This window comes from Castanea sativa, chromosome 12 (genome assembly GCF_040712315.1).
Source record: "Castanea sativa cultivar Marrone di Chiusa Pesio chromosome 12, ASM4071231v1".
NCBI lineage: Eukaryota > Viridiplantae > Streptophyta > Magnoliopsida > Fagales > Fagaceae > Castanea > Castanea sativa.
Window position 1 is genome coordinate 23,243,293 of NC_134024.1, and position 67,927 is coordinate 23,311,219.

Genomic DNA, 67,927 nt, shown 5'->3' on the forward strand with positions numbered 1-67,927 from the left:
TAAATCGTTCATGTCGAACTCACTAGTCAACACTCTCTTGGTAGTTTTAATGATCTCATTATTGCTACCTATAATGAGCATCTCATCAACATAGAGACACACAATGACAGCCATTTGAGGTATCTTTAACATACACACATTTGTCTCACTCATTGATTCTAAACCCATTTGACATTATTGCATTGTCAAATTTCTCATGCGATTGCTTTGGAGCTTGTTTTAATCCATAAAGAGATTTGATAAGCCTATACATTTTCTTTTCTTGACTATGAACAACGAACCACTCAGATTGTTTCATATAAATCTTCTTATTTAATTCACCATTTAAGAATGCAGTTTTTACATCCATTTTATGTATTTCTAGGTAATACAACATTGCAATAGCCATCAACATCTGAATGGATGTTATTCTTATAACAGGTGAATATGTATCAAAATCATCCACACATTCCTTTTGTTTGTAATACTTTACAACAAGCCTTGCCTTGTACTTGTCAATAGATCCGTTATCTTTCAGATTCCTCTTAAATATCCATTTATATCCAAGAGGTATACAACTTGGTGGAAGATCCACTAGTTCCCATGTATGTTTTTGTAAGATGGATTTAATCTTGCTATTAACAGCTTCTTTCCGAAAAGGCGCTTTAGGTGTAGAAACAGCTTCCTTGAAGCTTTGAGGTTCATCTTCTAACATATAAGTTAGAAAATTCGGACCAAACGTTTTTGACATTTTAGCCCTTTTACTACGTCTAAGCTCAACCTCACTCCTCTCGCTTATCAACTCTTGATTATGAGAGGTACTAGACGTAGACTCAAAATTTCTCTTAATAGAACTTGATTCTTGTGTGGATTTGTAAGGAAATATTCTTCAAAAAATATAGCATTTCTTGATTCAATAATTGTATTCACATTCATGTCAAGAACGTCAGATTTGTGAATTATAAATTGATATGCACTGCTATTTTAAGCATAACCAATGAAAACACAATTCACTGACTTTGATCCTATCTTTATCTTTTTAGGAATAGGAACAACCACCTTTGCCAAACACCCCCGCACCTTTAAGAATTGATAGAAAAACATTTTACCTTTCCATAATTCATATGACATTTTCTTGGTTTTCTTTCTAGGCAATTTATTAAGAATATAATTGGCAGAAAGAATAGCTTCCCCCCATAAATTTTGTGGTAAACCAGAACTTAACAACATCGCATTCATCATATCCTTCAAGATTCTATTTTTCCTTTTAACAACTCTATTTTGCTAAGGTGAATATGGTGCAGTGGTTTGATGAAGAATACCATGTTGTAAACAGAATTCACCAAAATGTGATTCATATTCACCGCCTTTATCATTTCTTAGAACCTTAATCTTTTTGTTGAGTTGATTCTCAACCTCATTCTTATATTGAATGAAAGTCTCAATTGCCTCATCCTTGCTCCTTAACAAGTACACATAACCAGTATCTAGTGTAATCATCTATGAAAGTAATGAAATATTTCTTACCACCTTTAGTTTGTACAACTTTTATGTCACATATATCACTATGTATTAATTCTAGAGGTTCAGTACTTTTTTCAACTTATTTAAAAGATATTCTGGCCATCTTAGCTTCCATACAAATTTCACACTTATGATTAAAATCAATTTTAAATTTTGGCAATAAATTTAAATTTATCAATTTATCCCAAGTATAATAATTAACATGACTCAATTTACCATACCAAACATTAGATAGCTCAAGCATGTAAACAAAAGATGTTACTCTTATTATTATCAATAGTAGGAAAAGCAGTCATTACATTCATCTTAAACAAGCCATAGCTTAAATATTTTTGCCCACATACATTCCACTCTTAAAGAGTGAAAATTTATCAGACTTAAAAACCAACTTGAAACCATTCTTAATTAACAATGAGTCAGATACAAGGTTCTTTTGAATGTCTGGCATATGCAGTAAATCCTTCAAAGTAAGATACTTACTCGTAGTCATCTTTAGCACAAACTTTCCATTTCCTTCAATCTTAGAGGTTGAAGAATTTCCCATAAATTTTTTTTCTCCATTACTCACAGGATTATATGTAGAAATCCTTTTTTTTTTAGCATACATGACAAGTAGCCCCAATATCTACCCACCATTTTTTGGTATTTCCTCCTACTAAGTTCACTTTAAAAATCACCGCAAAAGGGTTCATGTTGGTTTGAGCCATAACAGGATTCACAACAATTTTGTTTAACATCAGTGCTAAACAAAATCAAATTGAATGTTCAAAACCAACCAAATTTAAGAAAGATATATAACTATTAACTTTCAAATATGTTACTGTGCAAAAAAGAAATTCAAACCAACTATCTATAAATCCAAATGGCAATGCAGGCAATTCGTACACACTAAACAATGAATCTAAATAACGCCCCAGCCAAGCAATAATCCAAAAGAAACAAAAAAAAATCCTAATATTATATAATATAAATAAAGAAGATGGAAGTCCTTGAACAATCAAAACCACCAATAGTTTGTCAAACACGAAATCAACTTTATCACAAAGCAAAGATCACAAATTAATTTTATAATATAAACAAGAAGATATTTACGATAAACATAAACCCAAAATTATTAAACACGAAAGCCAAAGTAATATCGTGAATAGAAAACTGTCAACCAATCTCCCACAATCAATATCAATTCGCGAATACTGCCTAGGAATCAAAGATTAAATATAGCACAGTAATTCACACCGATTCACACAACAATCACAAAAATAAATTAAAATATATAAATTCTGCTTAAGATTGTTGGATATATTTCAACAATTTAATTTTGTGACTAATAAAAAAGAACAACATACAGATCTAAATACAAGCAATAACACAAATAGATGTGATAAACAAAAATAATAAATAAATATTGTATATATGTGGGGGTAAAAAGATCCTGATGGGAACATGGGCCTTTTGGGCCGTGTTAAGGAGGGCCGACCTGACCCTGGGTTTGGAAATTGTTAATACTATGGGTCGGCCCATGCGCCGAGGGTCCGAGGACCCAGCCGAGGGTGAACTTACCCTCGGACCGACACCGGAGAACCCGGACTTCATGGTACAGGTTAGGGAATGACACGGTCAAGACCAATGGTTAAAAGGGGTGAACCCTTGAATGCCCCAGAAGCACCAGTGTTGAAGAAATGTCAAAGACAAAGGCTGCTACCTCCACATTAAAGACCCTGCACCTACCACCCTGGCCGCATTAATGGGGAGGTGACACTTAAACAGTGGAAGGGGAACTTCTAGTTACTGTTCAAAGGCACTAAGAAAAGAAATATCTATACTAAGGGAGGAGTTGGGGGCAACACGTGTATAAAGTATTAAGAAGAAGAGTATTTAAGAAAGGACCTAGAACAAAAATGAGGACGGAACTTTTTGTAACCTAAAAAGAAAAAAAGACAAAGAGAGAGATAATATAAGAACAGTTCTCGGCTTACGTCCGAGGAGACCTATTTACATTACTCTTTGCTGTTTCCTAATACTGGCAATCTTTAGTTTGTCATTTAATCTTCACTCACTTCTAACCTGGGTTTCAAGCCCACTCTCTACAAATTTTCATTGTTTAAGGCTCATTGGGCCTGAGCCCATAACTGTTCTTGGGTCCAGGTGCAATTGTGCACTTACAATATATATAAAAGAAGAAATTTGCAAATAATTAAGAACTCACATATCAAATGCGTGAAGGATGAATGATTTAGATCAAGTTTTGTGTTTGACACAATCTCCTTAAACCAGATTTCCCCACTCACACAATCTGTGGTGCTTTGAGACTCTCGGACGTCTGCCTCTTGGGATAAAATAATCTACAGCACGGAGAAAAAGCACCTAAGGTCCATGCTCTACGAACTACTCTATGTTTCTTTCTCTCTTTTTGACTCAAATGAATGCACAAAATATTTTCTTTTTGGGAGAGTTTGTTCAAATTTTTTTTTCATAAATGAGAGACTATGAAAATATACGTTACTGAATAGACACACTGTTTTAGAAATAACTGTTGTATATAAACTTACTGACTCAAAAAATAAAATATTATTATTAATTGGACAAGAGGGTCTAGTCCACACATGCCTAAAGCCCAATCCAATGTCCAACCAAAAACCAATATTCTTTATCATTTCCTATGTGGGACTCAAGGTTTCTCACAACTTCAATTTAATGTTCAAGTGGACACATTAGGAGCCAATTTCTTATTCACTCCATAATATTTTTATAACAAACAACCTATCATCTATGATTTGTTGCAAGAGTGTTGTGAAAATATTGTGGACATAATATTTTTAAAAAATATATAAATTAAAGTTGTTTGAAATAAAATTAAATGAACAATCATGTACTTTTAATTAGAGTTGTAACTAAATTACGTCATTCATAAAATAGCTCTTGACATAGTAAAAAATCTATATATGTTTGTTTGTTTATAAACAAGCCAAGTTTAAGTTTTAACTTTAAACTTGTTTGATAAACGAGCTTGGAAAGAAAAAAAATTCATGATAAACTCATTACAATAGGACTCGATAAAAAACAAGCCTAGCTTAAGCACGACAATAGGCTTTATAAAAAAGAAGTTCAGCCTAAGCTCAATTATGGGCTTGATAATAAACTTGACATGGGCTTTAAAAACAAGCGAATATCTTATTAAATCTTTAATTAATTTAGAGTTTGGGCTGCACTTCCAAACCAAATGAGTTTGATAATATACTAAAATATATAGGCTTAATAATAAACTCTTGTTGAATCTTATCTTAAGATTAAGATGTTGAGCTCAAGCCCAACTCGGCTAATAAATCAAACTAAGTCAAACCAAGCTTAAGCATTTGAGTTTTTCATGATCTTGAACTCAAATATCGGCTGTACTTGTACCATGGTAGCAAAATTCATTTCAAGCTGAAGTTGAACATTTTGTTTTTATTGTGAGCCTAATTTTGAATATTCAATATTGAAGTCAAAATGGAGGACGTGGCTGAAAGTCTACCGTGGGATCAGTTGCCTGGTTGCAAAGTATTAGCCATTAGGCAACTGTAGAGTGTAGCACCGAAACACAAACCGCTCCACCGCGCAAGAGAAAGAAAATACATATATATATATATATATATATAAAATAAAAATCACAAATACAAAGCAAAGCTTTCGTAGAAATGGGCCACATGGCCACAACAACACTGCCATGGCAACCTTCACTGCCGTTAAAGCTAAAGCTAAAGCCACGCTACTGTCACCTAAGCCCTCCGTCGACGACAACAGTCTTCCCCTCCCGCCACGTGGCGCCCATCAGAGCCTTCCAGCGCAGCGACATCGACGGCTTCGCTAAGCGCATGGTCTCCGGCGAGGCTCTGAAGGACGCGTGGCGCAGCGCCAACGACGGCTTCGAGCAGTTTCTTTACGAAGCCAAGAAGGCCGCCGAGCGACTCGACCGCCGCTACTCCGTCTCTCGCCGCCTCAGCTCCGTCGCTCGCTCCGCCGCCGACCGCGCCCGCGAAATCGATAGGGAGTTCGAGATCGGTGTGCGCTGGCGCACTTTCTCCCTCGACTTCACCAGAAACTTGCCGAGGGTTTGTTCTCTCCCTCTCACTCTCACTCTCACTCGATAGGGTTTGTTTGGAAATAGTAGAAACAAACTCTTTGCTCTTTTCTTGCTTCACACTTGAGTCAGTACAGTGCACTCTCTAAATTCGTGTCACAACGTAGTGTAGGAGCTTAAGAATGATGTTAATTATAGGTTTTATTGGTTCAATTCAATTGATTCAAGTTTTGATTTTTGTTAGAGAACAAGCAATCATAGTTAGGTGCAGAATTGGAATTTAGGAATGGTATTGCAAATTTTATAGGTTTAATTCATGGATTTCAGTTCTGGTTTGTTGAAAACTATATCATTAAAATAAGATAAATGATAAATACAGAGCAGCTTAGGCAAAGAATTAGAAGACAACTTGCATAGGAAAGGAAACACACCCACATTACATGAGCTGTTATAGTTGCTCGAAGATCTCTCTGTTCAATACTCGATTACATATGCTCATAGGCTTTATAGAGTTGCCGGCATGACTGTTTCCTACTAGGACTATGCATTTTCATTTAAAGTATAGGTCTTTAGAAAGTTTGGCTGGTATACGAAGCCGGGAACTTACAAGAACTAAATAAACCCACCATTGAATCCCATATTATCTGCGAGCCGCATGCATGGCCAATTCTAGCAAATCTGGAGCCAATGAGCTCTAGCTTAGCTGACACCTCCTCCCTGTGTAAATACGAGGTGGAGGGTGAGGTCGTGGGTTCAAGACTCACTGGGTGCATGTGTAACTTACAATCAAAAATAAAAATTCTAGCAAATCTGAACTATAGAAATTTACTTTGTCATAGATTGTCAGTAAACAATTAAAGACAAAAAAAACTAAACTATTGGCATTTAACTTAGTACACCTAAAAGATCAGTGGAACTAACTAAAAATTGATCATTAAAGGTCACAGAAAGGCAAGTTTTCTTTACTTTTGAAATTTATACTTTCATTTGGTCTTTGAATATTGTTATTGCCTTATTGGCTCTTATGCTTTTGATGTTAGGGTGATCGCTAATAATTCTGTTCTTTGCCATCCATGCAGTACAGGAAACAGCTCAATGATTTTTTGGACACTCCATTAGGAAGAAGTTTTGCGGTATGTATCCCTTAAAATAATGCTGCATGCTATTTATGTGAAGTGTGTGACGTAGGACAACCACAGTATTCAATAGAGCAATTAAACAACAATAGAACAAAAGATAAACCCTAGGAGTCAGCACTTAAGGGTTGCTTGGAGTCAGCACCAAGCAAACTGGATTCGGCGCCAGTGTAAAAGAAACACACGTTTTTTTTAAATAATTCTCAAAAGCTGTCTTACAATAATTAGAAAAAGTGTTTAAATAGCTAACAACAAAATGCATAAAGAAACCCTAATTATTAAATGCTCGGGCTTGCTTAATCTCAAGCCCAATAACTAACAGGCTTCACCCATAAGGCCACAGGTTGGGCCGTCTTTTTTTTGCTCTTCCTCCCATACATGCGTATAATTAGGGGCTTGTATCTTGTGTCCACACCAGTGTGAACAGATTTTTCTATGAGGACTATTTTATAAGTGCAATTATATGATATTACAGATGATCTTAATTAATATAGGAGGGCCTTTTTAATATTTAGTTTGTATTACATTATAATAGGTACTGGGCTATATTTTAGATAAAACTGATGCAAATTTTACTGTCAATAGAAAATTAGGGTTCATCAGGTAGGTTTGGAAGGATTAGTTGCTTTCAGAAGGTTTAGTGAAATTTAGGGTTTAAGGGTTTCAAAAGTTGAGAGAAGGGTATGATTTGGGGCTGTAAATAGGAGGATAACAGAGAAGAAGTTGGTGAATGTCTAAGCTGTGTGAAAAGTTATGTGAATGGTATTGGGGCTGGTTATAGATTTGAAAGGATGATTAAGGTGATAGAAGAAGAAAGAAGAAATAATAAAGAGAAGAAGCATAATGTCAGAAATTAAAAATGCAAGTTCTAAATTTCTTTTCAGTAAGCACCGACTCCATAATAGAAAATTACAACCTCTTTATAATAAGGAAACCCATATGCAAGCTAATCCTATCCCGTAGATCAGATGAATACGAATCATCCATATAAAATTTTAAATATAATAATAAAAGAAAACTGAAAACTAATAAGGCCCAAAAAACTACCTTTAGCACTTAATGCCAGACCAAAGGGAGTTATTAATTGGCATGGGCCTCTTAATTGACATAAGGCCCAAAGCCTTAGTCTTGGGCATAGGGTAGTTCTTCTCTAAACATGCTAGGGCTGCTGCATAACTGATTATCATTTCAAATGAATGGGTGAAATTATTTAGAGGTAATGGCTTTGGTATGACAGATACTTCATAAGTTTGACCACCTATGAGCTATGAGCATTTGGATTAACTTATTTCCATCACCTTATTTGCTTATGTACAGGTTTTTAAAGTCTCACCTTTTCTAATGTAACAGCTTTTCAAAGTCTCGTTTTTTCTAGGCACAGTTGTACTTTTACCAACTTTTAGTGAATAAGCATTTTAACAAAAAACTAATCCTGACGCATATTGTCACATAAATATTCTCCCAGTGTTTGTTCTGATTCCAAGCAAGCCCATATGCTAATTCCTGGGTTATTGTCCTTATCTCATGTTTGGTGCTGATTCCAAAATCCAAGCAATGCAAGGTGTTGATTGCTAGGTTCTATTTTCCTGTTTTTATTGTTTGGTGCCGACTCCAAGCAAATCCTAGGTCTTGATTCCTAGGTCCTATCTTTTCTTCCCCCCAAACACGTTCCCATTTGATAGTTCATTGGCTTGTTTCAGTTTAGTAGGTTTGGACACCAAATTTGACCTATTAATGTTTATTGGCTGCAATTGATATTGATTACTACTGATTGATGCTATTGGAGAGATTTGATTTATATTTTCATATATGAGGTAATCTCATTATGAGTTTATTTTCTTTCCTTGTTTGTCATGATCTGGGGACCTTTTTATTTATAATTTCTGGGGACCCTATTTAAAGAGGCCAAAATTCACGGTTGTAGATTAGTTGATCATGAGCTTTTAAAATTTGGGTTGGAAGTTTTCTTTCAATGCCTGATGTTGATTCCAAGCAAGTCCAGGGTCTGAATCTTGGGTTTCTATTCTTATCCCATGCTTGGTGCTAATTCCAAGCAACCCTGGTTGTTGATTCCTAGGTTTTATTTTATTTTTAGTTTTGATTTCTTGGTGCCGACTCTATGCAAATTCTGTGTGCTTATTCTAGGTCCTATCAATCTTGTTTTGTTCTCTTTTTATTTCCCAAGCACAAGTCTCAAGGCAAGTTCCCCTTGAGACTTGTCTTGCATCAGTTTTGTTATTCATTATTTAGTATAGTCAACTCAAAATTAAGTTGTTTTCTTTTGCATATTGAATGTAATTCAGAGTAAACTAAAAGTCAAGCCACAGACTAAAACAATTCATGCTTACCATTTTCCATTTATTGCTTGCTAAACTTGGGGGTTTCTATGTCTTGGCAGCGTAGAAAATCTCAAGATGAAATGGATAGAATTATGCTTTAAACTTTGAATACTTGGTATTTTGTTGTAAGAATTTTTAGATTTATCTTTCTTTCTCTTCGCCACCTGCCAACTGGCAGAGACATCACATTAAGAACTATATTCAGGAAAAATAGCACTTGAATCCGCAATAATAAAATTTCTCTGTATGTATTCTGAATGTTGGTTATGCAAACACTTTATTTGGTAACTTAATCTTGGTTTTGAACTTTCTTGTCTTCTTTTTGTAGACAATTTTCTTCCTCTGGTTTGCGTTATCTGGATGGCTTTTTCGGGTCTTGATATTTGCAACATGGATACTGCCATTTGCCGGTCCACTTCTTATTGGGACTATTGCCAATAATCTTGTTATAAAGGTATGATTCATGTTACTTTGCTTTTGTCTATGCAGGTGTGCTCGTACAATTTTATAGTTATTTTAGTTGCAATTCTTTTAGGGTGCAATTGGACTTGTTGCACCATATACCATTGTCAATATGATGCAATTAACTATGAACTGTTTGTCAGTCTCTCTTTAAACCTCATACATGGTCAGAATATATCTTTGAATAAATTTTAGGGCAAAAGTCACCATGATCAGATAACCAAGTGATTATCTTTGTGTATGAACTTTCAAGCTATTGGTAGCTTTCTACACAAATTGTGATAATTTACATGTATGACTTTCATTCTTGATATGGTCCAATCAAAAGGGAGGCCCTAAATATATTATTTCTTCCTGTGCCATTTGCACCTCTTATGTCATGATTAATTTTAATTGATGATTGTTTTGATTCAAAGATTTAAATTTCTTTTATTATTATCTGGCTCCGATTCCCCTTCTTTCAATAGAGCTACTTCTGGTCGAATACTTTCGTAAAGACCTTTTTTTTCAATGAAAGAATTTATTTTTAGTTTTTTTTTAACAAATCAATATGTTTTTAAATGAAGCTAAAACGTGGAAATAAGTTCAACTAATTTTGTGTCATGTCGTTTAGGAGGATATCTTCATCATTTATTTTTTTCTAGGAATTTATATATTTTCATCCCACTTAATTATGTAAACTAACTTGGTTCAATGATTGTATTTGATCAATTTTGTAATGTATAGCTTTTTCATATATGTATCAAATATAGTCAAACATAATCCTACTTCCTTGGCATCAAACTCAGTGGTTATTACTACAAAAATGAATGTAATTTAAATGAGACAGAAGTAGGCAATCTAGATGTTCTTCTTGATCTTTTGGAAGTGCTAGCATGGCCAATTGTGTTGCACCAAATGGTTTGTCTTGCCCCATAACTGTTTGGTTGGTAGCCTTTCTTGATGTACCACATATACTATTCAGCAGATGAATTTATTTGTTATTATTTTTTTGATAAGTAATAAGTTTTATTGATATCAAAAATGGAACACCCTAGTACATAGGGAGGAGTGTACAAGGGGTCAAACAATTCAAGTACACTGAATTTATTATCAAAACCCATCTGCTTTGTCTATAGATTGGAATTTATGATTAACTAATGAATCAAAATAATGTGTCAATCTCCCCTAAACTTGGACAGGGTGCTTGTCCCGCTTGTAAGAGGCAGTTTGTTGGTTACAAGAACCAAATAATTCGTTGTACAAGCTGTGGAAACATCGTGTGGCAGCCAAAAGGGGACTTCTTTTCAAGAGATGGTAAAGGCACCTCTTCTTCAAAATCAAAGTCAGACCCTGATATTATTGATGTTGAGTTTGAGGAGAAATGAAGGGATGCCCAAGTGATGGTGCCATGGTGATTTCACCCAATATGGGCATTTAATACAGAGAGCAAAGAGAACGTTCCTGCTGGTCATTAGTTCTGATGTTTTGTCCCATTATTATTATTATTATTATTTTTTTTTTTTCATGTTTGTATTAATTCTGTGTCCTGTAATTTTGAAGTGCTTATAATGTCAGTTTGTATACCCTTCTTACAAGGAATACCACAACCTCTTGTCCTGACAGAAAATCTTTATATTGATGATAGGCAGCCTTTTGAGACAATAACAATCACATTTTCTAGTGTGCTACAGGGAAAAAAAAAACATGTTAGAGATTTAGGAAAATTTTGGCAAATTTCTTGGCCTCCTGAGACTGTATGTCTTTACCATTTGTATGTTAGCAATTCTCACTTTGGTTGGATAGCATGTTCATTTTTGTATTTAATTTGATTTTTTTTTCCCAAATAACTGAATTAGTTGAGTGTATTTTAGCTGATCAATTTGTTTGGTCTACTGTGGTGATCAAAACATGTTGTAAATATGGGACCATTTTGTTAACCTTAGCAACCACATCAGCATGTGTAAACTTGTGCAAAATAGAAAAAGTTATCCATTTTACACATTTTGACTCCAAAAAAACACTCACATTAGTGGATGTAAAATTATGTATTTATGCATAATTGTTACAGTAATTGTGCATATATTATTATAGCATTTGCATTTATTATTTTATATTTTTTTCCCTCTCTCCTTCATCTCACTCTCTCATTTTAGCTTCTCACTCTCACCTCTCTCTTTGATCTTCGGTCCCTCAGTCCAGCCTCACCGACACGATTAGTCCAACTCACCGACACGATCAGTCCAGCCTTGCCGATTAGCTTCTCAGTCTCACCTCTTTCTCTTTTATCTTTGGTCCCTCAGTCCAGCCTCATCGACACGATTAGTCCAGCCTCGCTGATCAGTCCAGCCTCATCGATACAATCTCACTCACCTTTGATCCTTTTTAATTTTTTTGTTTGATCAGTTTTGGATTTTTTGTTTGATCAGTGGGTTGATGATGGTGGTTGTGTGGGATGATGATGGAGGGTTGGGTATTGATTGTTGATGGTGGTTGGGTATTGATCGGGTTAATGGTGGCTGGGTTTTGATGACTTTGATGAGTAGGTTTTGATAGGTATTGATCCGTGGGTATTAATCGAGTTGATGGTGGTTGGGTTTTGATGATTTTGATGAGTATTGATCTGGTTGATGGGTATTGATTTATGGGTATTGATCAGATTGATGGAGGCTGGGTATTGGTCGTTGATGGTGGCTGGGTATTGATCGGGTTGATGGTGGCTGAGTTTAGAATATTTTATTTGAATAAATGTGTATAATAGACAAACTGATGTGGGTATTTTGTAAAAATAGGAGTGTAAAATAGAAAAAATTGGTTTTAAATGTGCAAATCTATACAAATCATCAAAATCGTTCTAAATCTAGATCCAAATTCATCAAACTCATATACAAATTCATATAAATAATCAAACCCAAATTGAAAAAAGAAGGGAGAAGAAGAAAGAAGAAGATGCAGAAGAAGCAGCAATTGCAAATTTGTCCAAAATCACTATTTTCTCAACCCAAAATCTTCACTTTCTCTACCCAAAATCACTACCTATAATCAAACCCAAATTACCCAAAATTATCATCTATAATAAAACCCAAATTGCAAAAGAAGAAGAAGAAGAAGAAGAAGAAAAAAGAAGGAGAAGAAAGAGAAGCACATTTAGGGAAAATAGATATAAGGAAAAGAAGAAGAAGAAGAAGAAGAAAGGGAGTCTGTGTTAAGAGAAAAAAGGGAGAAAGAGTGTTAGGTGGGGGCGGGTGGGAAATAATAAAAAATGTGAGGAAAAATATTATTTAAATAAAAGAATGTGTATAATAGATAAACCGGTGTTGGTGTTTTTGTAAATTGTTTGTGTAAAATAGAAAAAGTGGGTTCTTATGTTAAAATAGATGAAATTTTTTTGACGGATTGATACTAATGCTCTTAGGCAAATCTTTCAATGGGATGGATTCGCATCATGATTATTATCCAATAGAAAAGGGTCCTACCCTCACCTTGATATATGGCAGGAAATTAGGGTCTTATCCTCACCTTGATATATGGTTTTATTTGGCTCATTAAAATGCACTTTTTCGATTTTCTAATTATTACATCTTAAACCCCAATAATTAGGAGAGGAATAAAATGAACCTTATTGCCTTAGTATAATTTTGAAAAGTTCCTGAAATCATAACAAATTAAATCTTAAAATTGTTTAAAAAAAAAACCTAAAATTTAAAAGTGTAAAAAAAAAAAAAAACCCCTAAGGATTTAAAAATTAACAAATTAAATGATACTGCATTGTATTTGAGATTTATTATTGTATCTATCAAAAAATAAATAAAATAAGGTTAATTGCTATGTGGCCTCCCAAAATAAATTCCTTAACTTTGCACTGCGGGTTCTTACAAAACTTATGCATACCTCAAATGACTTGGTTTAGGTCCAGTGCATCTAGTGCACTGAACCCGGTCAGATGGTGACACGTGTTTAAAAGTGAATATATGTCATCATCTCAACGGGTCCAATACTACTAAACACTAAACCTAAACCTGACCCTACCCCAAACTTGCAAATATTAGGACGTTTGAGATGTAAAGGGCCCCTTTACATTGGGTGGACCCTATAAGTATGATAATTATTCTTATGTGAAGGAGCAATATGTACTTGGTCATCGCATTCTTTAAGGTCATCTGAAGTCTAATGGGCCCTGTTATATTGGCTGGACCCCGTAAGTATGAAACTCGTTTGTATGTGAAGGAGCATTATGTATTTAACCATCTCATCTCTTTAAATTTGACTGCTTACATCATATAGTGATGTTAGTAATAAACTCAAATGACAACAATTAATTAAACTTGCTAACTCTACTCCAAATTTGCTTTGCAAAGTCATCTCATAGTCCCCCAATGTTGATTGCTTACCTTGTCCAAAGAATGACTCTAGAGTCACAGTTGTTTCTATAAAAAAAATTAGAACCGTTAAAAGGAGCAAGTTATTAACGGTAGACTCATATGAGAACTATTAATTAAGGACAATGTTTAGCTTCAAACCATTTTAGAGAAATCTTCTTCAACCCACTACGTAACGAGTTATATGACTATTCATGTATATTATTTAAACAAATTACACGACTCATTAAAAAAATAATAAGTCTAAGTACACAAAAAATTTGACAACAATTTTAATACCTATTAATGTGGCAATCTATCATTGGTGTACCATAAAGTGGTGTTAGTGATCAACACTCCCAGTTGAGAATGATGTCACCACCAATTATATTATGTCAACTAAATAAGTTGTTGTGTTTATTGGAGTTGGAGATTTATAAATTTAGTTTATGTTTTCATGTCTGATTGCCAAAAAAATACAAAAAAGTTTGGTAGGGACAAATTAACTACAAGTTGAAAATATCAGAAATCAAAATTTTCCACAAAAATTAAAAAACAAACTGTAAAAAAGAAGCCAACTAGAACAGTAACACTAACACCAACTTGATCTCCCCAATCCTTTTCCTTCTCTCCTAGTTCTATCCCATCAAGCAAAAGCGATATCCAGATGCTCACGCCTTTTCTTTAACCGTCCACACACACCAATTACTTTCCTTGTATCTTAGAAATTTTCGCTCGCACTCCTAATGAAGAACAAACACCTTCTCTCTCTCTTTCTAAATATATTGTAGGCTTAAATATTCGCTTACACGTACCTTTATGCAATAATCACAAACTCCCTTGGCTCTCTCAGTCGTCTTCCTTTTGGTGTTCTTTGAGGTTTTGTCCCACCATGCCTTCCGTATCTCAAGGTTTAGTCTTCGCCGCAGCCATGGTTGTCTCTAGCACCCTACTGTTTCTAGCTTATTCTAGGCATAAGTCTATCCCACTACCCCGACTTTCCAAGAATCAAAATTCCCAACAGCCTGAAAAGAAAATTCTACGTTCTTGCTTACTTTCTGGTACATGGGTTCCGTCTCTTTTGTTCTTCTTTGCTCTTTTTTTCTCGTTAATAATGGTACTGAATGTTTTTGTCTTTTTTTGTTGTTATTGTAGAGGAAAAGAAAAGGGAGAGAAAGAAGAAGAAAGTGCAGTTTGCGGAGGATGTGAAGGAACCAAGTGGGAATGGTAAGGAATACAGGAAAGAGAGCATAAAGTTGAGCAACGATGAAATGAGTTGCAGAAACAAAACCCCAACAGTTAATGGAATGCCAGAGAATCGGATTGCATTGTACAATGGAATTCTTAAGGACCGCATGCAAAGAATGCAGTGCTCATGGTGATGAGCTTTGTAGAATTTTAGGTTTTTTTTTTTTGGGCTGCCATGAAGAAAAATCTTGGACTTTCGTGGTTGTAAATACTTGTTCTTTGCCCAACTCATGGTTATTTTTTTAATGAGAAATATTGGGCAAAGTTTAATATGTTAATGATCTCAATTTTTGTTTTATTCTACATGTTTTAATGGTTGAATTTTAATAGTCTTTTTGTTTGAATTGTTGTGGTAATGATCATGAGTTGGTATAAGTCAAGATAATAATTTATTAAACCAGATCTTCTTTCTTGAATATTCTAAAGAATAAAAGGCAAAATTTCAAGTTAGTTCACGAGACTCAGATGTTTAACAATTTTTTTTTTTTTTTTTTTGTCTTTTTTGAAGAACCCTGAGTCAAATATATACAATCAATTCAATTTAAACACCTAAAATTCATGTTTTGGCAAAATATTGACTAACTTTGGGAACATGATCCATGGTTATTTTTGAACAATAAATTTCAGTCAGGTTCCCTTGGAGCTTTAATTTGGTTTTATTTTGAAGCTGGCTTGTACTTTATTTGTTGTAATTTTAGTTTTCCTCGTTCATTTACTTTCCAATTGACAATAAGTCTTCAATAACTATCACTAATTATTGGAAAAATATAGCATAAATGATCAATCACAACCACAAAATAAAATTAATTAAGTCCATTTTAAATTTCAAGGTCTCTTATTCAATCCATGAAATAAGAATGTGAAAGTAAAGACAACCATCCTTTAAATTTGTTGTTATTAAATTTTTTTTAAAACACCCAACTAGTGTCACTTGTTAAAAACATTTATAGGTAAAACATTATAAAAATAAATTTTGAAAAAACACATCTAGAAAGATTTAAATGTTCACTCGCCATTAAACTTTTGTAACAGGCATGCTTGTACGAATCCAATAATTTCTGTAACATAATGTTCACTGGCTATTAACTTTTGTAACATAACATCCAAATACAAATAAATATCCTGTCTCATTTTGTATATGTTACACCAAGTTTGTCGTATATCATTTTTTTTTTATATTATAAAATAATTAAAGTTAAAAAAAAAATTTAACTCATGATAAATTATAGTTGGTAAAATATAAAGTGGAATTCTAAAAGTATGACATACAGTGTTTATTCGATACAATACAAAGACATTAATTTGAAGTCTAAAGACATGATGACATCTTAAAAAATGAAAAGACTGTTGTTTCAACTCAAATGCTGACAATTACAAATCATTAATTTCCATTTATAACAACCACAAGATTACAAGTAACGAATCGTTGTAAACAACCTTAAAACGGGACAAAATTCTAGGAAGGTGGTAAGTAACAAGTAACAACAACTAATAAAATAAAGAGAAGTGATCTTCTTATATAAGAAAACTCCAATTTTCTAGCTTAAGCATTTGAGCTCAAGCAGTCAACACCACACGTGTTTTGATTCTTTCTTTGTCTTGTAGGGTTGATCTTCAAGTTAGACATCCGATTATCATGGAGCAAATTTTATTAAATCTATAAAAAAAATCACATTTAGAAAGAATAATTGGTTGATAATCAAATATTTCTCTTGCAAAAAATTTGCGTAATCCAATTCTCTTAACTTGATTATGCGGAAATTTTTTGCACAAGATTCTACATATTCTTTTCCTTATAAAGTAAAATAAAAAACACGTCACTTTTATAGTCATGAGCAATTTATAACTTTCTAAAAATGAAAAATTTAGGATTTGATGATGCCGAAAAATCACCAGTAAGTCGCAAACACTCCTCTCACCAAAGCAACACCTGCAAAAGATGAAAAAAGAGGACCTAAAAGAGAGCACCGGTGTGGTGCCGGCCAAAAACCTTCCGAAGGTCAAGTTAGAGCTTTATTCTTCAACCCTAGAATGTCAGAGTTGAGATAATCGTGCGTACCTTGATACTAGGGTTTCTGGGGTATTTATATTGGCGTAGAATTTCCTTTTCCTTTAGGATTCTACTTCCTTCTTGAGCCATTTTCCATATAGGAGTCTTCTTCGAACGTGTAACGTAAGAATTCCAGGCGTACACGCTTGTGTGGAGATAAAGCAAAGTCAAGTCAAACACATCATGTGGCAAACAACTAAGGATTTACAATTAATTAAATAACAGACGGGTATTCAATGCTTGGAACCGTCGTATACGTATAGCCACGGTATTAATCCGTCTACACCAATTCCGTCCACCTAGGACGGAGGAAAGATCCATCTTATATTTTTCATCCTCTTCAGGATTCAACCACAATCATGTAAGCTTTTCATGGTAAGAGATATTCATCAATTGGAGAGGACATGTAAATGGAGAGAGAGAGAGAGAGAGAGAGAGAGAGAGTGAATCCTCATTTTGGACATCTAAACTTGTAAATAAATATATAAAGTGGAATCCGAAATATCCAAATGGGCTTGAAAATTATTTCCAATATGGAGACATTGTATGTAATTAAAGAGAAAAATTGTGTTTATTTGAATTTTGATAATTATCGTTTCAAAAAATAAATATAAAAATTGATAACTATCAAGTTTGGGGTAGGGATGAGCAGAAACTTACTGAGTGGATGAGAGAGAGGGAGAGTATTAAAGTGAATTCGCATGTTGAACATCTGGATTCAAAAATAAATAAAGTGATTCAAGAACATCCAAATGGGCTTGGCATTATTTCCAAGAGAAACTCATCAAAATCATTTTGCCCCTTTTATTCCAAAGTCAATATAATGGTATTAACTTAGTTCTAAGTGAAAAAAAAATTTTGGGTGTGAGGATTTGTGAGAGAGGGAAACAAGTACACATAAAAGCAACGATAATGATAAGTTCAAGCAACCATAAAAATGGGAGCCCAACTACCTTCATCACCTTTTTTTTTTTCTTTTTTCTTTTTTTAAAATTTTTAAGGAGAAACTATGATTTCTAATTTGTAAAAGATAAGAACAATTTTTCTTTCACAAGCATTGGAAGTATGTACGAAATGTATGTAAAGAACCGGAAGATGTGGCAACATTGTCCATGATCATAAGACCCAAGTTTTGATTGGTTACAAAGGTGAATCTTTTAGAAGTGATAATAGCTAAGTTTTGTATATTTATATAATTATTAGAGAGAACTATCATCCTTATTTATATCAACTCCAATTGAATCTTGGGTTGGAAACAAGCTATCCGTGAATCACTTGAATTTGTTTGTTTGTATTTGCTTTGCTCATTTTCCAAAATAAGTAAGGCATAAGCTTGATGAACTTAGTGAAAAATGCATCTTTGTGGGTTATAACTCAAAATGAAAGGGTTATAGACATTTTAACTTGAAGAATAATAAAGTAATTAAGAAAATGAAGATGAAGCTCAAGTCACTACATCTAATGAAGAATTTGAGAATGGAGAACATGAAGATGAAGATGTTATTGAAGCTACATAAAAATGCCTCCTTTTGATACTTTACAATCATCTCCAACTTTTTCATCAAGTTAAAATTTCTCACCTCAAAGTTTACCTCCAAGAAGAATGAGAAGTAAGAAGCTACTCCAATTTTGTGTGAAATCTACCATTGCTATGACAAAAACTCGTCTACCATATTCGTACAAAACATACTGCCATCAAGCATCACTTTATTAGAGAGGCTTTGGAAGATGATGACATTCAACTCAAATATTACAAGACCAAAGATCAAGTAGTGAACATCTTCACCAAAGCTCTTCCAAAAGATAAGTTTCAATAGCTTAGAGAATTGTTGGATGTTACATAACAAAGCATTAAGGGGGAGTGTAAAAAGTTAATTCTGGTTACTGGTATTTTAATTGGAAAGGAAAATACTGGAAGGAAATTCAGTCAAGGAAAATACTTTGTCTTGAATGATGTTTTTAGGTTCATATATGAATCCGTGGAGGTTGATACTGTGGCAAATAATTGCATTGAAGAAAGTGCTCCAAAAGCTCCTTTGATGACTGATCCTATTAAGTGTCATGTTTCCATTTGTTTGCTCTCTTTTTTTGGTCTCATTCCCTCTGGTTGCCTCTTTTTGTTTGGGCAAGGGTGTCTTATTTTTGAATTTATAAAGGATTTATTATACTTGGAATGGTGTTCAATTTGAGATGTTATACAAACTTCCCTTTTCATACCCTGCTTGTTTGTTCTAATATCTATAATTGTACATGAAACCGCCCATCTTGCTCTTTCTAAGTGGTATGCTTTATTTTTAATCAGATACATGATGCATATATATCTATATGCACAATTAAAGAGGAATGCATGGAAGCACACAAATTGACATCTTATCTATGCTTTTGTATGATTGTAACAGCTTATACGGCAAGCATATAATAGATGCATGGAGTTGTCTATTAATTTTCTTATCAATAATTAGATATAAATGTATTTTTCCTTTTGTCATTAGGTAATTCAATGAGGATCATGTCTTATTTCTGTGAGCTGCTTGGGAGATACATGAAGTGAACTTTTCCAACCTTATATCAAAGAGAACATTATGACACTAACCTGATCAGACATTATGAGCTAAATGGGATTTAAGGTCTCCCATTGAGCTCTCCTAAGTTAAAGAAGCTGATGTTGACAAATATTTGATCACCCCTAGTCAAATTATCACCTTTTTTTTTTTTTTTTTTCTTAAATTAAAAATCCACCGAAGTACTAATCCCTCTATTTTCTTGTAGCAGGGTTTTTTGGGCACCCAAAATGTGACTTCGATAGATGAGCATGGAGAATATCCTGACTTTGAAAGACCTTTTAGATCTGAATAGGGTCAGAGCATAAGAAGAAGCTATGGTAGCCAGAGATTAAAACCAAGGAATAGGGGAACTGAGGATGATTGGGAGATTCCGAAGGATTACTTGTGATCTTCAGGGTTTACTTGCTGGCTCCCATGTAGACACATGTACATTCTCGTTGCTGTCTTTCCTCAGTTGTCATGCCATTCATTTTCACCCTTTTGTTTGGATAGCTAAAAGTGCTTTCACATTTATGGGTTGGAAGTTGGTGGACATTTGAGGGTCCTGAGTTTACAATGTTTTGCTGGATTCATTTGGTTATCTAAGATAGCATTCATATAATATAATAGCAATGTGATAAATGAGACCAATTGGGTTCTTTGGCTTGTTGAATAGGTAATGATACTTTTTTATTTATTTATTAGAAAGTAGTAGATATTTCTTTAAACAGGGCAACAACACAATGAAGATACATCGCACTGAACTTGAGTAGTAGATATTTCATTTTGTTGAAAATTTGTAACTACATTATTTTTGGAATAATTTTTTTGAAAGGTTAATTAGTGATATGCTTAATATAATTGTGTGTTTGTCTCCTTGTTTTGATCAATTGCTTATTGCACAAAATTCTGTGCACTAGCTAATTACACACTTTCTCTGCACAACTTTCTATAACAAAAGAAGTTTACAAGATGATTTACAAGTTTTAGCTAAAGCTCGAAGAAGTGGTACGATAAGTATATTAACCTTTTTAACCATCGGTGATACCTTCGTACAATTTATCATAGTTTCCCTTAAACAATCATGATCAATGTATATTCATTATTTTGAACTTGTCTAAGTAGGTTCAACATTTTTAGCCATTTTCCTGTCTCTATGTATTTTTTGGAAGTTTATAAAAAAATTTTAAAAATTTTTACCGGTTTTTTATTTTTATTTTTATTTTTCATTTTACATTGCGCCAAACATTGGAAAATATTTTACGCAACATTTTCATGTACACTGCCAAACACTGTAAATTAAATGAAAATATTTTATATGTAAAATATTTACTTTTACAAATATTTTACATCGAAACAAACAGAGCGTTAAACTTGTGTCATTTATAGTCATTTTTTTGCATGTATCTAGTTGAGTGTATGATTGAAAAGTGTAAGGACTATCATTTATGTTTGAAAAAGATATTAATGTACTTGGAGAAGTCTAGAATCACTTGAACAGTGAAAGGAGGAGAAGAAAGTTATTGCCCTTTCCTTTCTCCATCATTTTGAAAAACAGTTGTTGTCCCCTTAGGAAAAATTGATTTTTGATAGCAAAATGTTACATTAACTCACCAAAATCATTGTCCCTCTATCCCAAACCCAACAAAGGAATCATTTTAGAGTAGGTGAAGTTTATAATTATAAATTTTTTTTGCTGTATCAATAAAATCTTGCTCTCATTACCAGATTTTTGTCAATATGACACATGAAATTTTTTTGCAAAAACATTTTTCTTAAATTGATAAATAGTGAAGAAAGAAAAAGTGGGATTTGAACCATTGACAAAAAGCACCAAAAATGATATGATTATCGCTTGCCTATCACTTGAACCCTAAAAAGGGGTTAATTTATTTCTTGAGAGGCAAGTAAGCAAGCATTTGTACCAAAAGGCAAAAGGTACTTCCCTTGCAGGTTAGGCTTGGAGCTGCTTGAGCAGACTCTTGGGCCTGAAGTTTTCCATTTCGAAATAGTCTTTTTATTCATTTAGCTAGTTATCTCGGCAGCCTTGTAAGTTGTAACTCTTTATTCTAGTATATTTCTACGTAGTTTCCTAAGTTCACATTATCATATTTTCTCACTTCTTCTCTGAATTTGGTTCGTCGTCCTAAGTTGACTTCTATTGCTTTAGGGATGATTACGCAACAAATTTTACTATCGTAGAAATGGGTATGTTATGATTAAAATAATGTCACTTTCAAAGGAAAGCATATCACTTTTTATTATGAAATCTGTCACCCGGCAATTAGACTTAAGGGTCTGTTTGAATGTAGCTGAAATTAAAAACTAAAAAACACTAGAGTAAAATAATTTTTTAATGTGTAAATAGTACCGTGGGACCTATTTTTAATGAAAAAATTGTTAAAAAGTGAAATTTGTGGGTTCATAAATAGTGCATAATATGCACTGTTCACAAAAAAAGTTCACCATTTCGGCTAAAAAAAAAAAAAAATTCTGAAACTCAAAACGTGCGTTTGGGAAGTGCAAAATGCGCTTCCCAAACGCACACTTACTGTAAATTTTGTGCTTCCCAAACGCACACTTACTGTAAACAGCCATTGTCAAAGTCATTACTTTCGAGGCAAAATTGAGATTTGAATATATGGCAAACCCAAGTAGACAAATAGTAGTTAGGTATACATTAGTGGGGGACACAAGTTAACAGATCCGGCCATCCCAGGCATGTATCTTGGGGAACTCGAAGGCAAGCCATGTTGTAGTCATGCTTGTGTTGCCATCCTCAGTCAACTCTTAACTAGCTAATGAGCTAATGAGTCACAAATCCTAAAACCCATCCATTATTGTACAATGTTACAAATATAAAAGATTTCATAATATTTTTCATACTAGTTGAGTTAATAAATTTTTACCGATTCTAATTTGAACTCAATATTAACAGTACTTTTTTTTACTTGCTATACAAAAATCTGTTACATCAATTGGTATGAAATTTTTTATCAAAATTTGAGAATATGGACTTTCTTATTAAGAGAACTTTTAGTTTACTAGTAAGGGAAAATTTACTTTGTAAACCAAACAAATGTGTACAATATTATTTGCAAATATGTACAATATTGTACGTGTTTATTTAGTTTACAATGCAAGATTTTCATTGTTAATTAATACAAATGTATAATTACCATTCTCATTGTTATACTGGGTAGCTAAAAAAGAACCAAAAAAGCTGATATCAGTTAATGGAGACTTTATAGAAGAACTTAGTGACTTACATATTTATCATTAGGCAATTCTTTACATAACCCCCATAACCTTGTCGTTTGCATCAAATGTCAAAGAGCTTTCAGCCAAATTGTACATTTTTTCTATCAGTCAATATCAAGCAGATCATTATAGAGATAAACTAGCAGATGACCTGATGAATTTGATTGTTAAAACTTAAGTAATTTACATATCTCAACAAGAGTTGTGCATCTGTAAGAGATTAGAAATCACTGATATCCAGAGTAATGATTGATTTTTGTCTTCAAACCAGAGCTTGATATCACCACAGTTACTTTTCAGGCTGATGGAGAAGTTTCCATGAGCTTCCTCGTCCTTCACATGAATAATCTTGTCTGGAATATGTTAAATGATACTTTCAATTCCAGCAGAGTGTTAATAAATAAAAAAACAGCATGTAAGCTGTTTAGAAAAGAAGAATATATCTTACACTTCTTTGATGTTGTTAGAACTCCCAGATACTTCTTTTCAAGGCTCAAAATAAGCTGTTTATGCTTTGAATAGATGGAGATCCGCCTGTGTCTTTTATGCCCTGGTTGCATGCATAAAAATTGTTTTTCAACATTTTGTAACTACATGAGTGTAGGTGTTACTGTCACATACATAAATGTTCATAACTTGAATAACAAATTATAGAAGTCATGGGCCTGTAAATTTACCAGTAGGTGTGACTACTGGCAGCTGAGCCGCGACTTCAAGTAGTTTCCTTGCTAAATTGTCATATTCCATTGCTCTTGACTTGAGCATTGCAGCTCCTCTCATGCCTGGGACAGAAATTTTCAACTCATCAGCTTATTAATCCTGTATGTGCTTTGGCAAGTTAAAAGTAATATTAGGGACACGCTTTTTTTTTTTTTTTTCACAAATGCTGACAGGATTGTTGTGATTCAAGCAACAATACTTTCGGTTAGGTCTACTATTGACACCAATTTTATTAAGCATTAATCACAGTTAGATTATGCCAAAAATTATAAAAAATGTTGTGTCATTAAACTTATTGTTTTTGTTTTGTATAATCAGAACGATATTATGAAACTAGGGTAAGTATACATCACATGTTGCAGCAGTGGGTGTTAGTGTCATCATGTCAGCTGGGGTTTGAGTGGCAAGGCCTGAGTTGACGGCAGAAGCCACATGAGCTCTGTTTGCACCTATTGACTCTGCAGATTCAGCACATATTGTGGCTATTAGAGCTGCAGCTGAAGCAACAATGTTGCTCATATTCTGGTCCCAATCTGCTTTGCCTCCACTAGTAAGATGCTTGACATCTTTATTTGCTTCTTCTTTGTCTTTGGTGGCAGCAAAGCCAGCAATTGCAGCAGCCAAGCGTGTCACAGAAAGAGCAGCATGAACATTGGCGGTACGAAGTCTATCTTCCTCTTTGGTATTTACTCTACGTCTAAATAAGCTAGTAACAAAGGACTTGCGAGTTTGAACAACAGGTTGAACAGACTTGTCAAGTGTAAGCCATTTCTGTTAAAAGAGAGGTTCAAGAAATGTTAAAAGGTCTTTTATAAGTATAGATGTTTGCCAAAAGGCATTGCAGGCTTAAGTGGACAAAACAGTAAAGTTCTACTCTGGTCCAGGCCATCAACTCATGATTGTGTTCGTTTTGAGCCACACACTTCTACCACACAAAGATACAATCATACAAATATGTTGAGAGACTCTTAGTCTAGGTTTCATGGCTACTGTTGGCTCCAAATTTTTATTTTGCATCACGGGATTCACGGGGATATACAACACGTAAAGGTGGACCTCACAAGTGAGGAACCCTCCCCTTTATCAGTGGAGTGTTGCATATCCCTGTGATACAAAACACCACGTGAAAAACAAGGATTGGAACAAGTTGACACATGGTCCGTATACCCTAAGACCAACCAAATTACTATTGTTTAAAAAGAAAAAGACATTCAGTCAGCAAGCTCATAATATAAACTAATTATCTAGCTCTGGAGGTTCAATCGTTGTTAAACTCTTATAAATCTAATGAACTTGTGCATGACTTAAGAGATGGCAAAGATTAAGGCCCTGTTTGGTTTGTAAATTGCTATCACTTAATTTTCATCACTCAATTTTCACCCCTCATCACTTACCACTTAAAATATCTCATTTTTCTAAATCTCACTATCACTCAGTTTCTGTTACTTTGTTTAAAAAAAAAAAAATTGTTATTTGCAACTCGGCTTTGTTTCAAAAAAAAAAAAAACCCAAAAGTCAAACATTGCGGTTAATAATTATGAAAATGTCATTGAAAACTGAGTTTTGGAAACTGAAAACATCTAAAATATATTTTCAGTTTCCATAATTCATCACTCAAAAATTAGAGAATTGAGTGATGGAAACAATAACTGAAAACCAAGCTAAACAATCATCCATTTGTGGAACCCACTTGTTTTGGATGATGGATCATGAAAATTGAGTAAAAACACTCAGTTTTCATGCAATCCAAACAAGCTCTATAAGACTTCAATGCTTTTTTTTTTTTTTTTATTATAAATTTTTTATATTTATTTATAAGGAACAGACTTGAATGCTAGTTCTGAAGAAATAGGTCGAACCATATACCTATTAATTATGATGTGTAAATTAACATTCAAACACAAAATAACAAAGTAATTTAAAATTTTATTTCTTAATGTGACTCCAATCACATTCACTTTCTCTTACCCAGATGTTATCCACCTTACTGGAACTAGTACTTGTATTGCTCAGGGTTGCATGCCCTTTGGTTTCGTCCATCTTTTCTTCTTCATGCTCACCTGAGGTAAGATTATCATGTAGCTTCACCTCATGCTCCCCTAAACTACAGTTCTCGTGTGAATGCATTAACAGATTCTGCAGAACAAAAAAAATATAACCCCTTATTACAACAAGCATCTGTGTGTGTGTATATATATATATATGTGCGCGTGTGTAATATAGTATAATAGCATGTTCAACCCACGGCCACGTCTGGCCAGGTGCTTACTGTTTCCTTTTCTTCCTCATCATAAAGTAAGTAAAATATATTTTTCACAACATAATTTCAACGTACTTTTCCAAGCATAAAAGACTTTTTTTTATACATTGATAATTACAGAGAAAAGAATTTGAATCTTAACTATCTAAATTGAAAATACCATGAGGTATCATTTGAGTTGTAAGGCTCTTAACAAAAGATTAAAAAGTAGATAGCATATAGATGAATTTCTCACACTTGATGAAAATATCTGTAGGAAGTTAGAGGAGGACGGGCTCCATGAGCGACAAAGGAACTCCATGGGAGGGATAGGGTTATGTGGAATCTCCAAAGAATGGCCGAAAGAAGACCAATATGGCTTTTCATTAGTCACTAAGCATTGTTGTGCTCTTGTCCAAGGTTCCAACTTCCCCTTCTAACCATGTTTCAATAGAAAACAGGAAAATATTATACAGAGAAAAAAATTGTTAATATTTTGCTTCCACTTCAGCAAACATATATATATATATATATATATATATATATATAAGATGGGGATTATTAATATTGTGCTAGACTCACTGCGTAAGATGGTGATTGGTGCTCATTTCCGAAGGAGACTCTTTTTGGTCTAAGTGCTCCTCGTGAATCCATGTAACTCAACTTCTATATATATGCTACCACCTACCAGTGCAAGAAAAGAATAATAGTAAGCCATTTGTAATATTTTTAAGGAACCCTTTTCTTTTATTTTCAATTATGAATCATTAGCCAAGCTAAAATTTCCTAATTAAATTTCGTTTTTGGGAACTTGATTTCTTAACATTAGAGCCAAACAATAATAAGATTTTCAAGTTAATAGACGTCTTTAAATTGAAAGACTAGACAAATATACAAGTTGTTCATCTAGTTTTAAGATAGTTAACTGCAAAAATCAAAGTGAGGATCCATTGAAGGTTCAAAGGCCCACCTCAATTTGCTAAAAAGCAGAAAATTAAAGTTTAAGACAAGGCATCAAATACAAAGCATATATTTATGCAGACTTGCAGAGTGCATTTAACTATTCTAAATGGAGAAAAATTTCTGAAGAAAGAGGATAAAAAGTGTAATTTACTCTAAACTAAGCATATTGAACAGAAAAAGTATCTTAAGAGTAACCTCAACCAATGCTATGTTTGTTTGTAAAAGAATGATTTTAAGCAAGAGAACATCCATAGTCATCATTTGAGGTGGGAAGTGTAAAAGAAGAAGAAGAAGAAAGGACATCTTACCCAAAGCAGTATGTCCTATATGTCTGGATTACTTACTATACAAAGCTCCTTCACTCTTTTTATAGTATGGTTGTTACATTCCACTAGTGGAAGTGGGAATAGTTCCAAAAATACTATTCCCATTTAGAGATTCTTAGATCTCTCGAATGTATAAATAACTATAATTATTAAAACAGCTAGGATATACCAGGACCATTTGTATCGAAGAAACATCTTAGAAGCTTAAGAAACACTTAAAGATTTAATAATAAACCTATTACTTAGCATCATGCATGGCGACATTCTTACTAAGACTTCTTGATCTTGATGTTAACACATGTAGTTTTTTCTTCTTTTTTCAATGCATGAATTTCAATTCAATAAGCAGAATAACTGAGTGCAAAACTATGGAAAAAATCACATCAACACCTGTAGTTAATTCTGGACTTAGCAGACGCAGCTTAGATTGAGAAATAGAAAATAAAGCCATTTTAGAATTTAGGCAAACATTATGACCACGTTGATTAAAATTAAAACGGGAACTTGTACTTTCGTTTGTTTGGAATGTCAACATTATGTCCTACCCTCGCCAAAAATAATTATAAAAAAATTCTCATTTTTTTAAGGTAGTTTGTTTGCCGAAAATTAATATAGCTAGCTAGTGGCAAATGCATAGGGATCCATGCAAGCAACCAAAGATGGAAGTGTTAATCAACAATTTTGATGCACTTAGCACGTGGCCCCTAACTAATAGTAATGTATAATTAATCTAGGTCCACCTAGTGAAGTCTCCATTCTAAAATGTATTATATTGTTGTTTACTTCACTAATCAATGTTGCAACTCCAAATGGATCATTAAAACTGTTAAGTCCTGTTTTTGTGTTGCTTAATTCCATGTGCAAAAGACTTAACTCTATAAGTTTGGATCTAGCTATATTATGTTAACAATTATCTCATGTCATTCTTATTCAACGTAGGACTTCACTTATATTTGTATACTCAGTACGTACTAATTTACTTGTTTTTTCATTTCAAATCTTTGTATTTGTGGGTTATTTGTAAGCCTGTGCTGTTTTGGGTGTGTTTGATGGAGCAGTGTAATGGAGGCTAACGAAAAGCATTGATTAAACAATTTTGAAATTTAAAAGATTCAATTTAACAAAAGTAACTTTAGAAATTTAAAATGAACGGTCAAACTTAGGTTTGTTTTACTTTTTTTCCAAAAAAAAAATCTTTATGTAGTCTTCATTTTCGCTTATCTCTAGCTTAGCCTTTGTGGTGAGGATGGAGATCACTGTCATGGTTAATTAGGACACAATTTTAGCTTCGGAAATATTTTAGATTGAAGAACTATGTACGGTTAATATATACATTCTTTTCAAGTGTCTCTACAGATCAAAATTGTCAAAATCATTTGGTTGGGGAGAAAGTTGAGAGAAGAGAAAATAAGGGAGAAAATGGTATTTGATTAGAGAGCGGGGGAAGAGAGAAAATGGTGGGCTCATAACTTTTCTTCCCAAGACTACTATTTTGGAGAAAATAATTTTCTCTCCAAATTTGGAAGAAAAGTAGGGGAAGAGAGTAGGTTTGATGGGAAATTGCCCATTTGTCCTCCCCTGTTTAAAATTTAGGTACGTTACATTTTTTTCCCTTAACTTCTAGTTTTTTCCCTTATATATTATTAATTTTTTCTTGGTAGTAGGGGCATAGGATTTTTTTATCCTCTAATTTTTCTTTTAATTAAACAAAAGATTTTTTTTTTAACAAACAAAGGTATACAGATTTCTTCGAGTGTCTAATTATTTCCTCGGATGTTTGCACTCCTCCGTTCCACACATACTAAGTTATTACAGGGATAAATCTTTTAGTTGTAGCTTTAAGATGTTGGCAAGATGTTTCGAACCCAGGTTTTCATGGATATCATCAAATCTTATGAATTACTTAGCTAACCTCTTGGAGTTAACAAAAAAGTTTTATATCCCTTCACTTTTCCACCCCACCCAAACACCATGAGAAAAAATTAAAATTTCTTCTATCCCCATTTTATATTTTGCCTTAAGCTCTTCGACAAGGTTCTTCAGCTCCTTCACCTCGTCCTTAACCTTAGCCGCCGCCTCAGCTCGATGCCTACAATGTGCCTGCATTTCATGATTTCTTGCCTCCAGCCTAACCCTTTCGTGATCCATCTTAGAAGCTTGTCTAGACGTTGCCATAAACTTTGGCATAGCCTGTATAAACAAAATTGGTTAAAAAGATAAGTGAACGAGAATATCAATTATGAAAGATTCAAGACAAATATATATATAAAAGAGATCCTGAATTGTTGAACGTTCAAATTCTTTCAAAGACATGTCATAGCACACAACATCCTCGTCAGTCATAACTTGTTGGAACCTTTCCCAAGCAAGACCTTCACTCTCAAGAATATTCATAGGAGTGCTTCTGGGAGGTTTGGACGAAGTGGTTTCAGCAGGCTTGGATGGAGTAGTTTCAGTAGGGTTGGTTGAGTCTAGATCAAGGATCTGTACAAACGGTAGCTTGGTAGAAGCAGGAGGGACAATAGAACCGGGCTTGACAACTTCGGATTTGGACGACCCATGTTTTGCCTTCTTGTGGTCTCAACGACTTGGAAGACTTCCTAAGTCTATCATCTTAGATAGAGTCTTCCTCTTATCTCCTGCAGCTGGACAAGGCTGAGAATGAGTTTCTTGCATGGTCTCCTCGTCTACCAAACCTTTCCCCTTATTCTCCTTCATATTTTCCATTCCTGCAAGGAAGAAGAGTGTTAAAGTTTGGACGAAGTAAATAATAAAAATGCGAAGTATGAAACTCACGTCTATGTGTGGTAAGTTCGTTAACTAACGCTTCCTTAGTTGGCGTGGGCCCTAGATTCCAAATAGCAAGACGATGTAAGGTAATCAAAGAATGAAAACCTCTATCAATAAATAGACGAGCTCATTGGACGCCTTCGAGTTAGAATTTCCTTAAAGAAGGTCTTCATACAGCTGTAAAAAAGAAAAAAGAAAAAAGAAAAAAAAGGAGGTTAGATGAATACAACAAAAGATAGATATAAAATGAAGAGTAAAAAGAGACATACCCTTTGGACAAAGGTTCCCCGTCTTGCCAGTATAGGGAGGAAATGAATCTCTGCCTACCTCAACAGGGTTTCCAGCCCAAAACCTAGAGGCGAAAAGAACTCAGTCTTCCAATTCTTATCAGACGTAGGGAGGGACTTAACTAATCTACAATTTGAACCCTTAGCTGTGAATTGGTAAAAGTCTTGGGATTGACTAATTTCGGAGGGTTTATAATAGTATAGGAACTCGTCCACAGTGAGAGAACGGTTCCCATTAAATACTTCCCTCCACAAAATCTGCATAGAGACAATGAGCCTCCATGCGTTGGGATTAAGTTGACTAATTCCTACACCTAACCTAAAGAGTATTTCTCTGGTAAAAGCATTAAGAGGTAACCTAAGTCCTCCTAAAACGTAAGTCTCATAAATATCTACCCTAAAACGAGGCTAACAACACCATTCACCACAGACAGCCAATCGAGGATTAAGCTCGTTTGGGATCTGATACCAACTCCTAAGTGAAGTAAGTCTTTTCTCATTAGTTTTAGAAGGGACACCTATTGCACAGCTAAACACGGTCTCCTCTCCACTTGAAGAAGAAGACGAGGGGGCATTGGTGGACGTATCGGCATGTGACCCAAAGGCCACCCTCATCCTCAACTCCTCTTGGAGGACCTCCAATGGAACCCCAGGAACCTCGGACGTGTATTTCTCGTCCGTGGTGTTTCCTCCATTACTACTACTCCTACTACTACTACTGCCACTAGAACCATTACTAATAGAGCTATCATGATACTCATCTATCTCCCTATTATCGCTATTGTTAGACAAAGATACTACAATTTCAGATATTTTGAAAAACTAAAGGAAAAACTAAAGATGAGAGGGAGAGGATACCTGGCTCTAAACGAAGAAGGCCCAAGGATGAAAGAAGACTTCTAGACAAAGCGCTGGACGACAAATGTCTGAGAAGAAAATATGAGAAATGTGAGAGGGTAAGAGAGGAATATCACTATTTATAGGCAACAGAGCTGGTCACTAGAAATAATGCAACCAACCAAAAGGAGCCACGTGGCACTTTGCTCGAAGAATGAAGTGACATGATGGTTGAACTTTAAGATTGCACCACGTGTCAACATCAAGGGCCAGGTTCAAAAAAAAAAAAAGTTAAAGCAATGATGATAGGCAACACAAGGACAAGGGGGAAATTGATGGGAATCAACTAAGTATAACTTGTCCTTGGTTGTCGTCCATAGTTTAGCCACGTCTAGAGAGAACCATCCAAGAATGAGAATATGCATAACACTCATCCGTCGGTAATAATGAGATCTAGTAAAGGAAAGTCCTCCACGGACGGCTCTATCTATAGACGATTAGGTACATGGACGACAAAATTATACTTGTACAGAAGATCCTCCAAAGGTTTTACACAAACAAAACATGACATGTTGCTCGATACATGAAAGTGATTCCTTGTACTTTGCTACACATACCCCACATTCTTCATTAACCACCAACATCACCCAGGATGATGGTGGATCCAAATAAGTAGACCCACGTCTAATTCTCTATAAAAGGAGTAAATCCCATCCACCCAAGGCAAGTTCTAACCATTCACTATTTTTTATTCTTGTGTTTTAGAGAGAAAACTGACTTAAATGTCAGAGGGTCTTTGGCTGGGTCACACTGATCACCTTTGGTATTTTTTTCTTTCTTTTTAGGACTTAAAGCCATTATCATAGCTCAAAACATCAAATATGTAAGGTATGCACTTTAATAGATCATATGTGTAACATCAAATTTCAATCTAGCTAAGTATTAGAACAAAATCATTGATTTAAGAAAAAGGGGAAAAATTAATATTGAAATTGTTTTTTGGTAATACCATTTTGCTTCTTTACATAAATTAAACAATGATTGGGAGACAATTTCTCATTAAGATATCATCGATATCAATTCATAAAGAAGTGAATATATAAAATAACTTTCAATAAGGAAACATGGTTTCCTTGATCTCAACAAAAAAATTGCAAATCCTTAGCCCTCATGAATGAATGTGAAGAATTTGAAGGAGAGGGACTCACTTTTAAATGGAAAGGTAGATTCAATGTCAAAAGTGGTGGTTTTAGAATTTTTTTCCAGAATAGTTATTAAAAAACTTAAATTTTAAAAAATTAATAAGAATTAAATTAAATATACTGACATTACAAAAAAAAAAAAAAAATTCACAAATAAAAGGAATTTTACAATAAGATATTGTAAACAAGTGCTTTAAGGACATATGTTAAAAATTAATATAAATGCTATTATGAGTGTAATAGATAATTTTTTTTTATAAAAAAAATACACTTGTTAATGATACATTGGCTTACATTCATAAAGTAATGTGTACTTTTTGTATATATGCATACAATTTGACTTAAGTTAAAAAAAAATAGTCCTGGTAACAAGTGCCCTTAAGGGCACATGCTAAAGATTAATAAAATAAAATACACATGTTAATAATTCATTGGTTCTTACACACACAAATTTATTGTAAATGTATATGATTATTAGATATAAGTGTAATTTGAATTTTATTTTTTTAAAATGTATAAAACCATTATTTTATTATATCTTAACCATGGTTTTAGTCATTAACAAAATTCTTTATATATATATATATATAGAAACTAACCCACACGACTTGATGCCACTATTAAACTGAGCGGCATTGACTCTTTGTGCAAGTTTTTTTTCTTTTTTTGGTAGTGTAGCACGTGCACATAATTTTGTACCATGTCAACTCTTGAATTTTGTTTAAAAAGTTCTCTCAAATACAAACTATACCAACGGTGAGCAAAATCTCGTGAGTTCAAATATTTATTTAGGGTTGTCAACAATCCGTATTAGCCTAAAATTTTTATTTTTTTAGAGTATATAATTTTTTTTTCCTCCAATTTAGGGTGTTCATGTGAACACCCTGAATGCTAAAGTATAGTAATTGATATCAAAAAATTTGATTTTTTTTTTTAACAAACAAACAAAATACAAAACAGATTTTGGCATCAAATGATTATGAATAGAAGCAAAATAAACACAAAATTTTTCAAACTCAAGCACCAAGCAAATCACAATTATTTAGAACACCCAAAATTCTTTTCACTTAATCACAAAAAATCAGTATCTTTGTGATCAGTTTGATTGAAGAGAGACCAACCCCATCACCATCAATATGAAAAACATTGATTGAAAAAAGAAAATACAAAGAGATTGAATCCTATTGAATCTATAGAAATAGAAGGCCATGTCAAAATGGAGATTTTTCCCCTTACTTTGATGTTTGTTTTCTGTGTGACCCTGTTCTCACTCTTAACAACCTGTTTTTGTCTTATGTTTAAGGGTATTTTTTTTTTTTAAATTTTTTTTTTGAGAAACCCCTTTTAGCCTTAGACTCTTAGTTTTTAGGGTACTTTCGTACTCTTCTTTTTATATATATATATATATATATATATATATATATATATATATATATATATATATATATATATATATATATATATATATAAAAGAGAATTTCACTCTTTTAACTGAATTTTTTTATTGTTAAAAAATATCCTCATTAATGAAGGGTAACTTAATTTAGAAATAAGGTCATAAATGTCAAATAACAAATTTCATTTTGAATTAAAAAAGAGGGCTCTTAAATTTTAGGATTTTTTTTCCTTCACGTTTAAAAAAGAAATTACAGTTAGTGCTTATTTATAAAGTTTATCTTTTTTAATTTCTTGATTTTTTTAAAATTCTAAATTATAATAGATGCAAATTATTATGTATTAACCTCTATTCAAAAAAATATAAGAGCGTCTGAGCACACACGCGTGAGCGCGTGCTCAAAAGCTAGTGTGTGTGTGTATATATATATATATATATGATTATCTATACTATTATTTAAGAGGATTTTCTTGTTTGGATTCCTCATTTTTTAGTTCAAAAATGTCCCTACAACCTTATGTTTAAGTAGAGATAAAATTAAAAGACAATCCGGTAAAAATATAACTTTTAATTTTCTCTAAAATATTACCTAAAAAATAGGACCACTCTCCTGTTAATTTTAAATTTCTTTATCAACTTATAAATTAGAATTTCAAAATAAAAATTATATATATGTACTAGCCTCATCACATGCGCTTTGCGCGTGCGATGAGAGTTTTTTTTAGAAAAAAAAAACTTTGTTTTTTTTTTTTTATAGAAAAAAGAACTCTGTGTTTTTATTATATATATAATTTTTATTTTGTGAATCTAATTTATAAGTGGATAAAGTAATTTAAAAATGAACAAGAGAGTGCTTTTTTTAGCAAAACAAAACTCTATGTTTTTATTATATATATATATATATATATACTTTTTATTTTGTGAATCTAATTTATAAATGGATAAAGTAATTTGAAAAATAATAGGAGAGTGGTCTTATTTTTTAGGTAATATTTTAGTGAAAGTTAGATTTACATTTTTACCAGATTATCCTTTAGTTTTGTCTCTACTTAAATATAGGGGTGTAAGTGAATTTTTGAACTAAAAAAAAATGAGGAATCCAAATAGGGGAAGCCCCTTAAATAATAGTATCATTTTTATTTTCTGAATCTAATTTATAAGTGGATAAAGTAATTTGAAAATTAACAAGAGAGTGCTTTTTTCAGCAAAAAAAAAACTCCATGTTTTTATTTTATATATATAATTTTTATTTTATGAATCTAATTTATAAATGGATAAAGCAATTTGAAAATTAACAGGAGAGTGGTCTTATTTTTTAAGTAATGTTTTAGTGGAAGTTAGAGTTGCATTTTTACTAGATTATCCTTTAGTTTTATCTCTACTTAAATATAGGGGTGTAAGGTCATTTTTGAATTTAAAAAATGAGGAATCCAAATAGGGGAAGCCCCTTAAATAATAGTATAGATATACAAAATTATATATATGTGTGTGTGTGTGTATATATATATATAAATTAGATTCCTTATTTTCATGGTTCTAAAATACCTCTACATCCCTATGTTTAAGTAGAGATAAAACTAAAGGACAATCCAGTAAAAATACAACTCTAACTTCTATTAAAACATTGCCTAAAAAATAGGGTCACTCTCCTATTTATTTTTAAATTGCTTTATCCACTTATAAATTAAAATTTCAAAATAAAAATTATATATATAAAATAAAAACACTATTTTTTTGGGTACAAAATAGAACCACTAAAAAAAAGCCTCACTTATAATTTAAAATTTAATAAAAATTATATATATAAAATAAGAACACGTTTTTTTTTTGCTACAAAATAGGACCACAAAAAAAATCCTCATTGCATGAGCAAAGCACGTGTGATGAGTCTAGTTATTATTTACAAAGAAATTTTTTTTAATTTATTGTTATTTTTTTAAGGCTTAAATTATTATTATTATTTTTTGTTGGCATTTAGACTTCCCATAAAGGAGAGTTTTATGTATATGATTCATATACAGAATCTATTCTTATGTGAGAGAAGAGCATGATACATCACATGCATTGAATAATTTTACAAACTATTTAGTGAGATCTAGTTATGACACTTACAAACCTTTTTGTAGTGTCTTATAAAACCCTCCGTAGGTGGTAAATAGTTTAGTTATGACACTTACTTCTCGAGTTTTTATAAACCTTTATTTCATCAGTGCTTAAAATGCTTCTTCTTTTTTCCCTTTTTTGTACTTGAGTGAGCACTTTAAGGATATTTTTCAAAAACTATTTATTATTCTTGTTCGAATGTTTCTCATAAATATATGATAGTATGTGTAGATTCATAAGCTGCATGTAAAAATTAATAATGGAGTAGGTATTTTCTTACTTGATAATTTTGTAAAAGTTAACTTTTTAATGTTGAGAAAAGAATGTTTAATACTCAGAAGAATTAAAGGGAACTTTTTTTTTTATAGGAATTATAGGGGAATTATAAAAGATAGAAAGAAGACCTAACATATGCTTAACCTTGCAAAAATTTTGATTAGTAAATGAAATCTTCAGTTTTTTTACAGCATGATTTAATTATGTGATTTTCTTTTTTACCAATTTCTTTTTCCATGTATAAACAAGTTTCAAAATTAAACTCAATGCCTAATCGCATCTAGCTCCCAACATTTTTTATCTCAGCCAAAAGATAGAACCACAAAACTAGGACAATATGGGTCTTAGAAATTTGTACCCCTTCTCTTAGCCAATTTGCAATTTTTCAACTTTCTTCTAATTCCAATTGAATGGTGAATGCAAATTTCAATCAAATTTCGATTGATTTGTCCCAATATTTAGCTGCAATTACTTTTGATATTTGAATTTTTTAACAAAATTTTCCTGATCTTATTTTTCCGTGCCCAAGTTTCATGTCATTCCTACTTGGTTGATCGATTCAAGTTTTATGGGGAAGAAATATACTTCTATTTGATATTTCTCTCTCCCTACAGTCCTACCCTACCAAGCTATTCTCGACCATATATTGTATGTTCAAATCAGTACAAAAATAGTTGATCGAATCCCAATGAATTCTAAATATCAAGATTGTCTTATTCAGCAAAAAAAAAAAAAAAAATCAAGATTGTCTTTAAAAAAAAAAAAACTAAATCAAGATTGTCTTTATTCCCAGACCTTTTATTTTTTCTATTCAAGCCCACCAAGATTGTTACACACCACACACGAACACGACGTGCATGCCTTTAGGATTGCTAATTCTTCACCGCAAATTCCTTGCAACAACTTCGAAATCTGAATATAATGACAAAAACTAAGTTCATTGATTGGTTGGGAGCAAAAATAACTCATTGAGAGACACACACACCCCTGGAATTTTTTGCTTGTGAATCACTTGGCAACTAGTGCTAATTAAACGTATGCCAAGTTGTTTCCTTTAGGTACACGATGATGCTGATTTCCAACGTTTCTTACACTGCAAATATTATTTTTCATGTTTTTATCTTGGACGGACAAAGATTTTTCAATTCAAAGTAATTCTTGACAGCTGGTGCAAGATGAGAATTAGATTGGTCCAGTTGTTGGTGATAATAACAGTATTTTGTCTCCATTGGAGAAGAAGGATGAATTCAATTGAATTTGGTTCCAAGCTGTGATTGAATAGGACTCTCAACTTGTGCAAGTGATACCAGTCCCCTTTGAATGTGGTAAGCAACAACCATTCCCATCGATGCTCTTCTACACGCTATGTCTCTCTTCTCCAAACCCTCTTCACTTGAAACTGGTTGGAGATCTCTCGGCAAACACATGGAATTTTTCAAAGATCGACGCACTCATATAACAATCACAGTCTGCCTTTTGTCCTTCTGTTTACTCTATGTATTCCTAACCCCCCACATCGGTTTCACGCCACACTTTTCATTACCATATCAACCATGTACACTCTCTAAGACGGTAAGCATCATCAAGATTAAGATTCAAGAATAGCATATTATAATTATTGTTTTCTTGTTTTTTCTTCAAATATGAATCTATGATGTTGATTGTTTATATAAATCTGATTTTGTGTTCTTATATTATATATGTGTTATATAAGTGCAACGTGACCAACAAAGATGCACTCGAAGCAGCTTTATCTGAGGCTTCAATGGGGAACAAGACCGTAATAATCGCTGTTGTCAACAAGGCTTATGTAGAAGGCGATAAGCCAATGCTAGATTTGTTTTTGGATAGTTTTTGGCTTGGGGAAGATACAAGAAAATTGGTTGATCACCTTCTACTTGTTGCGGTCGATGAGACATCGTTTAAACAGTGCAAATTTCTTCGGCTTCATTGCTATAGGCTCCAAATGGACGATGGGGTAGACTCCAATGGTGAGATGGTTTACATGTCTGATAGTTTTATCAAGATGATGTGGAGGAGAACCCTGTTTCTTGGAGAAGTACTAAAGCTAGATTACAGCTTTGTTTTCACGGTACGTTTCTATCTCAAATTTATGAACATTATTATAGGGTTATTTAAAAAATCATAAACTAAATTTGAGCCGTGTGTTTGTAGAATTTATCATCACATGATTAAGTTTATCAAAAATCAATGTTAACGTTACTTAATTAAAGTTAGTATTTAGAGCTGTCCACTGATTTAATGAATCTAGATATTTATCAAATTATGCACCCAACAAAGATTACTTACCTCTGAAAGTGATTCTATCTTATCTTATATTTGTTTTATTATATATTCCTAATCTTTTATTAGGATTACAGAATTAGTCTTCTATTAGGACCATAGAACTTGAAGGTTACGAAATGATCAAGGGTTTTTCTCCTTCTCAATAAATAAATCATTGGTTTTTCTAATCCATGACCATATTTTAGAATAAAACAGAATAGGAATATTATGTAGAGGCTGAGTATGTATGATGGAATTTTTTGAAACTGAAGTTAGGAGATTGATGTTGCTTGAACTCAAAATAGTAGAAAAAAGAGAGAATTTTCAAATTCTTCCCAGTAGGTAGTAGTCTGCTTTTGTATAGAAGTATTAGAGGTCTGAATCATAATCTCAAGCATAGGGCTTACACATGATTAAATTAACTTTCGACTGTTGCCATGTTGTTATAATGTTGTTATAATATTGAAGGTGCGCACTGCATACTTCTATAATTAGCTAGGATAAAAAAAGAAAAAGAAAGAAACAATGTGGCCAGCTACAAAGCACACAAATATTCAAAATTTTGGCTGCATGTTTTGCAATAATATTCCATTAATACTTGAAGCATATAGATTCTTTTTTTTTTTTTTAATGAGAAATATATAAAATTTTTTATATGAATAATATTGCTTATATGATCAATACTCCAAGGGATGAGCAGAAATGAATGGTTTTCAAAGGTCAAGATAAAATATATCTATAGGACCAATACCTGTTCCTCCTCCAGGGCTTGCTTGTTTTGAAAAATTCACCCTAATCTCATTGATTTCTACAAAAAGAATGTGATAATACTTAATTTGGTAATGCTTGTGTTCAGATTTAGCTTGCTTGATTTCATTTCAACATATCAACCTACCTACAGATGCAGTAAAGCATAGTTGGAGCCGCCTAATTAATTAACTGCCCCTTCTTTGAGATGATATTAAATGAGGAATGAAAGAACTAGTGTACAATAATTGGGTCAGGCTTAAATCGAGTGTCCAGCAGTATTAGACCCGTTGAGATAATGACATGTGTCTATTTTTGAACACGTGTCACTATTTAACTGGGTCCAGAGCACTGGATGCATTCAACCTAAACTAAGTCCACGATAATCAATCAAAGTGAAAAATGAATAACCTAACTGTTTGTACTTCACCCTAAAAAACAAATTGCTTGTACTTATAGGGTAATAAATAAATAAATAAAAGGCTAAAACCTATATGTAATAAACATTACCCTAGGGAAAAAATGTCTAACGACCATGGAAGTCAATTGCTGGTATGGCCACCCTAAGAAAAAATGTCTAACGAACAAGGAAGTTAATACTAGTATGGCATACCGATGCCATACTAGTCATTAAACTGGTACCAATATTTTTAAAAAATATATTGAATAAAATTCCGATTTTGGAAATTTTTTTGGTGTTTCGACTAATACAATATTTAAGTTAATAGATATTTGGGTTAATGCATTTAAATTAATATTTAGACTTATAAAATGTTTACATGTGTAAATTTTATGTTGATAATTATAAAAATTAATTAATTAATATAAACACATATATAGTGGTAACCCCGAAATGATACATCAATACCGAATGTTAATATACAAAATTGACTTCCTTATTATAAACAAAAATTTTCACACATTTTTTCACAATTGGTGACATAAATTTTTCGGAATTGAGATTAATGCATAATAAAAGTGGTGTCATTGAAGAATTCTAGTGAAATTGATAATATTCCAACTATAATAAGTTATGTCAATAGTTGTGAAAAATGTTTTGTCGCTAACATAAATGTGTAAAAGAATAACTTTAGTCTTTACACCATTATTTGGTTTTGTTCCACGGCTTATTATACTATTAGTGATTATGATTTCATGTGACCAAATTGATTGATGAATGCTTTCATTACAGGACACTGATGTAATGTGGTTAAGGAACCCATTTCCAATGCTAAGCCAAAATGAAAGAATAGATCTTCAAATCAGCACCGATAAATTCAATGGCAACGAATGGTCTGAAGCCAATCACATCAACACTGGCTTCTACTTTATCAGATCCAACAACAAGACCATCTCATTGTTTGATGCATGGTACGCCATGAAAAATAACGCTGTGGGACTAAAGGAGCAAGATGTTTTAAAAAAAATGATGCATGAAGGTGTGTTTAAAGGGCTAGGCCTTACCGTGAGGTTCTTGGACACAAACTATTTCAGTGGGTTCTGCAAAGATAGCAAAGACTTTAAAGCTGTTCGAACCGTTCATGCCAATTGCTGTCTTACTATTAGTGCTAAGCTGAAGGATCTGATGGCTGTTATTCATGATTGGGAGAGATTCAAGAGGGCATCCACCGATAAGAGTTTATCCACTGCATGGTCAAGCCACGTGGCATGTTCTCATACATGGAAAAGTTAATATTTAAATTTTCCTTTTTTTTTTTTTCCTTTATAGTTAAATGGTTATGATAGGATGAGGGATTTGAACCTAGACCAGGACAGACCCAGGAGGGTTGAGGGTGAAGGGGGTAATTTTCCTTTGGCCCCACTCAAATGTCCTTACCCTATATACATATGTTCATGAATTTTCCCTTCAATATATGCCTTTGGCACCACTCAATAATTTGTTATTGACTTCATATATTAAAAATTCCATCATTAGATTATATGTTCTATATGTTCTTAACATTGATACCAATATTCAAGTCAATCAGTTATTATTTATCATTCGATCCATAAACTCATTTTTTATTCATTATTTTAAACTACAAAAACTTGAATTTAAACGATTAATTGATAACATGACCATTGATATTTAATTATCTTGAAATTTTGCAAGTGTAGAGAATGCATGAAGATAATGTAACCCAATAGTAGATTTGTTTAAATTCGCATTCAATTAAAAAATATTGGGTAGTGTAACATTATTTAAAGTTACACCAGGTGCAATTCTAAATAATATTACACCATCCAATAACATGTTATTGAATCGTATTTTAAAAATTCTATCATTAAATTATATGTTCTTAACGTGCATATTAACATTCATGCCAATCAGTTGTTATTTACGATTCAATCTATAAACTTATTTTTTTCCTCATTATTTTAAAATACAAAAACTTGAATGTAAACAATTGATTGATGACATGACTATTGATATTTAATCATCTTTAAATTTTGCAAGTATGGAGAATGCACGAAAAAAATATAATCCAACAGTGGATATATTTTTTAAAATTCAAATTCAATTAAAAAATAGTGAGTAGTGTAACATTATTTAAAGTTACACCAAGTGTAACTCTAAGAAATGTTACACCACTCAATAACTTGTTATTAAATTTGTTAGGGGCGGAAAATTTTTCCTTCCGACAAATGAGATTTGTGTTAGGTTGGAGGCCTAAACCGAAACTCGACAATGGGCTTGAAACACGGCCAAAAGGCTATTGAGGAAGCTTTGGAGAATTCGCCTCATTTTATGCCTTGGGCCTAGGCTAGGACAAGCAAGGGTTATGGGATGGCCCAAACGTTTTCCAACAGAAAAAGCCTACTGCAATAAGTAAATAGCCCAGCAGTAAAATAAATCCAGCAGTAAAATGAGACTAAACAGAATAAACCTCCAGCCGTTAACTATTTCATAAATTAAGGAGAGTGTCTACATCTTTAAAATTATCATCCATAGGTTCTAGTGAGAAGAAGTCCTCCAATACAACATGAGAAAAAACTTCTATAGTAATAGTTACATTATAACCTTCAATAGCAAATGAATAAACAAACACTATGAGTTCCATTATAACAAGTAATGAAGAAAGCTTAGTGTGAGGTGAAGAGAGAGAGAGAGAGATTCCAGCTAACGTAGCAAGATCATTATTATGCCAGAGTATGCTCATGGATATAGTATATGTAGTGAATAGTGATGACCATTTTGGTAGAGAGAGAGAGAGAGAGAGAGAGAGAGAGAGACTATTTAGTAATGTTGCTGAGACTTTCTGTTGGGGATGGATGAGAGCTTATGAGTGGAGGTGTGAGGGGTATTTGTGAGCTAGGGGCTGAAGAGCTTAGTTTCTAATTTTGAAACTAAGAACTCCAAAGCTCAGAACCTCACTAAAAGCTTAAGAAAATGAGAGAGAGAGATAGAGGAAAATAGAAAAGTTTATGAGAGAGTTCTTCTCTATTGGTGTGTGTTGAGGTGTTGGTGAAGAGCTCTATTTATAATTGAGTTTAAGGGGGGGGGGGTGGTGTTTAGCAAATAATTTCTGCCAAAATTAGTCTCAATCTTTAGAAAATCCTTAGAAAATCGTTCCTAGGATTTGGCCAAGAGTGGTATAAGTTCAACTTTAAAGTGTTCTTGTTGTTTTGGGTAATAGTAGTTGGAGTTCTAATGTAGCATTAAATGCTGGATTGTCCTTAGCCAATGGGATTAGAGCATGAATTAGGCTAATGATCTTGGTTGTCTGTTGCTAGTATCAGAGCTTCCTAGGGCAGATTGTCACCCTAAGTCAGGTGTCAATCTTGGAGCCCTCTGCTAGAAACTCTGCTAGAAATTTCTTTAGTGCCCTCCAAACCATAGTTCCCTAAGTTTCCCCATTAGGGTTTATGTGCTTGGTTCATGAACTTGAAAATATACATTTTTGGCATGGTAATGAGCTATTTACAAGTGGTTCTAGAAGCTTCCATGGTCTGTTCATGGTTGCCCCTAATTCCTTGGCCGATTGTGTTGGAGAAGAGAGAGAGAATGGCTTGCTGCATTTTCACAGCTTTATGTTACATCAGTAATCATGAAAATCAACTTGCCAAGGAAGGTTGTAAGCTCAGCTGGACACATGTCTTCTGATTTGATTTGACAAGCTGAAAATGATGGTAGTGAGCCCCAGTTGTTAGCTTAGTGGTACTGAAACTTGGCTAGTGACTAGTCTAACCACTTTAGCTACTAAAGTGAGCCTTGGTTGCTCAGATTAGCACATGGGCTGGGCTGTCTTGGCTGGGCCAAGTTATTGGGTATATCTGGGCTTGTTTATTCCTACAAAAATGAATAGTTTTGCCATGGGTAATATACATGGGCTTTTGTAGTTAGAGTTTTTTATTAAAAAATTAAGTAAATTCCAATAAATTTTGTAGGAGAAGTAGTTTTGAAAGATGAGCAATATATCATAAGCGATTTATGCTTCCCATGAGTTAGGGATCTTAGTATATGAAAATATGTTTTTGCCAAGGAATAGTTTTGGGCTTTGAGCATAATGTAATTGTTTTTGCCAAATGATATTTGGGCTTTAATAGAATAATTGTTTGCCCAATAGTTTTGGGTTTTTTGATAAAATAGTATTGGGTTTTTTGTAAAAGTTTCCAAAATAATATTGGACTTTTGTAAATTGTTGCCAAAATAATATTGGGTTTTTGTAAATAGTTGCCAAAATATTATTGGGCTTTTTGTAAATAGTTGCCAATATAATATTGAGATTTTGTAAATAGTTGCCAAAATATTATTGGGCTTCTTGTAAATAGTTTCCAAAATAATATTTGGGTTTATAAATAGTTTAAGATTTTGTAAACATATATCCGTGTAGCAATGGACTTAGTAAGAGTGCCGTGTAGCAATGGACTTAGTAAGAGTGTCATGTAGCAACGAGTTTTGTAAGAGTACCGTATAACAATGGGCTTTAGAGGTGTTGTGTAGCAACGACATGTAGCAACGAGTTTTAAAGGTGCCATATAGCAATGAGTTTTAAGGTGTCATGTAGAAACGAGCTTTGTAAGAGAGTTTTGTTGGGCCTTTTGGGTTTTGCCCACAAGGTAAATGAGTTTGGGTTTTTATAGAGATGACATAATTTTGTGGCCCAATTTTGGTATGATAAATATTTGTGTGGGCCCAAGTTGGGTAATATAGGAAATATTTGTGAGAGCCCAAGTTGCGTAGTAATATGGGGGAGATTGTAAACACAAAATTTTTCTCAATTGAAGAAAATCAAACAAATTGAAAAATGTGTTCTACAAATATATTTTTGTATTAATCAAGTAATGAGTACAATCTCTGTTTTGACTCTTTTACAAAAAGTGCTCCTCTGATTCTATCTTCCTTATGGTCTTGACTTAAACGCGAAATTTTCTTCAATATTGTTGAAAGATGGATCAAATGGTATTCACAACTAATCTCTGGCTTTGAGCTTGTTAGAGATTTGTTGTCCTTTAAGCCCTTCGAATGTTCTTCAAGTTCTTCGAATGTTCTTCAAGTTCTTCAAAGATTCTTGAGACAGAATTTCTCCAGAGCTTGGGCCTCTTGAAAACTTGGTCCCCAAAATGAGAGGGGATGTCCTCTATTTATAGTGATATTAGAGGATAAGCTCCACTTTGAGTTGATATGCTTGAAAATATGTAGTAGACTTTTGATTGGCCAAAATTATTCTTAGAGATAATTATCTCTATTTATCTATATCATATTTTGATAAAGATAATAATCAACAAAGATAAATCATTATCTCTATTTAATTTATTTTAATAAATATAACTATCTATCAATTTTGAATAGAAAATTTATTTTTATTTATTTATTTTAATAAAGATAATTATCCATAAATTTTGAATAGGAAATTTATCTTTATCTTGTGGGCCAAATGACATGTGGCAAATTTTGATATGCCAGTGTGATGTCAATTTGGATGACACATGTCATCATCTAATTTCATTAATTTAATGACATTAATTTAGAATATGCCACTAAATTTTGATGTGGCCTTTTATAATTGGCTTAAAATTTTGCCTCTTACAAATGCCCCCTCGAGACTTGGTCATGTTCACAATTTTGAATGTGGGAAGTGATCAAGTCTCGACAAATTTCACGCTTTGATGCAACTAATTTCAGCATCTTTCATATATACATACTTTTTTTCTTTGCTCCATATCACAATGATCCCACTGTTGGTCCACTACCCAAGTAGAGATTGTCTAATGTGATAGTAGCCACGTTCAAATCCAGTGGCAGAAGTATACCAAGAATCAAAAGAGTTCTAATGTTACTCATTTATAGAGTTCCAATAGATCTAAATTTCGGATAAGTATATCATGACTTAAAAGAGTCCTAACGCATGCAAGAATCCACCAATATAATACATGCAAGACTCCACCATGCAAGAAGCCATGTTTGTTTTTTCCTAGTCCAAGCTGAAGAAGAATTCCCTTCCCATGAAAAGATAATCTCAAGAAGAAATCGGTTTCCTAGCCAAAGTGGTCTTTGATTAGATAGGTAGGAATTAAACAAATAACATGAGATTGCTTGATATCAGTGTCCCGACTATATAAGGACTGAAATTCCATCATTTGGATAAGCCCCAACTTGCTTGTTTAATTGCAATGATGATTCTTTGCACTTTCTTAAGCGTAACAGACAGGAGGTAGTGTCTGTTGCAACTTAATTTTTTTTTAGAATTTAATTCCCAACAGATCAGAGGGACTCGCACTGCTTTATCCATTCCATCAGGTACAAGAATTCTTCTTTATTTTGACTTCTTTTCCTGGCCAATTTAGTCTTGACTGGATGAGTTTTAATTGTAGTTAAACTCTGTCTGACCAGCGCTTTAAAAGGGTAGCTCCAGCCGCACATAATTCAGAATTTTTTTCATAGTGCGTAAGCTCAGAAATCTCAAAAACAATTCTTGGAGAAGGCATAAGATTTTTTTTCTACTTTCTTAGTCAAGTAACTAGGTATAATCTCCTCTTCTTATAATTTTTCTAAACTAATATCACATATGTATGATATTTAGTTCGACAGATCCAATGTACACTAGTTTCTTCATATAATCCTCACTATTTGACGATTTTCTTTGCAGCAGCAGATCTATCTTTAAGGATTTGGGGTTAAGTTTGCAAGAGTTCAATCACACAAACCTTTGGAGGTACATTCTTGATCAAAGCTTTTCACTTGTGCATGTCCTTTTTTTTGTGTGTGTTGTTTCACCTCCGTTTAGGATAGGTAATATGATGACTTAGTGGCACTGCGAAGAACTTGCAAGAGTTTATTTTGTTCCTCAAGCCAAGTAGTCCTCAAGCCAAGTAGCTACCAAGACAACGACCTTGACGACAATCTTGAAGACGAAGACAATTTTGACAACAAAGTCTATCTGTGATACGAAGACTTCGTTGAAGACAAAGACAATCTTGACAACGAAGTCTATCTTGGATACGAAGCAACCAAGTCTATCTATGATACGAAGACTTCCTTGAAGATGAGGACAATCTTGACAACGAAGTCTATCTGTGATACGAAGACTTCCTTGAAGACGAAGATTGCATTAAAGAAGAAGGCTACTTCGAGGATGAAAATTGTCTATGCAAGGATGTGTGTCCATTGATATCTTGCAGTGGAGCAATACTTGCATATGAGGATATAATAACTTTATTTTTTTTCTTTTTTTTATTGCATGTCCATGCCCCCTTCTTTTTTTTTTTAAAACCTTCTTTGCACCGTAGTTTATATTCTTTTGTACATTTTTTTTTCCTGTAGGTTCGCCCTATCATCATGGTGCTCTTCAAAGACTTCTCTTCATTTGGAAAAAGGTATCTTGTTGTTACTAAAGAATCGAATGACGCTAAGGAAGTAGACATATCAATGCTCGTTAAAAGGCCGATTATTAGTCGATTTGCGGAAAGGTGGCTTGAACTTAAAGACTCAAGAGACATTGTTGAGTGAACCTATGATGTCTCTCGGAATTTTGATTCCCCCTCTGGAGTGTGGTCTTTGCATAGCTCTCTTCACAAGAACACTACAGAGTCTCGTTATCTAGTGACTCTTGGTCGTCGTATTATTTCAGGCTGAACATGTTGGGGCACTCTTTTCAAGATCAATGGAGAGTGGAGTTACATACCTCTATATTGGGAATGGCTTGAAGATGTTCTTTTTAGAAGCAAGAAGACTTTTAACAAGGCCCATATTTATGATGCAGTTTCAGCATCTCTGTACACATATAATCGAAATGCTGATGTAATGCGAGCATTTTGCTAAGGATGGTGTCCACAAACCAACACCCTTCACACATCACTTGGTGAGATGTCTATCTCACTTTGGGATTTGTGTCGACTTGGCGGGCTTCCTATCTTTGGTAGTCTTTATGATGAAGCCATCCCTTGCTGCGAGGAATTGACAGGAAGTGACGAGACAGAGAGGTTCATCCCAAAGAGTTGTGAGCACCTATTTATGGCCTTTCATCTCCTTAATTCTAAAAAGGAAGGAGAAGACCCGCGTGTTTCGGCGAGCGATTGGGTCAGCTTTTGGTGTAGATATGGAATGAAATATTCAAAACCACCTAGTCGAAGGACAAAGAGGTTAAATCATGAAATCAAGACTCATAGTCCTGATGGTTCGCTTAATAAAATTCAAGGTTGGTCCAAATGTGGGAAAAAGCCTTTTATTGAACTCAAGATTGAGGATGGGCTATGGGAAGAGACCTACCCAGCCGCATTACTTTCTTGTTGGCTTTGCACCTTTGTTTTGCCAAGTGAAGATCCCAATACAATTCGCCTTGGAACCTTCAAGATTGCAAGCTTCATGGCAACAAGTCGCCCTTTTTGTCTAGCAATACCAGTTCTAGTTAGTCTCTACTGAGGACTAAACAAGATTACTCATTCTTCTCCAATGATTAGTCGTTCGGGTGCCTGCTTCCCTGTTCATTATATTTATGGCTGGCTAGGTCTTTATTTTAGGACTCATTATGAGATTTATGTCCCGGGACCCAAGATGGTTGTATATTCTGGGGAAGGAGGGGCCACGTACTTTGATGAACATGAAGCAAGGAAGTTGATACAAGGCACTTCTATGTTATGGGACGTAAATTTGTATGTCAGGAATAGGGAGGAGACTTTTCTTGATGATGGAGGATTTTCTCGCAATTCATTGTCATATTTTGTAAGTATCCGTTCTTCTTACTTGTCTATGCATCAAGATGGTCATCTCATAGTGGAACCTTATAGTCCTTTTTAGTTTAGCCGTTAATTTGGACTTTGCCAAGACATTCCAGGTACCATTAAAGAGGACATTCGTCAAGGGACTTTAGATAAAATTATGGAGTTTTGGAGATTATGTACTCTCTACAAGACTGGTTGCAAAGCATTCTTTCTAGTGCCTCCTAGCCCAGCTAATTTCAAACTTCATAGTACGAGTGGCTACAAATAGTGGTGGAATCACATTCATGGGAAGTATCTGGACGATGGTGTAAATATTTTGATTGCAAGTGCACGTCCTCCTCCTCCCAAGAGTAAGGTAGTTTAGCCTATCAATGTCAAGATCAACAATAATAAGGATATTCGATTACCCAAAGTTCATGTGGCAAACACCATCTCAAAATCTGTGAATCACCATATTCAGTCCAAGGGGTCTCAAGGTGTCACAACTAAATTGAAGAAGCCTCCTCCAAGGGCCCCATCTGTTGAAAGATCCTTAGACGTGATGATGCATTTGAAGGAGGAGCAAATCCAGTCCTTGAAGAAATGAGTGATGATAATGATAGTGATCATCATTGGAATCGGACTAAAAAGCCCAAACTGACAATACCTAGCAACCCAAATTCCCTTAGAGGCATTACAAGTGCTTCTGAAAACCTTGAGGTGGCTTTTGAGAATAATTCCAATCCACAATCTCTCGCTACGTCACCAAGAAACAAAGTTCAGGTATTCATGATTAGTCTTTAACTCTTCTTCTTGCTTCTCTTCTTTTTTTTCTCTTTTTTTTATTATTATTTATTTATTTATTTTATTTTAAGTTACTCCTTATGAACTATGTATTATTATCATATATATTTTTTAGTCCAATCAGCGAACCTTGCTACTGGACATTGATAATGATGTGGCCTCAAATGATAGTGAAAGTTCAATTTTCGGTCCACAGTCATCTACTGCATTGCCAAGAAGCATAGGTGAGGTGGTTAATATTGATTCTAGGAAGAATGTTACAAGATCTCCTCAAAGAACTAAGTCTTATGCTCCTGAAGTTTTTGAATATAATCCTAATGATGAAATTTTGAAGCGCCGAATTGATCTTGCATTGAATCTTTGGAAAAGTCTTCAACAAAAGATTGTTAGAACTCCATTCAACAAGACGTATTTACTCTTTGATGGGGCTAACAAAATTTTTGAAGTCATAACAACCAATCAAGCTATTGATCCTTCACCATTAGAAACATTGGTTGCAGAATATTTCGATAAGGCCAATACTTTTACATCTCTACAGTCTTTCTTTTCCTCATGTATGACGCTTGAGTAGCGTGACAAAAAGTTGATAGAATATAAAATTCAACTTGATGATCAACTAAAGGTAGAGGGCGAATTATGAGCACATGGTGAGGCACTTAAGGATGGATTAGTGAACTCCAATTCTAAAATAACAGAGCTTCAAGAAGAACTAAAATGATTATTCATCCATAAGAAAGAACTTGAAGCTTCCGCCCTTGAAAATGATGAAAAGCTGTCAAGCCAGAAAGTAATCATTATAAACATCCGAGAAGAGATTTCTTCCGTAAGAGACTTCTCATACTTTAAGCAATGCAGACACTAAATCCTTGGAGTTGTTAGAACAAGAATTAAGGATTGCCCATGATGAATTAGAGAATTACAATTGGAAATATTGACTTGTAATAGATAATCATTATAACCATCTTCTTCTTTTCTCTTTTCCTTCTTCTTATTTTTTTGTGAACAATAAAGGAATTCCATCATGTCAATTTTTCAATGGATTGTTTATTTCTCTAGCTCTTGCTTCAATGATTGTTCAAAGATTTTTTTTTTGACATGTGACTAAACTTAGTATAAAATGCCAAGCTGCCTACGTACCCCTTGAGGGGGATCAAGTCATTACGTAGTTCAGGGAGGTTTTTTTTTGTACACCTTCAAGAGTAATAACGTTTCAAGAATTTGCCGTTGATAGGGCCAATTCTTAAACTATCTTCAGTAACCAAATTGTATGCTCCATTTGTATAGGCTTCTTGAACAACATATTGTCCATCCCATTTTGAAACAAACTTGTTCTTAGTGCGATGGGTGACAATGATGGGTCTTCGTACAGCAAGAACCAAATCTCCCACTTGGAAAGATCGAGGACGAACCTTTTTGTTGAAAGTTCTAGAAATGCGAGCTTGATAACACTCAAGGCGTTGTTGTGCCTCTAGCCTTTTTTCGTCCAAAGCTTCTAATTCTTCAAGTCGTAGATGAACATTGTCTTCATTAGAAAGACGTTCTTGAATGGCAATCCTTAATGAAGGAATTTGGCGTTCAAGTGGTAGAACAGCTTCTACCCCATAAACAAGAGAATAGGGCGTGGCTTAGGTAGGTGTTCGATATGTTGTACGATATGCCCATAAGGCTTCCTCAACCATTTCATGCCAATCTCTTTTCGACTTCCCTACAACTTTCTTGAGCAAATTGCATAGAGTCTTGTTAAAGGCTTCTGTAAGACCATTGGCTGGAGCATTATACATGGAGGAATTATACTGCTTAAAACCAAAGTCATTGCAAAGTTTGTCCATCAACTTGTTGTAGAATTCCTTCCCATTATCAGTAATGATGTAACGGGGTACACCATACCTAAAGATGATATTTCTTTTGATGAAGTTCATGACAGTTTCTTTCTTCACTTCACGAAATACAACAGCTTCAGCCCATTTTGAGAAATAATCTGTCGCAGCTAGGATATATGAATGTCCACCAGAGGATTTTGGCATCAATGGCCCAACCACATCTAATCCCCAAGCATCAAATGGCCATGAAACTACAATAGGATGTAGGGGTTCTGGAGGTTGATGAATGAAGTTTGCATGGAATTGACATGCTGAGCATCTTTTCGCATACTCCATACAATCCTTGACCATAGTGGGCCAGTAATAACCCATTTGCTTAATTTGAAAATGAAGTTTAGAACCTGGCTGGTGAGCACCACAAATCCCGAAATGAGCTTCTTCAAGTGCCTTGACAGCTTCCTCATCATCCAAGCAACAAAGGAGAAGACCATCAAAAGAACGGCGATATAAAGTATTCTTGTAATAAACAAAACGTGGAGCTCGTCGCCGAATTTCAATTCTATGTCGAGGGTCATTGGGCAATTTTCCATGTTCTATATAATCGATGATAGGTTGCTGCCAATCTTCTCTTTCTATTTCAAAAACTGAAATTGCGTTAACTTCTTCTTTTACCTCATCCTCATCAAAGTTTGGAGGTATTACCCATGTTTGGCATATTGGAATCTTTATTTTGGGATCTTGTAAGGTGAGAGCCATTGCTAATTTTGCTAAGGCATCAGTTTGTTTATTCTCATTTCTTGGGACATGTGTAATACTAACATGATCAAACCATTGCAAAAGCCTCTTGGCGTATTTACAATATGGAATCAATTCTGGTTTCTTCACATCATAGTGCAAAAGCACTTGATTTATGATTAACTTTGAATCACCAAAGACTTCCAAACGAGTTGTTTTTGCATCCATTGCAATTCAAGAGCTAGGATTAGTGCTTGATATTCAGCAACATTGTTTGAACAACATTCTGTAAGAGTAAATGCATATGGGAGTATATCCCCTTCTGGAGTTACAAACACTACTCCAGCACCAGCACCACAACATTGAGCAGCTCCATCGAAGAACATCTTCCAGGGCTGTGAAATTTCAATGAGCATTACTTCTTCATCAGGAAGGTCATTAGACATCTCCCAATCATCAGGAATAGGATGGTCAGCAAGGAAGTCAGCCAAAGCTTGTCCTTTCACTACTTTTTGTTGGACATACATTATCTCAAACTCTTGGTGTAAGAGAGCCCATTTTGCTAGCCTACCCAAAAGTACTAACTTAGTCATAATGTATTTAATGGGATCTACCTGTGAGATGAGCCGTATTGAATGGGCATGCAAGTAATGTCTTAGCTTTTGAATGGCAAACATCAAAGCTAAACATGTCTTTTCAATTGGTGAATAATTGAATTCAGCACCATGCAAGGTTCTACTCAAGTAATAGAGAGCGTTCTCCTTTCCTTCTTCATTTTCTTGAGCTAGAAGCACTCCTAATGATCGTTCTTGTGCTGCTATGTAAAGAATAAGTGGCCACCCCTGTATAAGTGCTCGTAGAACAGGGGAATTTAGCAAGTATGTTTTGATGTTCTCGAAAGCATTTCTACATGCTTCATCCCACTTGAATGGGACATCTTTCTTCATAAGGTGACTGAAAGGTTGACAGCATCCAACCAAGTTGGATATGAACCTTCTGATATAAGCAAGCTTTCCTTAAAGACTTTTGAGCTCATGAATATTTTGAGGTTCTGGCATTTTTTGAATAGCATCAGTTTTTGATCTATCAATTTCAATTCCTCGGTGTCGAACTATGAATCCTAGGAATTTTCCTGATGTAACTCCAAATGCACACTTCATGGGATTCATTTTAAGTTGGTACCTACGAAGTCGCTTAAAGACTTGATGAAGGTCTTGCAGATGCTCCATTCTCTTCTTCGACTTCACAACCAGATCATCAGCATATCACTCTACATTCTTGTGAAGTATGTCATCAAATATTCTTTGCATCGCCCTTTGATAAGTGGCGCTTGCATTCTTTAATCCGAAAGGCATAACTTTATAGCAGTATATTCCTTTTGGAGTACGAAAAGCAGTGAGCTCTTCATCTTTTGGAGCCATGCGAATTTGATTGTAACCAGAGAACCCATCTATAAATGAAAGAGCTTCATGGCCTACTGTAGCATCAACCATAATTTCTGTTAAAGGAAGTGGAAATTCATCTTTTGGACATGCTCTGTTAAGGTCACGAAAGTCGACACAAACACGAATTTGCCCATTCTTCTTTCTTACAGGGACAATGTTTGATACCCATGTGGGATACTTGACTTCACGAATAAAGCCAGCTTCAATAAGCTTGTTGACCTCACCTTCAATCTGGGAGATTAACTCGGGCCGGAACCTACGTTGTGCTTGCTTCGTTGGTCTCACCCCATGCCTTACTGATAAGTGGTGATCTAGACCTGGCATTTCTTTGTATGTCCAAGTGAAAACATCCCTATATTCTTTGAGGAGTTCAACATAAGCATCTTCTTCCTCTAGGGACAAATTTGCATTTATAAAGACTGGCCTAGGGTCTTCGGTAGCGCCAATGTTAACTTCATTCAATTCATCAACTGTAGCCTATTCGCCTTCTTCAAATGTGGGTGGAGCATCTTCAGCATCGTCTTCAATAGGGGACTCCTCCTTTGTGACTTCAGTGATTGTTATATGATTTACTGAAACGGCAACCTCATCTTCCACCTTTTGTTTTGTGGACACCATTGTACATTTTTTTTGCAGTCAAGGCTTCTCTAGTATTTACTTCTCAAATACTTCTACACTTCATTCGAGATGGATGGAGCTTTGAACCTCATTTGAATCTTGATCCATAAGGAGTGTCTCGTCAACATCTCTGTGAAGGAAATTTGACATCTTATTTTGCTTGTCTTAACTTCTCATTTTTTGAGAGTTGAGAAGAAGTTGCATAACTAAGTCTTGTAAGAGCAGAACTTCGAGTGCCATTTTGGGAAGAAGTTGAAGGACTGAGTCTTATAAGAACAAAGCTTCGAGTGCCATTAACAAAGTTATCATCTTCTTGTGTCCCCAACCTGTCGAAGACTAAGATATGAGGAGTGGGTTGGCCAATGCGATAAAAAACAAATGGTTTCTTTGATGGCTTTGAAGATTGCTGTTCTTCTTTATCATCTACCGAAATCACCAAAACACTAGCTTTCCGAATAGGGATGTGAATGGGAGTTGGTGGAGTGTATCCAATTCTGGCCTTAGAACTTGTTGCCCCAACACCCTTGGCTTTCGATGTCTTTTGTTCTTCTTTTCTAGAGGCTTCAGGGATAAGCTTACCCAAACCACTTGGCTTCTCATGGTTATAACCAGCCTTAGCCATGAGTCTATACGTATTGGGGTCGAAACCCTCTTTGGTTCTTTTGGTGGGCAAAGTCCCATGCTCAATAATCGGCCATTGGGATGGTCTTGTAAACCCTTTCAATGGTTGACTTGAGGGTCTTGGTTTTATGATTTTAGTAACTGGTAGGTTTAATCCTTGCAAATCCTTTGATATTGACTCCTCATCTCCTGAAAATGGGGATTGGCCTTCTTTTCTTTTGGCGACTGGAACATAGGGTAGCACAGGGGCTGCTCTAGTTACTTCTGGAGTATGATGCTTCCTATCTTCTATAAAAGTCTCAGTTTGCTTGGTTTCCTTCTCCTCAATTGGAGAATTAATCCTTGAAGGTTTGGCGTGGGGCTTTTCTTCTTTACTAGATAGTGAAGCCACAACTTGGGTTTCTTCCATCTTATCATCTTCCAAGTAAAATTTTGCATCAGCAAAGTGTGACTCAGGTACAATAAAGGGCTTTTCATCAGCCACTATCTTCTTAACTTGTCCATCTTGGAAATATTTAAGGCATTGGTCATACATAGATGGCACAACACCATACTCATGCAACCATGGTCTTCCAATAAGCAGCTTATAAGTGGTCTTGGCATCGATGACATGAAAGAGTGCGCTTGATTCCATTTCACCAATGAGTATTTGAAGTCTAATCTTCCCAATAGCTCTTTGTCCACCCCGATTAAAGCCTTGAATCATCAACTTACTGGGAAGCAGTTCATCCAAGGAGATTCCTAATTCTTTCAATATTTTGAGTGGGAAAATATTGACTTAGACCCACCATCGATAAGGATACGATTGACTCGTTGTTCTCGAATGTACCCAGTTACAAACAAGGGGCGATTGTGAATCTTGGAGCCCAATTAATGATCATCATCGTTGAAAATGATTGAAGACCAGTGTGCCCTATACACGATAGCTCGTTCTATCTCTTCCTCGCAATCTGATTCTTCTTCATCACTTACTTGATAGCATGTGAGAGATGAAAAGACATGATCTTGAAAATGCTGGGGGATGAATTCCTATAAAGTAACTGGTTGTCGTGGGCTTTGCACGGATTTACCTTCAAGAGGTAGTACTGCTACTTCAGTTCTAGGCTTCATCACCTTCGTTGGCCTTTTTATTGCACAAGGTGTCTTTGAACTCTCCTTTGCATGTACACTGTATGTCGAGTCACAAGGGTCCATCCTTCTTCATCGGTAACTGAAGGTTCATCTTTATAAGCATGTTCATCTCTACGAGTGTCGTCATCAGATATCTCAAGAATTGGTACTGGGGAGAAAGGTACCTTCACCTCAATAGGCTCAAATGAACCAAATTGAATGGTAAGAAAAGTAGAAGTGGTTGTGGAGGCCACCATGGCAAGATTAGAAGTCACAACTTCATCATCAAATTTGATCTTTCCTTGGTGGGCTAGCTTCATAATTTTATCTTTCAACACAAAGCATCCTTCAATAGGGTGGCCTATGAGGCGATGATACTTGCAATACTTAAGGTCATTTGTTTGGTTAGCTTCTTCAGGACGCTTCATCTCTGGTAGCTCAATCAACTTCAACTCAAGTAAATGATCCAACATATTGGAGATATTAGAATCAGGGAATGGATATTGTTTTTCTTGCATCTCTTGTAATGTTGGTCTTCTTCTTCCTTTATCTTGAGTGAAAGTAGGCATTTGTTCTTTCATCTTGGGCTTAATCGGAACTTTAAGAGGAGCAATAGTTACAATCAAAGACTGCTTGTTTTTCAGCTTAGGAGGGAATTTTCCCCCTTTGCGAGTATCTTGTCTTTCTCTCCCCTTACGGGGTTTTTGAATAGGGGGGCCTTGGTGACCGTTAGAAGCAATGCTAAGCTCCATGTCATGAGCACGTGTTGCTAATTCTTCAAATATTTTAGGCTTTATTCCTTGAAGATTATAGCTTATAGCCCAATTCATTCCTTGAATGCACATCTCAATTGCAGACGCCTCAGATAATTGATCTTTGCAGTTGAGACTAAGATTTCTCCACCGTTGAATGTAATCAATGACAGGCTCTTTTTTCCACTGCTTTGAATTGGTGAGTTCTATCCTGCTAACAGTACATCGAGTACTATAGAAACGGTTTAGGAATTCTCGCTCCATTTGATTCCAACTATCACTGGAGCCAAGTGCTAGATTGGTATACCAATCAAACGCATTTCCCTTTAAAGAGCGAACAAATTGCTTGACCATGAGATCCCCATAAGTTCCAACATTGTTACAAGTTTCCACAAAGTGAGCTACATGTTGCCTTGGATTGCCTTTACCCTCAAATTGTTGGAACTTCGGTGGCTGATAGTTTTGAGGCATCCTCAAGAGATCTATCCTTTGATTGTATAGTTTAGCGTAGGCAATGGACGCCTGACTTCCACCCCCAACTTGGTCTTTGATAGCTTCCTTGATTAACTCCTTAAGCTGGTCAGGAGAGATAGACCCCCCCTGTAGGGAAATTGAGATCCTTTGTTGAACTCTCGAGTTTGTCATTATGGGTTTGTTTCGACCTAGAGTTTTCATCTTCACGATTCGGTCCAGATGTATTCCCCATCTTATCCATTAGGAGAGTTATTTGTGTGTCTCTCATTATCCCGTTCTTTCATAGACTTCATTAATTCTTCTAAACTCTGAGATATAGTCGAGACTTGTTCCTCCAAAGATGTTGTGTTAGTCATCATGACTGGCATGGCAAATGAGTTAACAGAGCAAGGAGAATCCATAAGCTTGGAAGTAGGAATATTTTTTGAAAAGGAGAACTCAGAGTCATCAGATGATTTTTTCTCTTCTTCAGCTATTGGAACTTCTTGGAGTGATTCCGAAGTTTGAGACAAAGTTGGCTGAGACTGCATTTCTTTGACAAGACCAGCTACATCTTTGCTTGCCCCTGCGTAGACGAAGCTGTTCGCGAATTCTGAGCTTTAGGAGCATTGAAAACAAGTGAGGGCCGGGATATAGGTGTCGTTTGAGCATAAACCTCTGCAAGAGCCTTTGTTCTTCCCCTTGTCATCGGTCCAGTATAGGATGTGTCAAAACTTGATGAAGAGCTTGAATCCATATAGGATCAAGTTCACTTGTTCCAAAAAGAGGGTTGTTGATTTGAATATTATTTGAAGCCATAGGACTTCAAATGATATGACAAATTGATGAAGAAGAGATGAGAGGCAGAGATTGTCCCACCGGGCGTGCCAAAAATTTGTAAACACAAAATTTTTCTCAATTGAAGAAAATCAAACATATTGAAAAATGTGTTCTACAAATATATTTTTGTATTAATCAAGTAATGAGTACAATCTCTATTTTGACTTTTTTACAAAAAGTGCTCCTCTGATTTTATCTTCCTTATGGTCTTGACTCAAACACGAAATTTTCTTCAATTTTGTTGAAAGATGGATAAAATGATCTTCACAACAAATCTCTGGTTTTGAGCTTGTTAGAGACTTGTTGTCCTTCAAGCCCTTCGAATGTTCTTCAAGTTCTTCAAAGATTCTTGAGATAGAATTTCTCTAGAGCTTGGGCCTCTTGAAAACTTGGTCCCCAAAATGAGAGAGGATGTCCTCTATTTATAGTAATTTTAGAAGATAAGCTCCACTTTGAGTTGATATGCTTGAAAGTATGTAGTAGACTTTTGATTGGCCCAAATTCTTCTTAGAGATAATTATCTCTATTTATCTATATCATATTTTGATAAAGATAATAATCAACAAAGATAAATCATTATCTCTATTTATTTTATTTTAATAAAGATAATTATCTATCAATTTTGAATAGAAAATTTATTTATTTTTATTTATTTATTTTAATAAATATAATTATCCATAAATTTTGAATAAGAAATTTATCTTTATCTTGTGGGCCAAATGAGATGTGGCAAATTTTGATATGCCAGTGTGATGTCAATTTGGATGACACATGTCATCATCTAATTTCATTAATTTAATGATATTAATTTAGAATTTGCCACTAAATTTTGATGTGGCATTTTATAATTGGCTTAAAATTTTGCCTCTTATAGAGATATTGGGTAGTATGTTGGAAATATTTGTGGGGGGCCCAAAGTAGTTTATGGGCTCGTATGGGTATTTTAGTGAGTGGACTAACGAGATTAAGGCCAAAAAATTTGTACCTTAACAAAATTCTTATATTAAAAATTCCACCGTTGATTTATGTTCTATATGTTCTCAACATGCATATCAATATTCATGTCAATCAGTTATTATTTACCATTTGATCCATAAAATCATCTTTTATTCAATATTTTAAACTACAAAAACTTGAATTGAAATTATTGATTGATGACATGACTATTGATATTTAATCATCTTGAAATTTTGCAAGCATTGATAATGTATGAAGATAATATAATCCAACGGTGGATTTGTTAAAATTCGCATTTAATTGAAAAATATTGAGTGATGTAACATTATTTAAAGTTATACCAGGTATAACTCTAAGTAATGTTACACTGCCCAATAACTTATTATTGAATTCATATTTTAAAAATTCCGCCATTGAATTATATATTCTTAACATGCATACCAATATTCATGTCAATCAATTATTATTTACTATTTGATCCATAAACTCATTTTTTCTTCATTATTTTAAACTACAAAAACTTGAATTTAAATAATTTATTGATGACATGACTATTGATATTTGTTAATCTTAAAATTTTGCAAGTTTAGAGAATACACAAAGATAATGTAATCTAATGGTGGATATATTTATTAAAATTCGCATTCAATTAAAAGATATTAAGTAGTGTAACATTATTTAAAACTAGCTTGTAACCCCATGCATATGTATAGATATACTTAAAAACATACAATAAGATACATAATATAATTCTTATATATATAATTTAAATACTATTGATAATTTTTTATATATTTTGTTAACTCTTTAAAAAAATTTGTAAGGATATTATTAGGTATAAAATGTAAATTGTCCATATTTTTTATTACTGTGAAGCACTTTTTTATATTCCAGAATATTTAGTTTTTGTACTTAATAACTCACTTGGATGAATATTTATGATGTGGTCCTACATTTGATTCTAAAATTAAGAAAAAAAAAACTCTTTAAGAATAAATAATTTAGGATACATGGCACAAAATTGAAACTCTAATTTGGAATTTTAATTTGAGTTTCTCTCAATTTCACCTATTATATATATATATATATTACACCACAAGAGTTACACAATTTTTAGACCGTAAATTTTTATAAGATCTAACAGTTAAAAAAAGTCAACTATGTATGTCATCATTAAACATTTATTGCTTGTCACACTAGCTACATTAATTCAAAAGCTTTTTTTTTCCCTTTGTCTATACCTTATTTATAACAATCATGTTTAGAGAGAGAAGATTATTCAATTTTATTACATCTTTAATGTGTTTAGAGAGAGAGAGAGAGAGGGAGAGAGAGAGGAACACTAACATTTTTTTTAATCATGAAAATATTATAATCAATTTGTAGAAAAGATGAGTTTGAATTCAAAACAAATTCTAATCACTAACACCAAGGATTAGATTTTGATAGTTTCTTCTAAAGTAGGTTAAAGATGTTACTCTCTCTCTCTCTCTCTCAACACATTTAAGATTTTAACAAATTCTAATATTTTCATATTTGTTTTAATTAAAAAAACATTAAAGATGTGCCTTTTAACTGGGAGGAATTAGGAAAGCAATAAATTTGGAAAGCAATTTGGTAAGGATGCCAAAAATAATCTATATATATATAATTACAGGGATGAAGGGCCCAAATATAGGTGTTGGGCCAGGGGCCGTGCCCAAGGATGTTAGATATCTTGAGGACAAATAAATACTAGCGAATGCATACAGATTAATAGGTCATGAAAGAGGTCTGGTCCCAAGGAGCAAGAGACATTGTTTGAGGAGAAATACCTCCTCGGCTCAGCAGAGTAGAAGTCAAAGGTCTAACCATCCATCAAGAATAGGGCAACAGGCATTCACGCTTGGAAGGTTAAACACCAGAGAGGGATGGGACAAAAGAGAGTTAGGAAATATTTGAGAAGAAAGCTGCTACCTTCGCATTAAATGATCTGCATCTAACCCCCTGGCCGCATTAATTTGGAAGTGATACCTGAACAGTAACTTTTAGCCTTAAAGCTACCCTCAATGACTTCAAAAAGGTGCTGATGGGACAAGTGTCAAAGAGATTAGCAATTTGACCTACATGTGGAGGGTTGAGATGAAAGAAATGGAAGGAATATAAAAGAAAAGAACCACATTACAAGGGGGATCATCTAAAAAGATAAGGAAAGAGAACTGTATACTAAAGACCTGTAAATTTGTATAAGTCTAAAAGAAATATATAAGAACAGACCATCCTCGGGCTTGACCAAGGAGAACTTTTCTTGCTTAAAATTATTAGTTTTATCCATTCCAATAACAACTAACCGACTGTGATCACTGTCCATCTAACTCATTGAAAGTTCATTTTCAAGCCCACTTTCGAACAAATTCATTGTGTTGGGCTCTTTGGGCCATTGACCATCCAACTGGGCTTACAATAATAACAGGTAAAGCTGAGAGAAAATCTAATTAGATTTCAAATTGGAATTCATTAAAGTCTAATTTTCCGCCATGTGTCCCATCTGATCTACGTTTTTAAATTTTTGTGCCAAGTGAGTTAATTCAATGTAAAAATTGAATTTTAATTAGAGTTTAATTTTGCGACATGTGTCCCATCTAATCTAAGTTTTTTAATTTTTGTACCAAATGAATTAATTTAGTTTATTAAAAGAGGAGTCCAATATAAGTAACCAATAAAAAATATAATTTTTGAATGATTTTATATTTATGAGCCTTTTTTTGTATAACTAAAAACAATTCAAGTTTATAAGTCATCTATGTGTTTGTGTGTGTGTGTGTGTGTGTGTATATATATATATATTAATAAGTAAAGCTAAGAGAAAATCCAATTAGAGCCTAATTTTGTGCCACATGTCCTATCTAATAAAAAATTTAAAATTTTTAACCAAATTAGTTAGTTCAGTGTAAAAATTGAATTTCAATTGAAGTTTAATTTTACGACATGTGTTCCATCTAATCGAATTTTTTAATTTTTGTACCAAATGAGTTAATTTAAAATATAAAACGAGGAGTCTAATATAAATAAATCATAAAAAACATAATTATATATCTAACAAATTTTTTTTATATCCCTCCACTTTTCCAATCCACCCAAACACCATGAGAAAAAAAATTAAAATCTCTTCTATCCCCATTTTCTATTCTACCTTAAGCTCTTCGACAAAGTTCTTCAGCTCCTTCACCTTGTCCTAAATTTTAATGCCTACAATCTGCCTGCACTTCATGAACCCTTGCGTCTAGCCTAACCCTTTCATGATCCATCTTAGAAGCTTGTCTAGACGCTGCCATAAACTTTGACATAGCCTGTATAAATAGAATTGGTTAAAACGATAAGTGGACGAGAATATCAATTATGAAAGATTCAAGACAAATATATATATATATATATATATACACACACATTGAAGAGATCATAAACTGTGGAACGTTTAAATTTTTTCAAAGACATGTCGTAGCAAACAACAACATTGTCGTCAGTCACAACTTGTTGGAACCTTTCCCAAGCAAGACCTTCACTCTCAAGAAGATTCATAGGAGCGCTTCTGGGAGGTTTGGATGAAGTGGCTTCAACAGGCTTGGATGGAGTAGTTTCAGCAAGGTTGGACGAGTCTATATCAAGGATCTGTACAAACGGTAGCTTGGTAAAAGCAGGAGGGACAACAAAACCGGGCTTGACGACTTCGGATTTGGACGACCCATGTTTCGCCTTCTTATGGTGTTGACGACTTGGAAGACTTCCTAAGTCTATCGTCTTAGATAGAGTCTTCCTCTTATCTCCTCCAGCTGGACGAGGCTGAGAATGAGTTTCCTGCATGGTCTCCTTCATAGTTGTCATTCCTACAAGGGAGAAGATATGTTAAAGTTTGGACAAAGTAAATAATAAAAACGCGAAGTATGAAACTCATGTCTACGTGTGGTAAGTTCGTGAACTAACACTTCCTCAGTTGGTGTGGGCCTTAGATTCCAAATAGCAAGACAATGTAAGGTAACCAAAGAATGAAAACTTCTATTAGTAAATAGACAAGCTCGTTGGAGGCGCTCAAGATAGAATTTGCTTAAAGAAGGTCTTCTTATAGCTGTAAAAAAAGGAAAAAGAAAAAGAAAAAGAGGTTAGACGAATACAACAAAAGATATAAAATGAAGAGTAAAAAGAGACATACACTCTGGACGAAGGTTCTGCATCTCACCAGTATAGGGAGCAAATGGTTCCCTGCCTACCTCAACAGGGTTTCCAGGCCAAAACCCAAAGACGAAGAAGAACTTCGTCTTCCAATCCCTATGAGACGTAGGGAGGGACTTAACTAATCTATAATTTGAACCCTAGCTATGAATTGGTAAAGGCCTTAGGATTGGCAAATTTCGGAGGGTTTATAATAGTATAGGAACTCGTCCACAGTGAGAGGACGGTTCCCATCGAATACTTCCTTCCACAAAATCTGCATAGAGACGATGAGCCTCCATGCGTTGGGATTAAGTTGAATAATTCCTACACCTAACCTAAAGCGTATTTCTTTGATAAAAGCATTGAGAGGTAACCTAAGTCCTCCTAAAATGTAAGCCTCATAAATACCTACCCCAAAACAAGGCTCACAACACCATTTGCCACAGATGGCCAATCGAGGATTAATCTCGTCTGGGATCTGATGCCAACTCCTAAGTGAAATAAGTCTTTTTTTCATTAGTTTTAGAAGGGACACCTACTGCACAGCTAAACACGGTCTTCTCTTCACTTGAGGAGGAAGACGAGGGGGCATTGGTGGACGTACCAACATGTGACCCAGAGGCCACCCTCATCCTCAACTCCTCTTGGAGGACCTCCAATGGAACCCTAAGAACCCTATACGTGTATTGCTCGTCTGTGGTGTTTCCTCCATTACTACTACTCCTACTACTACTATTGCCTCTAGAACCTTTACTACTAGAGCTATCATGAGACTCATCTATCTCCCTATTATCACTATTGCTAGACGAAGATACTACGATTTCAGATAATTAAAAAACTAAAGGAAAATCTAAAGACGAGAGGGAGAGGATACTTGGCTTTAAATGAAGAAGGCCTAAGGACGAAAGAAGACTTCTAGACGAAGCGCTGGATGACAAATGCCAAAGAAGAAAATATGAGAAATGTGAGAGAGTAGGAGAGGAATTCCACTATTTATAGGCAACAGAGCTAGTCACTGGAAACAACACAACCAACCAAAAGGAGCCACGTGGCACTTTGCTTGAAGAACGAAGTGACATGATGGGTGAACTTCGAGATTGCACCCCGTGTCAACATCAAGGGCAAGGTTAAAAAAAAAGAGTTAAAGCAATGATGACATGCAACACAAGGACAAGGGGGCAACTAATGGGGATCAACTAAGTATAACTCATCCTTGGTTATCATCTATAGTTTAGCCACGTCTAGAGAGAACCATCCAAGAATGGGAATATGCATAACACTCATTCATCGATAATAATGAGTTCTACTAAAGGAAAGTCCTCCACGGATGACTCTATCTATAGACGATTAAGTACATGGATGAAAAAATTATACTTGTATAGAAAATCCTCCAAAGGTTTTACTCAAACAAAACCTGACACGTTGCTCGATACATGGAAGTGATTCCTTGTACTTTGCTACACATACCCCACTTTCTTCATTAATCACCAACACCACCCTATGAGAGACCTCCAAATATTGAGTCGCCACTTTAAAAAAAAAAAAAACTAAAATCAATGAGAGACCTCCTTGAAACTAAGTTGTTGCCTGAAAAAATCAAAATTTAGAATTAGTCTCTAACTGATGAGTGCTTCATGGTCCCAATGTTTCTGTGACCATGATATTGATCTTGGATACGTAGGTTCCTACGACCAATGAATCTGATCTTGACTAAGGTGATCAAGGGTTTCCCCTCCTTGAAACTAAGTTGTTACCTATAGAAATCAAAATTTGGAATCAGTCTCTAACTGATGAGTGCTTTGTGGTCCCAATGTTCTTGAGATGTGTTATTTTCATTTGTTCCTTCTTGATTTTAACTTTATCAAGAAAAGTTTAATTGTCAAAAGATTCTATTTTTTAGAAACATTTGATTTTTTTGAAACTTAGAAGTTTTGAAATTGACATTCAAAATTTTGAGATTTTGAAACTTTGGAGATTTTGACTTGAAATTTGGAATTTGAAATCTAAAATTTTGAGATTTGGAATTTTGAAAATTAAGACTTGAAATTTTGATCATGAAATCTGGGGTTTGAATTTTTTTTTTCTTTGAAAACTAAAGGTTTGGATTTAGAAAAAATTTGGTATTGAAAATGTGAATTTTTTTTTTTTTTTTTGCATTCCCCCCTTTTTTTTTATTTTATTTGGAGATGAAAATTTTGAAAATTTGGAGTTTAAAAGATATTTGGAAAACTTTGGAATTTTTTTTTTGGTAGTTGACTGAGTTGACTTAGCTTTGTGAGCTGAGTTAAAGGGTGGGGGCCGAAATTCCCCCCGCCCCCCCCCCCAACTATCTCTCTCTTTTTTCATTTTCTTTTTTGCTTCATCCTTCTTCACCTCTCTTCCTCCATTGTCACTATTCACCTCCTTCTTCCCCTTGATTTTTCTTCTTCATCTCACCATTTCTTCTCACAAAAAAAAAAAAAAACACTTTTATAAGCTTTTCAAGCCTTCCTCATCCATCTCTATCAATATTTCTTTAGATCCTTGTATTTTGAACATTTTCACCACACACCATTTTGGCGAAAACCCATTTTCCAAATCCATTTTTCTTTGTATCAAGATGGCTTCTTCTTCCAAAGGACCTTCTTTTCTTACTTTTCATGGTAAAAAATATAATCCAACATTTGATTGACATGAGGAGGATGGACTTCTTCAAGACCCTAGGACCCATGCTACATATTGTCATGTAAACACCAAGGTGAGTTTTTCTTTGGTTTCTATGCTTGGAAAAATGTTGTTGCATGTTTCATTGAAAGTTTCATGGTGAGATATTGTCATTTGGTTGTTTGAAATTTGAGTCATTGTGTGATTGGTTATGTTGGAAAATGTTGACTTTGGAGTATTTTTGGAAGTTTTTTTTTTTTTTTTTTTTTTTGATCATGGTGCAATTTAGACAATGTTGGTGGCTTATGGAATTTTGACAATGCAGGTAGATATTGTGATAACACTCATTCGTCGGTAATAATGAGTTCTACTAAAGGAAAGTCCTCCACGGACGACTCTATCTATAGACGATTAAGTGCATGGACGAAAAAATTATACTTGTACAGAAAATCCTCCAAAGGTTTTACTCAAACAAAACATGACACGTTGCTCGATACATGGAAGTGATTTCTCGTACTTTGCTACACATACCCCACTTTCTGCATTAATCACCAACATCACCCTGTGAGAGACCTCCAAAATTGAGTCGCCACTTAAAAAAAAAAAAAAAAAAAAAATCAATGAGAGACCTCCTTGAAACTAAGTTGTTGCCTGCAAAAATCAAAATTTAGAATCAGTCTCTAACTGATGAGTGCTTCGTGGTCCCAATGTTTCTGTGACCATGATATTGATCTTGGATACGTAGGTTCCTACGACCAATGAATCTGATCTTGACTGAGGTGATCAAGGGTTTCCCCTCCTTAAAACGAAGTTGTTGCCTATAGAAATCAAAATTTGGAATCAGTCTCTAACTAATGAGTGCTTCGTGGTCCCAATGTTTCTGAGATGTGTTATTTTCATTTGTTCCTTCTTGATTTTAACTTTATCAAGAAAAGTTTAATTGTCAAAAGATTCTATTTTTTTAGAAACATTTGATTTTTTTGAAACTTGGAAGTTTTGAAATTGACATTCAAAATTTTGAGATTTTGAAACTTTGGAGATTTTGACTTGAAATTAGGAATTTGAAATCTAAAATTTTGAGATTTGGAATTTTGAAAATTAAGACTTGAAATTTTGATCATGAAATCTGGGGTTTGAATTTTTTTTTTCTTTGAAAACTAAAGGTTTGGATTTAGAAAAAATTTGGTATTGAAAATGTGAATTTTTTTTTTTTTGCATTCCCCTTTTTTATTTTATTTTATTTGGAGATGAAAATTTTAAAAATTTGGAGTTTAAAAGATATTTGGAAAACTTAGGAATTTTTTTTTTGGGTGGTTGACTAAGTTGACTTAGCTTTGTGAGTTGAGTTAAAGGGTGGGGGCCGAAATTCCCCCTCCCCCCCCCCCCCCACTATCTCTCTCTTTTTTCTTTTTCTTTTTTGCTTCATCCTTCTCCACCTCTCTTCCTCCATTGTCACTATTCACCTCCTTCTTCCCCTTGATTTTTCTTCTTCATCTCACCATTTCTTCTCATCAAAAAAAAAAAAAACACTTTTATAAGCTTTTCAAGCCTTCCTCATTCATCTCTATCAATATTTCTTTAGATCCTTGTATTTTGAACATTTTCACCACACACCCATTTTGGCAAAAACCCATTTTCCAAATCTATTTTTCTTTGTATCAAGATGACTTCTTCTTCCAAGGGACCTTCTTTTCTTACTTTTCATGGTAAAAAATATAATCCAACATTTGATTGACATGAGGAGGATGGACTTCTTCAAGACCCTAGGACCCATGCTACATATTGTCATGTAAACACCAAGGTGAGTTTTTCTTTGGTTTCTATGCTTGGAAAAATGTTGTTGCATGTTTCATTGAAAGTTTCATGGTGAGATATTGTCATTTGGTTGTTTGAAATTTGAGGCATTGTGTGATTGGTTATGTTGGAAAATGTTGACTTTGGAGTATTTTTGGAAGTTTTTTATTTATTTTTTTATTTTATCATGGTGCAATTTAGACAATGTTGGTGGCTTATGGAATTTTGACAATGCAGGTAGATATTGTGATGTTGTTAGATGAATTTTTGTTTGGATTTTGGGAGTATTGGCATTGTGAAAAATTTGTGATAGGCTTATGTGAATGTGTTCATGATATATATAGAAAAAGTTTATTGGCATGTGTAAACTTTGTTTTATGGACATGGCAAAATTTTGTGAGTATGGAAAATTTTTGGACATGGAAAAATTTTATGGGCATGAAATTTTGAAAAATTTTGTTGGGCATGTGATGTTGGTTCTTGGAAATTTTTTTTGATTATGATTGTGGTCATGTGAGAATTTATTTGTGCATGAGCATGAGCTTGTGAAATTTTTTTGCTATTTTGGAAATGTAGGAATTTTTTTTCGTGGCTATGGAAAAAATTTGGTAGTTGTGTATGAATATGTGAAGAATTTTGATCGTGGTGGGGCATTGGGTTTTTTTTTTTTTTTTGGCTGTGATGTGGGTTTGGTCATGGAAAATTGATGAGCTGAACTTTTTGTGTTGCAGAACCTCAAGAGTCGAGACAGTCTCTGAATGTTAGTGTATGGGCAGCGTTGTCTCCTAGCATCAAAAAACATCATCAATGAAGCAGGCTTTGACACTTTCTTCGAAACTTTGTTGAATCATGAGACACATGAATACAAAGATCTTCAGTTACTTCTCACCTTGGTAGA

General features: G+C 34.2%; 3 protein-coding genes across 3 annotated transcripts; all 3 read left to right on the forward strand.

Annotated features, from left to right (window-relative positions):
- The first annotated feature begins 5,130 nt into the window (after positions 1–5,130).
- On the forward strand, positions 5,131–11,147 carry LOC142618377 (uncharacterized). Its single transcript, XM_075791297.1, has 4 exons — positions 5,131–5,591; positions 6,640–6,693; positions 9,364–9,489; positions 10,679–11,147. The coding sequence occupies exons 1-4, from the start codon at positions 5,178–5,180 to the stop codon at positions 10,862–10,864; spliced, it is 780 nt and encodes a 259-aa protein (XP_075647412.1). The 5' UTR covers positions 5,131–5,177; the 3' UTR covers positions 10,865–11,147.
- A 3,443-nt stretch (positions 11,148–14,590) lies between these two features.
- On the forward strand, positions 14,591–15,311 carry LOC142618520 (uncharacterized). The gene is made up of 2 exons (XM_075791467.1): positions 14,591–14,895; positions 14,990–15,311. The coding sequence occupies exons 1-2, from the start codon at positions 14,727–14,729 to the stop codon at positions 15,214–15,216; spliced, it is 396 nt and encodes a 131-aa protein (XP_075647582.1). The 5' UTR covers positions 14,591–14,726; the 3' UTR covers positions 15,217–15,311.
- Positions 15,312–37,369: 22,058 nt separating this feature from the next.
- LOC142621196 (uncharacterized protein At1g28695-like) lies at positions 37,370–41,092 on the forward strand. Its single transcript, XM_075794516.1, has 3 exons — positions 37,370–37,647; positions 37,790–38,167; positions 40,301–41,092. The coding sequence occupies exons 1-3, from the start codon at positions 37,441–37,443 to the stop codon at positions 40,799–40,801; spliced, it is 1,086 nt and encodes a 361-aa protein (XP_075650631.1). The 5' UTR covers positions 37,370–37,440; the 3' UTR covers positions 40,802–41,092.
- The last annotated feature ends 26,835 nt before the right edge of the window (positions 41,093–67,927 follow it).

Excerpts from the sequence above, each read along its gene's own strand:
- LOC142618377 (XM_075791297.1), top strand. The coding sequence starts at position 5,178 with ATGGGCCACATGGCCACAACAACACTGCCATGGCAACCTTCACTGCCG. Across the intron at positions 5,592-6,639 it reads TCACCAGAAACTTGCCGAGG|TACAGGAAACAGCTCAATGA; the intron begins GTTTGTTCTCTC and ends CCATCCATGCAG. Across the intron at positions 9,490-10,678 it reads CCAATAATCTTGTTATAAAG|GGTGCTTGTCCCGCTTGTAA; the intron begins GTATGATTCATG and ends AAACTTGGACAG.
- LOC142618520 (XM_075791467.1), top strand. The coding sequence starts at position 14,727 with ATGCCTTCCGTATCTCAAGGTTTAGTCTTCGCCGCAGCCATGGTTGTC. Across the intron at positions 14,896-14,989 it reads ACGTTCTTGCTTACTTTCTG|AGGAAAAGAAAAGGGAGAGA; the intron begins GTACATGGGTTC and ends TTGTTATTGTAG.
- LOC142621196 (XM_075794516.1), top strand. The coding sequence starts at position 37,441 with ATGTCTCTCTTCTCCAAACCCTCTTCACTTGAAACTGGTTGGAGATCT. Across the intron at positions 37,648-37,789 it reads CATGTACACTCTCTAAGACG|TGCAACGTGACCAACAAAGA; the intron begins GTAAGCATCATC and ends GTGTTATATAAG. Across the intron at positions 38,168-40,300 it reads ATTACAGCTTTGTTTTCACG|GACACTGATGTAATGTGGTT; the intron begins GTACGTTTCTAT and ends CTTTCATTACAG.